Here is a 72,089-nt window from a genome sequence, read left to right as displayed (position 1 = left end):
ATTAATAAACTAGTACAATCTCTCTCTCTTTTTTTAAAAAAGTATTTTTTTTAACAAAACTGACTCAATCCGACCTGACCCGAAACATGTTCTGACCCGGACCCGTTTCAACCCGAACCCGTTCTGACGCGAACACGTTCCGACACGAACCAAAACAACCTTTTTTTAAATTAACCCGTTTTGACCCGAACACGTTCTGACCCGAACCTGTTTTAACCCATGAATCAACCCGACCCGACCCGTTTGTCAGGTCTAATATTATCTATAGTATTAAGGTAAAATGGGCCATCATTATAACGCTGACACATGGTTTAAAAAGTTGTTACCTTTACGTGGAAAGTTGGAAGTAACAAATGTCACCGGCTTAAGGCCTCAACCACTTGCTTTTGTTCCCTGGCTTTATGGTGAATGATGATGAATGAGAACCCTTGAAGAAACTTTACCCATTTAGACCCCTACTGGGGCGTCTTTTTTTTTTTAAATTTCAAAAAAAAAGTCGAAACACACCCCATAGCCATTACGGCCCGGCGTTTTCGGGCGTTTTCTTGGCCAAATTTTGTTTTGGCGTTTTTCAAACCACGCCAAATTTTGAATGGGGACTTGAGTTGACCGTTGCCAAACGGTCATTTGTTTATTTATTTATTTATTTTTTAATTCCAATATTAACCCACTATATATATATTACCCACTTTTCCATATTTTTTATAAAAAAACTCACACATTGTCAAACTTTCTCTACTACTTCTTCTATATTTTATACAAAGATGCATCCATTCCGACCCCCATTTGGTGTCCCCTCAAGACCCATGAACCCGAACACAACTCAACCGCAACAACCCTTTAACCTTCAAGACATGGACCCGAACATGTTAACGTACGCGGCTTAATTGAGTGGCGCTACTCCATTCGTGCATCCCACTTTCGGATTTGGTCAAGCCGGCGGGTCGCAACCTTCACAACAACAAGCCGAACCCGATGTGGACATCATGCCGGAGACGCAACTCGGACCGGAGCCAGAGAAATCGAAACGCAGAAACCAAAAAGTTTAACGAGATGCAAGAGGCGAGGCAAATGGAAATGGACATTGAGTTTTTGTCCAAACCGATCGACCACCTCCAAGGCGACACATTAATCCTTACGCAAATGCATCGCCAAAAAATTCGGGAAAAATATGGACTCTAGATCATCATCCGAATTTTTTTTTATATTATGTTTTTTTTCCGTTTTTTTTTATTTCAAGTAGTGTAATTTTTTTTAAATTAATGAAGAATTTTATGTTTTAAATTTTAAAAAAATAATAATTGTGAAATGATTGCATGGGCGTTATTGGGCATTATTCCCACTACGGCACTTTTGCAATAACCCCCAATAATGCCCCCATGTTGACTCGACTGCCACATGGCAGAAAACGCCCCATGGTGGGGACATTATTGATAAAACCACTACACATGGTCTTAGTGTGACGTATAGGAACTAGGTTCACCTTTTATAAAATATAATTACAAAATCTAATACTAATAAAAGAATACTTATAATGCCACATGGCAATTTCTCATTTAACATCATTTTAATTAATGCCACATGCCATTTTCATATTTAATTCATTAATAATAAATCTATATAATAATTAATATTTAATCCAAATGTATGATAACTCATTAATAATATATAATAATTAATATCTATATCTAATTTATGATTAAAAATATACATAAATGATCTAAAATTTTTAAAACCATGATTTTAGTACTTCTAAAAATAAAATAGTTTAAATTACAAAAGAAAAAAAACAAAAATTATTATCCTTATCGGAGATTATCTATAAAATCAATATATGAGTTTTTATAACATATAAATAAAAGCTAAAAAAGAGTAATTAACCAGAGGACTATCTCGCAACAAGACTAAATTTTATTGAACTCGATTTTAAAATGATAGACGGAGAGAACTTAAGGTTTTGAAGTTTTATAGATAAGATAATATTAAGATTTGTAGCTACATTGATATATGATGTGTTTTCAATTTAATAGAGCTAAGAAATATATTAATTTCATTTTATACCCATTTGTAACATAGTCAATTACCTTTAATAATGAAAAGATTTTATTAATCATATATAAACATTTAACTTATTTCATAACTTTACAAATACTATTTATTAATTAAATTCGCATAACAGTTATTAAGAAAAATATCAAATCTAATTTATGTCATATCAATAAAATAGGCTTTTTACCGAGAAAGAGAAAAAGAACAACTTAAATAATGAATTGTGTAAGCAGAATTGAGGTCTTAGAGATTTAGTTTAAATAAAAGTTATATTTAAAAGATACACAATGCTAAAAATTATTATTATTTATACATTGTTATATGTAACGTAATACATAATTTCATTCATATTAAAAATATATAAATTTGTTTATTACATGTTTTTCAGTATTCAACCTTTGTAATACACACCTATTATGGTACTTTCAGTATTACTAATTAAGATGGGCCAGTTGTTTTTATGATAAATTCAAGTTACTTGTGTGAACCATTATATTGTAATAGAAATTCGTTTATATAAAGTTTCGTTACTAATTAACATAGGTGGTTAGTAATATAAAGTTTTTTAAAGATTATATAACTATATCATTTATATTGTAAAAACTCGTGTAATACGCGGGTCTATAAACTAGTATATAATATAATTACAAAATATATAATAAAGAGACTCTCGTTATTCTTAGGATACCGGTTGCAATAACTAAATAAAAAGAATATAAAATATAATTTTATATACCAATCTTGATTCAAGCCGCATCTCTGGTGGGTCCTTGACGCGCATTTGATAGCATCCTAGACTCGAGTATTCATCATGTTGAGTCTTGAAAAATGCTCCTTGACTGCAACAAAGAGCACACTAAAACGTTGACGATCTTGGTTGAGGCACGTGTTTTGAACACGCTTCCCTTAAAACAGATTTCACGCCTCTACTAAAGACGACGCGTCTGTCTCCCAGGGTACAACAGCCGAAGCAGTATGTACTGCCGGATATGGCCACGCGCCCGATGTTACACCGGATAAAATTATAGTGTTAGAACTTGTGGGAAATAATGGTATGAAGATGATGAAATCGAATAGAGAAAACATATCTCTCTAAGTATCCAACACATGGGTCTTCAAGTATCTCAAAGAATTCTTCTATTTTTTTTTTCTTCTAAAAATTCCACTTTCAATTCTCTACTTGTAATTAGCTTCATCAAGTTATGCACATAACCTACTTTGCATACAAGAGATATGGGGTAGAGAAGAGTCTCGCTTTATTTGAGATTTTATTAGAGAAATAAACTCTAATAAAAACTAATAAATTGTCATAAAAACTATACTAAAAGTCTCACTTTATTAGAGACATAAACTCTAATAAAAACTAATAAATTGACATAAAATTGCACTTAAGAGTTTATCACCCATATGAAGAGTCTAGTAAATAATTATAATTTTACTAAATTATAATTTCACTAAATTAATATCCATTCACACCATCTAAATTTCCAATAATCCCCCACATGAATGGTGATCGTTCTAAACACATAAAATTTCCAATGGAAACTCGCAGTTGAGTTTTGCACACTATAGGTAGGTGTTACCCTTTGAACCTTCGCTCATGAAATGCACTTAGCCCACTAGCTCTGAGTAGATCTCGATGTCTTTGAACTTGTCTGCCGTTTGTGTAGACGACAATACACTTCACACAAGACTCTCCCTAGCGGGGTCATCTCCTCATAGTCGTGTCCAATAATGGTCGTGGAACATTTTCCTGGTTCTGCAAGAGCTCTAGGAATTTTGCCCTCAATTCCATTTGAAGCGACCACACTTCTCTCTAACATAGGTGATTCTCCTTAGATCATTAAAAGCATTGTGGTTATGGTGATTTATCTAAATCATTTACCACATATTATGCTTAGCCTCACTCTTTGTCACTGAATATCATAGGAATAGACTATGACGTATTTAAACACCCTTTTATACTTTGGGGGTATGTATAGCCATTTATACTAGCTTATGCATATCATTTATGCCCCCACAGTGACCACCTTTAGGCATATGAGTTAGTTGTCCTATTGAACTTAGATCTTGGGATCTCCAGTCAACTAAGTTAGGTGTCCTTCATATACCCTTTTTCCATGGGCTTTAGTCTCATTCCACAACTTGATCTCTAATAAACCCTCAGGTTGTTGGATCCATAACATTAACAAATAACTTTGCATATTTGAGATCAGTTGTCATGATGTGCTCTTAACTCGTAAGTTAATTTTGCCTATTGTCAACTTCTAAGACTATAGCCTCAGTGGCCATCTGAATCTGGTTATAATATATGTCTTTGTAAGATACGCTTATCATTTAAGGCAAACACATCTCCATTATGCACTACGACCTTTGTGTCCTCCACATAGTCGTCTATTTGCAATGTTAGATTGGATTACAAAATCCTTATTGCCAAACTTTTATGATACAAATGCAAGACACCCCCACATTTAAGTGTTATAGGATATCATCCAGATGGGGTAATGAAAACCATTTCTACATACCCTTATAGGGTTGTTTCTAAATGGACCCCCCCACACATTTCTTGCCATTTGATCAACATTTCCGTAACTTCACTTATGACGACATTTATACACATATGATTGAACAAGATCAACCTCATTGTCGTATCAGTGAATTCAACTCATACTGCATTAGCTTACATAAGCTTCTAAGCTAACTAAAGCAACACATGCCATTGTCATAAGTTTGTCACCAACTTAGAATAATTCTAATTTAACATCTAGAATAAGCTTAGACAATGAGTTCTCCTCATTAGCTTTTCGAACAAACTCTTAAAAAGTTACATGTCTTTTCCTTATAATGAATGAAAATTCTCCCTCAATTTTGTCTATACACAAATTCTTTTTGTGTTCATACACATTTGAATGTTTAGAGTTAATTAGTCTCCGTCAAGACCCATAATTAACAAAGTACTAGTCTAGCATGCTTTAGACTACAATACTTTAGCATGTGAACAGAAGATGCATCATTCTGATTCTTCACAGCCCTAAGGATATCATAATATCACTTTGCAACATTCAACCCTTGTTAAGACAAAATAATGAGACTTATTCATAATCCTAAAACATCAATATTTAGGAAGGTCTCACAAATTATTGTATATAGCACATAGCTAAATTTCATCATTCATTTAAAGAACATAACTTGTTTACCTTTGATCTCCAACATTCCACCATTGACTCATAAGTACTTAAACATAAGTCTTAATCCAAGTCACTTGGTGAACACATTCATCACCAACAAGATGAATGTTTCTCGTCTACAATCACTATTATGTGTTAGATAGAGTCAACTAGATCGACACTCAACAACATGGCATTCATAATTTGCCATAAGCGATTTGAACACATCTATTATTATTCATTAGGAGATATGTATATTTAGGATGCTCTCCTAAATGAAGGTAAAATCTCCATATCGATCTAACAATAATCAAGTGGTAGACGCATCTACTTATAAATCTCGCAAGATTTTTTAAAGGTATACAATAACATATAGTACTTTTACTTTCATATGTTATAATTCACACTTGTGAATTTTTCAATGACTTCTAATGAAGTATGTCGACATGAATGTCGTTAGTGTATTTCATATCAATACACTCACTACGTTCTTTCATTACTCACTCATGATGTGGTTACACATTTGATGTTTTGTTTTTTGTTTTTTTTTTTGGGTCAATGTAACAACTCTCAAATTATTTATGTCCAAGTATTTTCATGTACTATCCGTTTAAAATCATATTCTTTTAAACAATGTATAACAGACGTTATAATTATTTTCCACAAAAATAATTTATACGTCACAACTATTAATGATTTATTTCTTTTTAAAAGATTGCATGTGTTATCCGAAGATATTGAACACAAAACAATAAAATACATTGGAAACTAAATCATAAGAGCTAATCACTTTTGAAATTTAAACGGAAGCATAGACAATATGTAGACGTCAAATAGCAAAGTGCTTTTATCTTCAACACTTTATAATCTGACCGAAATCTTCTCAACAATATCGTCTCATGGCATGTCTTGAGGTACTCCCTCAATAAGACTCCATGCACTTGTAAGTACAAGTTCCTCATTTCATCTTTAAACTTTAAACTTGGACAATTATGCTCAAAACAACACCAAGTTGTTACAAATACTACATTTAAGTAGTAAACATGAACAACAACACCAAGTTTTTTTTTTCACCAAATAACATTTTCTAACACGCATGTTAGAAAAAAATGTTATAACAAGTACATTATAGAATCGAACATTTACATAAAACGTATTCCAAAGATATAGTTTATAAAATAAACCATTTCTCATCATCTTTAATGCTCACATAGGCAATTAAATGTTTACATAAAACATTTCTGCTCATTATGAACAATCTCTAATCTCGTATTCGTGATACACATTTTCTAACACACGTGTTAGAAAATTTAAGTCATTTTATATATACAAACATGACCAAATTAGAGTATTAAATGTCATCATTAAAACTCATCAAATGTCATCATTAAAACTCTACTCAAGAGTTTCACCATATGAAGAGTTAAGAGTCTCAATAATTATAGACTTAAACTCTAATAAAACTCATCAAATGTCATCATTAAAACTCTACTCAAGAGTTTCACTATATGAAGAGTTAAGAGTTTCAATAATTATAGACTTAAACTCTAATAAAACTCATCAAATGTCATCATTAAAACTCTACTCAAGAGTTTCACCATATGAAGAGTTAAGAGTCTCAATAATTATAGATTTAAACTCTAATAAAACTCATCAAATGTCATCATTAAAACTCTACTCAAGAGTTTCACCATATGAAGAGTTAAGAGTCTCAATAATTATAGACTTAAACTCTAATAAAACTCATCAAATGTCATCATTAAAACTCTAGTCAAGAGTTTCACCATATGAAGAGTTAAGAGTAATTAAAATTTCATTCAAATGAATTTAGAAATCACAAATTAAAGTTGGTGATAAATCTCACACAACTACACCATCACTTTATGGTGATTTAATTTTTGAAGCCAATCAAACATCAACTTCAATGTATGACCTTTTATTTCTAAATCATACAAAACATTAAAATCAAGGCTACAACAAATTACTTATATAAAATGTTTACATAAAACATTTCAAAGCATTTGTATTTTAACCATTTTTAACAATCATGTTAAAATGAAAGAAATTCTAACGCGCACGTTAGAAATATTAACATTTCCACAAAATGTTAATTCGACTTGCTAAAAACACATACATGGTTCAAATAAATAAGTCATTTCTAATACACACGTTAGAAACTTAACAACTAAAAAATTGCTTCCAAACTAACGCGTTTCATAAACGTTTCTAACACACATGTTAGAAGACAAATGATTACAAAAATCACTATAAGACTTATTTGTTCATATCACTCCATGGGTTGATGAAGAGTCTACTTTAAATAGAGACTTAATTAGAGACATAAAACTCTAATCAAGTAACATAAAACTCTTATTTAAAGACATAAAAAACTCTACTTAAGAGAATTTAACGTTTACAAAAAACGTATGGTTTACACTAATAATTCCGGTTTAACATACCTGTTAGAAAATTAAACGTTTACAAAAAACGTATGGTTTACACAAATAAACCCGATCTAACACAAAAGTTAGAAAAATTAACGATTCTCAAAATCGTTACAAAAACCAAACAGTTGAACCAAAACTATTCATTTTGTACCACGGTATAGGATTTGAGATTGTATCTCAATCTCAAGAAATCCAAACACAACAAGTTGTACCACATACATATTTCCCAAAAGAAAATATTTATAAGATCATAATCTTTAAAATATTTTTTTATTATAAATCCTTTTGTGAACCCAAAATCCTTATAAATAAGGTTTTAAGATTGTAGCAACAATCTCACGAAATCTGTTTTAAGTTTGTAGGAACTAGGTTCACCTTTTATAAAATATAATTACAAAATATATATAATAACGAGACTCTCGTTATTCGTAGGATACCGGTTGCAATAACTAAATAAAAAGAATATAAAATATAATTTTATATACCAATCTTGATTCAAGCCGCATCTCTGGTGGGTCCTTGACGCGCATTTGATAGCATCCTAGACTCGAGTATTCATTATCTTGAGTCATGAAAAATACTCCTTGACTGCAACAAAGAGCACACCAAAACGTTGACGATTTTGGTTGAGGCACGTGTTTTGAACACGCTTCCCTAAAAACAGATTTCGCGCCTCTACTAAAGACGACGCGTCTGTCTCCCAGGGTACAACAGCCGAAGCAGTATGTACTGCCGGAGATGGCCACACGCCCGATGTTACACCGGATAAAATTATAGTGTTAGAACTTGTGGGAAATAATGGTATGAAGATGATGAAATCGAATAGAGAAAACATATCTCTCTAAGTACCCAACACATGGGTCTTCAAGTATCTCCAATAACTCTTCTATATTTTTTTTCTTCTAAAATTTCCACTTTCAATTCTCTACTTGTAATTAGCTTCATCAAGTTATGCACATAACCTACTTTGCATACAAGAGATATGGGGTAGAGAAGAGTCTCGTTTTATTTGAGATTTTATTAGAAAAATAAACTCTAATAAAAACTAATAAATTGACATAAAACTCCACTTAAGAGTTTATCACCCATATGAAGAGTCTAGTAAATAATTATAATTTTACTAAATTATAATTTCACTAAATTAATATCCATTCACACCATCTAAATTTCCAACATGACGAGCATTCAACTTATGATTCCTGTTAATGTATTTCTTCACCTGGTGATCCGAGTATATCACAAACTCATTGGCAAGGAGATAATGATTTCTTGTTTGAAGCCATGGGATAATAGTAGAAAATTCCTCATCATACGTAAAGTACTTCCTCTTAGCATCATTCATTCTTCACTAAAGAAAGTGATATATCTTTGACCTTGACTGAAACTACTCGAACATGTTGTCCCTTATTAGAGTGTATGCATTTGTAGTATGTATGTATAGTTGAATTAGTTGGAGCTAGTTGAGATAGTTAGTTGTGGGTGTGAGTGTTCTATAAATAGGTATTGTATTAATGTAATGAGAAAGTGATTTGTTGCCTGATATCTTCATGTTCTTCTTCATGTTTCCACCGTTTTGACAGGCTCAGCAGTATTACGTTCTCAGTTTGCGCTCAAGGATTTGGGGCAGTTGTCATATTTTCTTGGTATTCAGGCCACATTTTCTGAGGATATTTTACACTTATCACAGAAGCGCTACTTACCTGATTTACTACAGCGCACCAGTCTTGCTGATTGTCGACCGTTATCTACTCCTGTCTCTTCTGGTAGACAGCTTTCTCGACATACTGGTGATCCTTTGTCCGACCCTACTATGTATTGGAGCACTGTTGGCGCATTACAGTATCTTGTGTTGACACGGCCAGGTATTGCTTATGCGGTCAGTAAGGTGTCACAGTTTCTTAAGACACCTATTGATTGACACTAGGTTGCTGTCAAGCGGATTTTGCGGTATCTTAAGAGTACCATTCTCATGGGCTATGTATACGTCAGTCTACTTGTGTTGATTTACATGCTTATAGTGATGCTGACTGGGCTGGATGTCCCGATGATCGACGTTCCACCACAGGTTATCGTGTCTTTCTTGGGCCCAACCTTATTAGTTGGAGTTCCAAGAAACAACAAACGGTAGCTAGGTCGAGTACAGAGGTTGAGTATCGAGCGCTTGCACATACAACTGCTGAGCTACGTTGGATTACATCTATAATACATGAGTTGCATATCACGGTGACTTGTCCACCGACTCTTTGGTGTGACAATATTGGGGCTACATATCTTGCAGTTAACCCGATGTTTCATCACCGTACCAAACACTTGGAGATTAACTTGCATTTTATTCGTGATATGGTTTTAGGTGGTACTTTACATGTTCAGTATGTCCCCACTACTTTTCATATTGCAGATTGTTTAACTAAAGGATTGTCTAGTGTTCGTTTGGACAATCTGAGGTCCAAGCTTCACGTGGATGCTCCCCGTTTAGCTTGAGGGGCGTATTAGAGTGTATGTATTTGTAGTATGTATGTATAGTTAAGTTAGTTGGAGTTAGTTGAGATAGTTAGTTGTGGGTGTGAGTGGTCTATAAATAGGTATTGTATTAAATTTGAATGTAATGAGAAAGTGATTTGTTGCCTGATATCTTTTACATCCCTTATGGGGTCTTTTATGACAACCATTTCATCCCTTATTCGGTATAATTTGACCACCGTTCGCAGACCTGAAACTCCTCTTATGTTACTGGCAAACATCACGATTCTCTGCTACCAATTCATTCAATGAAGTTCTTCATCTACCTGTTAAGTTGCTTGTACCTTTTTTTTCTTACTGTGAAATACTTCACCAGCCACCAAACTTGAATAAAACTTTCTTGTGTTTGACTTTTTCACCCACAAAAAGCAAACACACTTCCTTATTTTCTAGGTTGCGTACCCATTGAACTCCAAACTCTTCTGGTTCAATCAAACCAACGCCTCAAACATTCTTAATTAGTCGAACCACTGTAACACCTCGTAAATTCGTGCCCGGTAATGTACTGACCCGTGTCCATACTCCCAAATGTGCCTAATGTTGGCCGGGAGGGACTAATTTTGCCAATATTTGAAACTATGAATGTGGAGGGACCCTTTACGGACCGCAAGCTTGATGCTATACGGTTCGCAGCGCTTTAATTTTTTTTTTTAGAATTACCATCCTCTACGGACCATAGACGAGAGTCTATACGGTACGCAAAGAAGCGGAGTAACTAGACGCGCACCAGGTCTCTACGGACCGCAAAGGGAAACCCTCTTACGGCCCATAGAGAGTTGCCAGCGACAAAAAATTGGCTTGGGGCCCAAAACAAAATTGCATGAAACCACCATTTCGAAACTAGGGGCTTCTTGGCTACTATGCCACATTCTAGGACACTTGTTCTCATCCTCTAACACCTGCTAACTCCTGGAACCATCTCCTCCAAGCCATTCAAGTATAAATAGAGGACATATGCAACCTCATTTCCTTGCACCATTCTTCAAACTTTCCTCTACTCTCTTCTGGAGCTTCCTGATTTAAAAGGAGCTTCCCTCTGAGTTTTATTCAGTCTCTTGGACCACTTGTAAGTGCTTCATCCTTATCTTTTTCGTTTTATAGGCTTTAATAGCCGAAAGTCAAGCAAAATCGATTTTTGCTTTACCATTATGGTCCAGCCATTTTTCGAATCGAACATGGCTATGTGATCGTAACTAGGTAGGTTTTAATCCCTCAAAAGGGCACCTCCTGAAAATCATGTTAACTAGGTCAAATGACGGGTCAAAGTTTATTTACTTAAAAAGTCAAAAGTCAGTTTTATGTAAACTTTATAAACTGATTATATAAATGTTATAATCAGTGTTTTGACACTTAAATAAGTTGGTAATAAATATTAGAACATGTATGAACATGTTCGGCTCGTCATTTCCAGTTTTAAGGTCGGTTCGCAACCGAAAGTCGAGCAGTTTGACCTCTGCTTTTACTTTTGATTCTGGCCCGATTTAGCTAAGTTAGATAGTGAATTTAAGTTGTATTATGATCGTATTGTAATGTAGGACAACCCTCTGAGGTTATACTACATGATCATAATCAGATTCTGAGTTTATATGCAAGTTTCTATATTATACCTAACTTTGACCAAAATGCCCTTTTTGCATAAAACATGGTTTTAATCAAAGAATGAACTTGCAAATGATTTACTTACTGATATGCTAATATAATTAACATATTTTGATATTATGAAACTGATCATAACCTGAGTTTTGATACAAGATCATAAATTATGTTATTTAATGACTAAAACGCCCTTTTGGCGCATAGTATGGTTTTAAACCATAACTATCATAAAAGATGGATTACATACTGATATTTTAACATAATTTAAGTATTTTCACAGTAAGTACTTGATCATAACTCATATTTTTAAATAAGTTCTCAAACTATGTATATAATGACCAAAGTGCCCCTATGGTGCATAGTTTGGTCTTAAATCATAAAACTCATACATGTTTGATTACTTACTGATATAAGATCATAATTAAAGTATTTTTACATAATGAACATGTTCATAATATCAATTATTATGCAAGTTCTTATCTTACGCTACATAATGACTAAAATGCCTTTATGGTGCATATTTTGATTTTAAAACCTTAATGGTCATATAAGTTGACAACTGATGAAACAATGGTCAACCGGGCAAGGTTAACACACTGTTCTCGTCAAGAAGGGTTAATCCCTTCCTATCGAGGATCGCTGGCTGGATCGCCTGCTGGTTGATCTCCTGCACAAGGAAACAAATCGTGACTCGTAACAAGGAGGATGGGGTGGGGGTGCTCCTTGTTACCACTCTCCGGCTTGAGAATCAGTAGTCTGCTTTGGAAGTAAAGTGCGATAGTAGTAGTAGTGAGAGAGTTATGAAGAGATACCTTAAACCTGGTTTGGGGTTGGTATTTATAGCCGAGGAGTGAAGGAGGAGGTGGATGGATAGACTGACGGCATGCTGCACCTTTGCAGGTGTGTCAGGCATGTTGGCTGTGGAGGTGACGCCACGTCAGTCTGTCGCTTACGTAGACCTGACAGGCGGCTGCCATTGGTGCTACTTGCTCTGTGGTGTCAGTCCCACTTGTTGAGTACTTAGGATGCGGTGCGGGTCGCATCGCTGTTTGCGGTAACTGCAGATGTTCCCGCGTCTCACTCTTTGATCAAGAAATACGCGAGATGCGGTGCCAGGCCGCATCGTCATCTGTGATGACTGTTGCTGTTATCCAGCTTCCCTGTATTGATAGAAGTGTTCACTGGATGTGGTGCTAGGCCGCATCGCTGTGAATACTTCCGTTTTCATACGCCAGATATGATACCATGCCGCATCACTCTACCGTTCTCATATTCCAGGTAAGTCCTCCTCCATCCTTGGGCAGATTGGATTCAACCACCGTGTCTGCGCGTTCCCGCATGGACACAGGTAGGTTGTTAGCTAGTGGGGGTTTTGATAAGGGTAATGGTCACTCGCGGTCGTGCTGACGTGAGATCTGGGACCATACCCCTTCAAGTCCCCCCAGTCTAGTGTTGTTGCCACATGCAAGTTGCATGTGGGAGGAGTACTGGACTATGGTGTGTAGAAGGTAATTTGGAGTCTGGAGAAAATTCTAGGCCATGTAGATGGTCTTTGCTCTTCGTAAATCAAGCTGGATATTCGGAAGAGTCATGCGACGCCTCTTCCGTACCGGTGAAAAGGTTTCGTCTGATGCGAAATTCTCAGCCCCGGGTTTTGATATGGTAGCATAGGCTACCTGCGAGATTCTCATCAGGGTTGGGTGCCACCTGTTGGTGGTCGAACCGACCTTTGAGATCTTGCTGGGGGTGTTCACAAACTTCGAACCAACCTCTGAGGTGGTGAATGAAGAAGAGAGTTGTCCATAGAAGTAATTGAACATGTAATGATGATCCCTTTTGTGGGGTGTTCATGTTCTTCCAATTAGCTCTCAAGTAACCGCACGTCCTTTGCGGTTACCTCGTTGCTTGGCATTGTGGCCAAACAATGTTGGGACTTGCGTCATTGTTGGCCATGTTTGGTCGAACAATGTGAATCTGGATAATGGTCAAATAAACTTGGTTATGGGCATGGTTATGCCCACCATTGTTTATTCTATCTGTCTCACAAGTGGGGCAGCAAAGTCATAAGCAGACTTGTTACCGCTGTTCGGCCGCTTGTTGTTCGACGAGATCTCTTATGATCATTGGGGATCTCGTCCGCATTTCTTCCTTAGCCACTTCCCTTCACGCTCCAATACCGAGGAGTTTTCCTTGAAGTAGCTTCGTTCATCTATGTGATGACTTAGTTGTGGCTCTTCCGTAGCAACCATTCGCGGGGCTACGGGTGTATCCGCAGCGACTCATGAGTGTCTGCGGTTTTGTCACCTCATACTCGCTTGAAACGAGTGTGTTGCTCGGATGTGGCTCTTGAAGGATCAGGAGTCAGGGTTGCTGATGTGCGTGCGTGTACATTCCCCTCCTTCTTTTTGTTGAAGAAGTTGTTTACGCACCCTCTGTGGTTGTGAACCGGACAGGAGGGATTTGAAGCTTGAAGAGAATGAAGGCAATGCGGTTTACCTGTTCCTGAGATGCGGTTCAGTCCAAAGAACAACGCTGGTTCTGAGCATCTGACACACCTGTACGGGCTCGTGTGTGTCATTTCCGCATATTCCACGTGTGCTCGTGGGTATGTGCGGATATGTTTATACCCCCTTAAGCATGGAAGGATATTATTTTTAGCTATTTTGAGGGGTGTGTAAAAAAATGACATGCGGTATGGGTTATGGTGCGGTATACCAGAGAAACCGCATGTCGCTTTTGTTTGGATAATGTTGTCGCTTTTTGTTGCATACGTGGCTGAGCGCACGTGCGAGTTGGTGGAAGTTGGTGAGATTTTCTGTCATGTGCTGAAATGAAAGGACATTTGCACTGCCCGAGGTCATAAATGCACTGTAGCAGGAGTGTAAACGTCTCCTATGTCAGGCGCGTGTGCGGCCACGCGCGCGTGGTAACCGTCAGCGGAAACGGCGCTTGACATGTGGTGCCGCATAATTCGCTCTTTTTGGACGTGATGATTCAGTTTCCATGCTGCATTTATTGCGATGAGTATATAAGGGGAAACCGTTCGTGGTTTCCCCTCACTTGTTCAAAATTTCAAAGTTTTCCCGGTGAAAGAAAAGATTTCTCTGTCTTCTCCGATAAGGTTTTCTGAAATTCCGGTGAGGTTCGAGTTTTGGTCCTCATTTTTCTTTTCTTCATCTTGATGGCTGAACCCTCAAGTCCACACAATGTGGAGGGTGGAAACCCTGAGAAACGGCTGCTGGCGGCGGCCGATGAAGATGAAGAGGATGATGGTGGAGCAATCGGTGGTGGTTTACCGGTATTGAAGTGGTCAAAAAGTTATTTTGACAACCTGATGACCAGCATACAAATGCCCAAAAGGTATGGGGCTATCTACCCCCAAGAGGGAGATACCGGTGCCGATGCTCCGGCGGGATGTATTACCCTATGGGCGGAGTTTTTTTATAATGGCAACCTCCGACTGCCATTGACGGTGTTTGTTTCCGAAATTCTGGAGTTCTATCAGATACACATCTCCCAGCTGAGTCCGTTTGGAATGTTTCGGATCAAAAATTTTGAATACACCTTCCGTGCTTATGGTTTAGAGGTGTCTGTTGAAAACTTCCGGCAGTTCTACCACCTAACGGTGAACACCGGGTTCTTTTCGTTTAATCAACGACACGGAAGTAAGAAGCTGATGACTCCTCCCAAGGGTGTCACAAAGTGGAAGACGAAGTTTTTCTACATTAGGGCTGTTGCGGTAGCCGCAAAGATGACTTTGCGGAATGTGAATTCGGACCTCCCTGCGGAGGATATTGCTGTAGCTACCGACAAGACAGTTGATTGGTTTCCAAGGCTGAAACCTATTAAACTCAAAAGACTGGACAATAATCAGTTGTGGGTGCTACGGATGAAGCTGACCAGGCCTGATAAGAGGGCTAGGCCCGTTTTGCGGGAAAAAAGTGGTGGTAAGCATGTTCATTCTTTTGTGCTTTTCCTGCTTCCTTATACTCTTATGAATATTCATGTGTTTTCACAGAGAATGCGGTCAGCCTGTGGAGGATGTTTGATCCAACCTTTGAAGGCAAGGTTGAGTTGCTTCAGTGCGGGGAACGTGAAGGCTTTAACCTGGAGATTGTTGGGAACTTCCGTGTTCCTGACCGCGCGGCGCTGAAGGCACCACTGCCGCAAGGAAAAGGTATAATCGAAGACTTTTTTATGTCAAGTATACCATTGTAATTTGCTTGCTTGTTTATATGTAGGTGATCTTAGGGTCTTGGGGAAGTTTGAGGTAAAAACTGTCCCCAAGAAGCATGCAGAGAAAAAGCATGCAGAGAAACCTGCGCGGGGGAGCGGTAAGAAAAATCCTGAGGGTTCTGTTGCCCCTCCTTTGATGTCCCAGGCCGCAGGTACCTATCGTTCTTGTTATGGGAGACATACCGATTATGTGGTAGTATCTGACACCCTTGAGGGTTTGGGTGTTCCAGGTGGTGGTGCGGCTGTGGGCGGGACTGTTGCGGGTTCCACCCTTGCAGGCGAGAAGAGGAAACCTGAGTAGAAAGCTGCTGGTGTTGGTGAGGTGAAACGTCGGAAGCTTCAGTCCAAAAGGGCTGGTCCGACACAAAAGAAGTCTGCGGTTGCTGCTGGTAAGTGTATAACTTTTGCATGTGTTTTGTATGCACACTTTTTTTCTGATAGTTGTTGTTTTCTTTGTTTTGCAGAACCGCAAGATAAAGATTTTTCTATCTTTGATGCTCCTTCGTCTCCCCCGCGTACCACGGCTGCGGAAGCGGGGGGTACCGAAGGAATCTGCGGCACCTTTTGTCAAGGTGGTGCCTGATCCGACCGTGCAGGCGAAGAAGACTGTGGAGAAGGTTGCGGCTCAGATTTTTGATACCGTTGATTCTTCCAACAACCTCATCTCTCCAAATGATGCTGATGATTTGGATTTGAGGTTTTCTGATGCTGGGAAGCAAAAATCTGGTGCTGAGCCGCAGAAGTCTCCCGCTGGTGAGAAGGTTACTGGTTCTGCTTCTGGTGGTGCGGGTTATGATGGGCCTCCTATTCAGCCTTGGGAGTCTAAACTGGAGTATTATTACCGCACCTATACGCAGGATCGTAGTACGAGCTATCACCGACCCCCCTGGACTGTTATGCAGGGGGAAGATATTTCCAACGATCCTTCTGCTTGCAAGGAGATTCTGGGTGGCCTGGGCACCCCATTTGAAACTGATTGTGCCCGTTCTACACCTCGTGAACTGCGCATCAACCAACTTTCCAACATGCTTGTGGGAAGTTCCATAGTGGCGAATGCCATTCTGGAAGATTACAAGGTGTTAGGCCGCAGGGAGGAGGAAGCTGCGCGCTTGCGGGCCAAGGCGGAAGAGTTGGTGAGGGCTGCTCGTGCGGGTGCGGAGCAGCTTGAAAAGGATAGGGCTGCTTTTGAGAAGCAGAAACAGACCGCGGAGTGGGCTGCGACTGCTGAGCTTAAACAGGTTCGTACTCTTGCTAAGTTACTTTCTGATGAACGCAAGAGTTGGAACGAAAAACTTTCTGATGAGCGCAAGAGCTGGAAAGTATCTTGGGCCAAGCAGAATGAAACATTGTTTCGTGTCGTCAGGAGTTGACGAATGCCAAAGCAGCGAATGCTACTTTGGGCAAGGAGAAGGCTGCGGCCAAGCGATTGCTGCAAAGGCCGTGGAGGCAGAGGCTCGGGTTGCAAGGGTGCTTGAAGAGGCCAAAGAGGTGGGGGCCCGTGCTGCAAAGGCTCTTGAAGAAGCCAAGGAGAGAGAGGGCCACGTTTCTAAGGCTCTTGAAGAAGCGAATGCTGAACGTACCCGTTTGAATCAGGTCGTTGGGAGCCTTCAGGTATGATTTGCCTTTCCTGTTTTATCTTTCCTTCTGCCTTTTGAGAATGTTTACTAATTTTGTGCAAACTTCTTCTTGCTTTTGAAAGGCTGAGGTGCAGACTCGCGAGGCCACGCTTGCAGGCATTACTGCCCGCATGACTGTAGCTGAAGAGCGGGCTAATGAGGCTGTCAAGGCTAGAGATGCCCTGACCTCTTCGTTTAACCAGCTTGAGACTGACCGTGAGTGGATGCGGTGTCACGGTATTGCACATGTAAGTATCTCGTGCCTTTGCATTTACTTGGATTAGCACGTGATGATCTTATTGCTCTTTTGTTGCAGATTGTTCAAGCTATCATGGACGCGCCTGAGACCGCAACTGGTATAGATTTGATTAAGCAGCGTGCCCGTGATGTTGGTTTTAAACCTGGTTATAACCGTTGTATCGGCCATATAAACGTTTTGTCTCAAGGCGGTTATACTAATGAACGGTCCGGGTTTCGTGATGTGGACACCGACGCGCTTCTTGAGGCGGCCGTTGCATCGTTTTATGACATGTCTCTCTCTTCTGTTGAGAAGCTTGATGAATGCTTAGAGGCAGCGGACTATGTAGACCGGTTGCGGATGCTATATGCCGATGCGGAAGAGGAAAATACTGCTGGTGACGGCCAAGATGGCGCGGGTACCAGTGGTACAAAATAGGACTAGGTTGGCCTGCGTGCCCTTTTTTGTTTTCCTTTTTGTATATGTTAAAACTTTATGTAAATCCATTTTGCACCGCGTGGGTGCATGAATTTTTTGAATATAAAGTTTAACTGTTGCTCAATTTGTACAAGTGTTTTTACTTCTTGCATGTTTGAACGTGTGTATGCGGAACTCTACCCATTGTGAATGGGGTTGAGTATACTCTATACCTTTGTCGTATGAGTATGAGTCAATTCCATCATTTGCCCTGTTAGGGTTTAGGAATTGTGTAAGTTTTGTAAAAACTTGTGTATCCGGAACTCTACCCATTGTGAATGGGGTTGAGTATACTCTATTACCTTTGTCGTATGAGTATGAGTCAATTCCATCGTTTGCCCTGTTAGGGTTTAGGAATTGTGTAAGTTTTGTAAAAACTTGTGTATCCGGAACTCTACCCATTGTGAATGGGGTTGAGTATACTCTATTACCTTTGTCGTATGAGTATGAGTCAATTCCATCGTTTGCCCTGTTAGGGTTTAGGAATTGTGTAAGTTTTGTAAAAACTTGTGTATCCGGCCGGATAGACACTTAATGTTTTGCCTTTGCTGGCCTATTACAATATTTGTGTGTGGTTAGCACTTTGTGTGGGTATCGCGAATGAAGATTTTGCCAATCTGTTTTTGCGGATACCGCAAAGTGGAACACGCATTTGTAATATTAACAAACAATATTGTATTGAATCGCTCGTTTATTTATTTTCAAATGGCCTGCGGCCTGATAGGTTACATGGAAACGTAAAGAACATGGCTTACATGTAGCAGCGTCTTAGCTGTTGTGCATTCCATGTGCGTGCGATAGTTTCGCCTTCTAATGTTTGTAGTTTATATGCGCCTTTGGCCAAGACCTCTTTGATGAGGTAGGGTCCTTCCCACTTGGGGGCAAGTTTCCCTGGGCGCTCAGCGTTAGACGCTTCGTTATCATGAAGGACATAGTCTCCCGGGTTAAATGTACAAACTCGCACGCGTGAATTGTAGTATTTTTCAAGCTTGGTTTTGTACTTGGCCTCGTTGATGGCGGTGTTTTCGCGCCTTTCTTCTAGGAGGTCCAAGTCAAGTATGCGTGCTTCATTGTTGGCTATTTTGTTGATAGCCAACATTCGAGGTGAAGGAAGACCTACTTCCGCGGGGATTACCGCTTCTGAGCCATAGACCAGGCTGAAGGGTGTTTCCCCGTTGCTTGTTTTTAGGCTGGTTCGGTGAGCCCATAAGATGCTTGGGAGTTCATCGACCCAGCCACGCCTGGCTGTTCCCAACCTTGCTTTGATTCCTTCGACTAGACTTTTGTTGATACTCTCAACTTGGCCATTCCCTTGCGGGTGTGCCACGGAGGAGAATATATGTTCAATATGTAGTTCTTCTAGCCATTTCTGAAATTCGTCGGCGGCAAAGTTGGTGCCGTTATCGGTAACGATGCACATTGGTAGACCGAAACGGAAGATGATGTGTTCCCAAATGAATTTCCTTGTTATCATAGCAGTGGTTGCGGCAAGTGGTTTTGCCTCTACCCATTTTGTGAAATAATCGACAGTTACTATGATAAATTTGACCGCACCTGGTGCGTCTGGGAATGGTCCGACCATGTCGATTACCCATTTCTGAAAGGGCCATGCGGTGGTGACCGGGATCAAGTTGTTTTTATGGCGCAAGGTCTTGGGGGCATGCCGCTGGCAATTAATACACTTGCGCAATTCTTTGACGGCATCCAGGTGCATACCGGGCAAGTAATACCCAGCATTCATGATTTTAGCCACTACCATGCGTGGCCTTGCATGTATGCCGCACATTCCCTCGTGTATCTCTCGGATGAGGTATGTGGCATCTTGGGGGTCGACGCAGCGTAGGAGTAGGCCCAGGTATGATTTGCGGTATAAGATACCGTCTCCCATTTGATAATGGCACGCTTTGTATTGCAACTTGCGTGCCTCTGACTTGCTTTCGGGAGTCACACCTGATTGTAAGTATGCAATGATTGGTGTCATCAAGGATGTTGTACCGTACTGGATGACGTTGACTTGGCGCAGGGGTACTGATGGATTCTGCAGAATTTCAATGCGTATCTCCTTTGCCAAGTGTTGGAAGCTGGTGGACGCGAGTTTTGACAGTGAATCCGCGGATTTATTTTCACTTCTGTTGATATGGCGGATATTGAAGTAAGTGAATTTTGATTTTAGTTGCAAGGCTTGCTCGAGGTAGAGGATCATGATATCCCCTTTTGCGGTATAGTCACCGCGCACCTGCCCTACAACTAACAAGGAGTCGACGTGTGCTTCCAGATGTTGTACGCTGAGCTTGACTGCTAGACGTAGCCCTGCCAATAGAGCCTCATACTCTGCCTCGTTATTTGTGCTTTTGAAATCAAGGCGGATTGCATAGGTAAGCTCTTGGCCATCGGGGCTGACGAGTCGCAGACCTGCGCCCGCACCTTCTTCATTGGACGCACCATCGGTAAAAAGTGACCATATTTCTGAAGAAGGTGGTGGTGGTGCAGGGTTTTGTTCTTCCTCGCATTCTTGGATGCGATTTGCCGGTACCTCGGCGACGAAATCTGCCAGGACCTGGCCTTTGATTGCGGGGCGCGGCTTGTAGTTTAGCGTGAGTGCGGCCAGCTCGATTGCCCATTTTGCTAACCTCCCAGAAATGTCAGGTTTGGATAGGATCGGGCCGATCCTGTAGTTGGTTAACACCGTGATGACGTGATTTGCGAAGTAGCGTCGCAAACGTCTTGATGCGTGTACTAGTGCTAGTACCAACTTTTCCATTATTGAATATCTTGTTTCTGGGTCGTTGAGCATCTTGCTGATGTAGTAGATGGGTGCTTGAACTCCCTCCCGTTCCACTATTAGTATCGCACCCACCGCATTGTCTGCGGCGGATAGGTATAATATAAGTGGTTCGTCTTTGCGTGGTGCGGTTAGAGTTGGGAGTTGTATCAAACACTCCTTCATTTCCCGGAGGACATCTTCAGCCTCTGCGGTCCACTGGAATTGTTCTTTCTTTAGACAGTTCCGCAGGGTCTTGATGAAAGGATAAGACTTGGCTGCATGCTTGGCTAAGAATCTATTTAGTGCGGCTAGCCTGCCGGCTAGTCGTTGCATCTCTTTCATCGTTGAAGGCGATGGCATGCGCTCGATCGCCTGAACTTTTTCCGGGTTCACCTTGAATCCATCTTTGGTTACGATGAACCCAATGAATTTTCCTTCTTCCATTCCAAACGAGCATTTCCCTGGATTGAGCTTCATATTGACGCTTCGCAGAGTTTGGAATGTTCTTTCGATATCAGTGAGCATGGCATTCTCTTCCATGCTCATGATGACCAGGTCGTCCATGTAGATTTCGACACTTTTGCTGATTTGCCCGCGGAAAGTGTCGTTCATCAGTTTTTGATAGGTTGCGCCCACGTTCCACAACCCAAACGACATTTTTGTATAACAGTAATTTCCGGTAGGGGTGCGGAATGCCGTTTTGTCTTCATCCTCGATTGCATCTGTACCTGGTGGTAGCCTTTGTAACAATCGAGGAAGCACTTCCATCAAAATGGTGCGAGGTTATCGACCTTTTCGTTGATTTCCGGAAGTGCGTAACAATCCTTGGGACAGGTTTTGTTGAGGTCTTTGTAATCGACACACATGCGCCAGCCCCGGATGGTTTTTCTACCATGACCGGGTTGGACAACCAAGTCTGGAACTTGACTTCCCGCAGGATGCCTGCGGAGAGCAGTTCTTCGACCTGCTCACGCATCGCCTGGTTTTTTGCGGATCCTAGGTGGCGTTGGCCTTGGATCACCGGCTTGATACCTGGTAAGGTATTCAAGAAATGTTGCACAATGTCGCATGGGACCCCGGTCATGTCTGCGGGTGCCCACGCAAAAATATCTTGGTTTCTGAAGAATAGCTGCTTCAGGTGCGCTCTGGTGTTGGGGGACAAGGCGTGGCCCAACATGACCTTTTGTTCTAGGTATTTTGCGTTGAGGACCCATTTTTCTAGTTGGTTGTTGGGGGTTGGCCTTGTTATCTTGGTCGGACGCAGTTCGTCCGACGTCATAACTTCCCTGCGTGCATAGATTACCGCGACCCCTGTTTCGGTTGGGAAACCGACTGCAGAATGGGGTACGGACGTAATCATGTTGAAATCACCTTGGGATTCTCTCCCAAGGAGCACGTCATATTTGGAAGTTTATGAGGTAAAACCATGAAGTTTACCTCTTCTGTTCGTGTGTGCCTTCCGCTGGTGAGGTGCACAGGAAACGTAATTTGGCCAAGGGGAAAGACAGTTTCCCCTACGAACCCGGCCAACGGGTAATCCACTGCTTGTAACCGATCTTTGTCTTCCTGATCGAACTGGTTGAAGCACTGCTCATATATGATATCAGAAGTACTGCCCGGGTCGATGAATAATCGCTCGGTGCAGTAATGAGCTAGTTGGCCGGTGATAACAACGGCGCGCCTGTCGCGCGGACCGCCTCGGACTTTTGGGAAGACGACTTGCTCGTCTTTCCAGTCATTGTCCGGTCTTCTCGCCACCTTGCGCGGCCTTCATTTTCCTCCGTTGATCATATGGGTTGAGGCCACATACATGGTCCTCTTCCCTGAGGAGGTGCCCTCGCCATGGGGGGTGATGCGTTTGGTGGCGTTTTGCCCACCGGGCAACAAGTGCTGCAGTTTCCCCTCCTATAGGGCTCGCTTAATCTCCAGTCGGAGACTGATGCAGTTGTTTGTTGTGTGGCCGGAGTCCTTGTGATACTCACAATAGACAGTGAGATCTTGATTTTTCTTGGACTTCATTGGTTGGGCCGGTCGCATGGTCTGCGCGTCCGTAAGGAGGACTTCGCTCGGTGACTTGGTGATCTCGGTCCAGTTGCGGTCCCGAGATTCTTTCTTTGACGCCCGGTTATCTCGTTGGGCGTTAATTGTTGCCCTTGCGTCAAACTGGTTGGTACGCGGGAAGTATGGTTTGGAATCGCTGCCGTGATTCCCTGCGTCCCAGTTGCGCTTATTGTTGTGCTTGGGCTCGTAGCGGGAGGTTTGACCCTCCTCTTGGGGCTGTGCCTTTGTGAGGTGCGGTTTAAGGGACCGCTGAGTCTGGGCGTATGTCTTGACCGCAGTCATGACATCTTCCCATTTTTTGGCAAGCCATCTTTGCCGGAGATAGTCATAACCATCTGTTCATCCCTGACGGCTTTGATGAAGTGGGTACGTGCCATTTGGTCAGCCACGTCGCCTATCTCCAGGCATTCTTTATTGTATCGGACGATGAATGCTTCAAGAGATTCGTCGTCCCTTCGCCAGATATTCATGACGTCCATCGTATCACGTACCTCGCTGCTGGCTGAAATGTGCGAGGAACTTTGCATGCAGTTCCTCAAATGAGGCCAGTGATCCCACTGGCAAAGAATCGAACCAGGCCCTGGCCAGACCCGTCAGGGTCTGGGGGAAAAATGGCACCAGGTGGGCTCGTCCCACCTGCCGTTGCACCCTGCGCCCATGAAAATGTTCATGTGGTCGTCCGGGTCGGACGAACCGTTGTATTTCCCAATGTTGAATGGGAATTTTGTGGTGGTGACATGGGCGTGGGCGATTCTTGGCATGAATTTAGAGTTTTCGGCCGCGACTCTTGGCCTGTAGGGTTGGTTCTCGTGGCGCTTTGCAGCGGAGGTATGCGTTGTGGGGGTGAGTGGGAGGAGAATAGTTGCGTCCTCCCGGTCTGCTGCTAGTGGCATGAGAATTCTCGCAATATGTATGGTCGTCCGGGTCGGTACGGCCATATCCTTGGTGTTGGGGCTGCGGTCCTAGCCGGCTTTGGATGCCGGAACCGCGGTGGACTGCGGATTGCCGCCTGTTATCGCCTTGGGGGCCCAGGCGGCTTTGTATTGGGCCTCTGGTGTGAGACCCATATGAGGAATTGTCCTCATTTATTGTGCGGACCTCACAGTAAGAGGATCCGCGGTCTTCACGCCTGCTTCTGGAGGCCGGACGTGAGGGTGCCCTGCCGTCATATTGTAAAATACGAACCGAAGGTGTATGTGGTGCCGAGGTAGGCCCGGCTTGTACTTGCGCTTCAGCGCAAGCTCGGTTGTATGTTGCGGCCAGCAGGGCTGCTTGCTGGTCATACCAGGTGTGAGGGTCCATGTCCGGAGGGATCACAGATGCGTACTGTGATAGGTCGTGTGCGAACGTTAAGGATGGACCCCTTTGTGTTGATGTGCCAATGTGGTTAGGATTTGGGATTGGAGGAGTGATCCTCGCAGTCCCTGAGTTGGTGGGGTTTAGGTTATCCCCAGTAATGTTATTCGGACGATCAGACATGATCTTTTGAGAGGGAGAGGGATGGTACAAAAAAGTGCTTAAGAGTAGTGGTGGGCGCCAATGATGAAACAATGGTCAACCGGGCAGGGTTAACACAATGGTCTCGTCAAGAAGGGTTAATCCCTTCCTCTTGAGGATCGCTGGCTGGATCGCCTGCTGGTTGATCTCCTGCACAAGGAAACAAACCGTGACTCGTAACAAGGAGGATGGGGTGGGGGTGCTCCTTGTTACCACTCTCCGGTGTGAGAATCAGTAGTTTGCTTTGGAAGCAAAGTGTGATAGTAGTAGTGGTGAGAGAGTTGTGAAGAGATACCTCAAACCTGGTTTGGGGTTGGTATTTATAGCCGAGGAGTGAAGGAGGAGGTGGATGGATAGACTGACGGCATGCTGCACCTTTGCAGGTGTGTCAGGCATGTCGGCTGTGGATGTGATGCCACGTCAGTCTGTCGCTTACGTAGACCTGACAGGCGGCTGCCATTGGTGCTACTTGCTCTATGGTGTCAGTCCCACTTGTTGAGTACACAGGATGCGGTGCAGGCCGCATCGCTGTTTGCGGTAACTGCAGATGTTCCCGCGTCTCACTCTTTGATCAAGAAATACGCGAGATGCGGTGCCAGGCCGCATCGTCATCTGTGGTGACTGTTGCTGTTATCCAGCTTCCCTGTATTGATAGAAGTGTTCACTGGATGTGGTGCTAGGCCGCATCGCTGTGAATACTTCCGTTTTCATATGCCAGATGTGATACCATGCCGCATCACTCTACCGTTCTCATATTCCAGGTAAGTCCTCCTCCATCCTTGGGCAGATTGGATTCAACCACCGTGTCTGCGCGTTCCCGCATGGACACAGGTAGGTTGTTAGCTAGTGGGGGTTTTGATAAGGGTAATGGTCACTCGCGGTCGTGCTGACGCGAGATCTGGGACCATACCCCTTCAACAACCTACTGATGTTACAACTTATTTAAAGTACATTGGCATATAGAACTTGTTTATGACTCATCCGGTTACCCGATATCGCTTATATGCGTACGGTTAAGCTTATGTAGCTAGTTTACGTAAGTTAACCAAAACGGGTCAAATCTTATCATTTTTACTTCAAATTCCAGAATGTATATTGTTTACCCATACTATACAAGTCTTAGTACATGTTGGTTTAAACCACAATCTATTCCGGTCATCGCTTAATCAAGTGTATCGTATCGTTTTCGATAATTTAAGTTAACAGGTTCAAGTCTACGACTTGAATAGGACCCGTTGACATTCTAATTGGTTATTTATACCATTCATTCCAGACTAGGGCCTTCCGGTAAATTACAACCTACCTTAGTTAATTGATTACGGCTGAGCTATTCATAATTCTTCCATATTAAGACGAGTTTTAGCCCAGGTAAATACTCTTAACTTATTTCCCTATACGGGCTTGGGATACGGTAAATTATTACCGCTTGGTCGGGTATGGGATTGTGACTACAAAATTCCATGACCCATTTTAATATATTTTTTTCTGATAACTTAAACATTAGGGGTTAACGCGACCGTGTCCTGGATGTCCTTGACTCATTTAAGTTCCTAATGGCCACTACTGAGCATGGGGTGTAGGCTAGGGGTGTAAACAAGCCCAGAGGCTCGAGAGCTACTCGTGATCGGCTCGGTTAAAAGCTTGAACGAGCCGAGCCTTAACGAGCCCAAGCCCAAGCTCGATCCTGAAATAGAGCTCGTTTTGTTATCGAGCCCGAGCTCGAGCCTGAAATATAAAGCTTGTTTAGGCTCGCGAGCCTAAACGAGCCCATACAAAATTTTAGTTTTTTATATATAATATATTAATAATGATGATAACATTGATGAGTCGAGCTCGAGCTGAGCTTTGGCTCATTTAAGCAATGTTGAAGTGAGCTCGAGCCGAGCTTTTAGCTCGTTTAACGTTGTTCTCAAAATAGTTGGAGCCGAATCGAGCCAAGCTCGAGCATTGGGTTTTACTCGCGAGCCGAGCTCGAGCTCAAATAAGTAGGCTCGAACCGAGCCGAACTCGAGCTCAAGCTTCATAAAAACCTAACGAGCCGAGCTCGAGCATGGTCGAGCTCGGGCTCGGCTCGGCTCGTTTACACCCCTACTGTAGGCATACACCTGACAGATGCTAATGCTATTATAAAAATGTTTTTTCTTTCCCACTAGTTGGGGATAACTCCTTTGTGGGTTTAAGTGGCGTGTCTGCTAACCATGTTCCGGTGTTTAGTACTAGGCCCCATATGTATTGACAGGCATGTAAAACTGTATACAAGATCATTTTGAATTATCCTAAGTTATTTATAAAAATTGTGTGCCTTATGCACTTAAAGAATTTTTAAAATGCTTTCAAAATGAGTCGATTGGTTTTATGCACCAGTATAAACTGACATATTTTCAAAAGACTAAGTTACAGGTTGCAAGGATACGTAAATAGGCTGGAAGTTGCTCGATAATGCTAGAAGTGGATATTTGCAACTCCTTTGCATAAAGCCTAGTTGTCTGTTGATCTCCCTTTTGTACATTTTCGATCCGCCTGTGGATCTTTATTACAAATCGTCTGTATATTATTTTGAACATTTGGACATTTAGGTTTGTAATAATATTTTAAACTCCAAGACTTCTGCTGTGCTATCTGTAATTAATTATGTTTGTACCAATCTTACATCACGATACTCCCCACCCGAGCCCACCAGGCGACGTGGTCTGAAATACGTGGTGTCACAACCACACAACCACACATGTATCCTATCTTGATTCACAGAAATTATCACTCACAGAGCCATCTTTTTTTCTTCACTTGGTGTGCACCTTTTCGTCACACAAGGTTTCATCTTGAATCACATGCACTGAACACCCCTTCTCTACTCGAATCGCTGAACCACATAGGTTCTTGTCTCCCAATCCACTCATACATAGTTTTTTTCGATCACAAAGATCCATCGGTTCTTTCTCTAAACTGCACAATTATTTTCCCTCGATCACACAGATCATCCTTTCTTTTTGTTAACACTGAACACTTTTTCCTCTTAGTCTCCTTTCTCAGTTGATTCACACAAAAATCAGACTCAATGAATCACTTTGATTCTTTATACGGCTCACACAGAACTCTTCCCTGATCACACAGATCACTACATCGGATCACCAAGAACCATTTTATCGTTTCAATTAGTTTCGTTTTCTGATTACCCAGATGTTGGTTCACATAGAACAATCTTGATCACACAGATCTTCTACATTTTCTCCTCCTGGCTCACTTAGAATCGTGTATTTTCAAAAATCGATCTCGCCTTCTTCTTTCTATTCTTTGATCTCCAATACTTTTGATGCGTCTCTTTTTTTTATTTTCTCAGCCGCACAGTTTAAAGGGACTGCTCCCTTCTTCTCTGGAAATCGACTCCAAACCTGCCCTCTTTCTAAAGCTGGCTAATCCAACTGTATGAGCCTGAAGCTCTTATACCAATTGTTGGGTTTAAGCTTCAATTACACTCAACAACTCACGAACAAGATTAGTATTTACTGCTTGAAAACCCACCCTTTTCATAGATTACAAAATTATATTAAATACTCTAAACAAAACTAACCATCTCTTAAAACCCCTATATTTGCAAAACTGTGACTTAATAAACATACTTCCTGCTGACCCATATCCATGGCACACTTTGAACCCCTCAAGATTAATCAACATATGCTCCCCACCACTATCCAAGTTTGGGTGTTCTTGGCCAAAACTGCCCACCCAAAACCGATTGCCAATTGATAAGTGAAAACAACTGAGTTGAAAAACAAGAAAAACCTACCCTAAAGCGGCTTCTTGTGGATGCTCTTAGAACTCGAGGTTACATACAAAAGAGGGTTTTTGTCATAAAACTTTTGGTCACAAAACAGTAGCAATTTCCCTGTTGTCACCATTTCGCCACCGAAAATGCGGTGACAAAAACACCCGTTTCAATTGCCCTAATGCCGCCAAATAGCCACCATTTTTATATTTTGCCACCTTATTTTTGCCACCATAAAATTGGTCAAAATTATTTGCCATCGCTTCTTGTTTGCTACGGTCCACCTTGTTTGCTACCGATTTGCCACCATTTAACCACCATGTTTGGTACCGATTTGCCACCATCTAACCACCATTTTCCTTGAAAAGTTTGCTACGGTCCACCTTGTTTGCTACCGATTTGCCACCATTTAAACACCATTTTCATTGAAAATCGGTGGGTATTTAGCGAGCTTGTTGAATTATTTGCTACCATTATTTGCTATCATTTTGTGATCGCTTGAATATTGGTTTTTTATTTATAGCTTGATTTTTCATTTTTCCCTGCTTTTTTCATAAAAATTACATAATCAATAAAATTACAAAATTATATAAAAAGTCTAATAAGATCACGAAAACCCAAAATTATATAAAACATATGTATATCAAAAGCATATAAAACATTCTAATAGAAATACCAATTAAAAAATCAAATAACTAAAAAATCCTAATATGATAAACATCGAAACATTCAAAACCAACTGTTTGTAGCCTATCTTCAAATTATACTTGTTAACATAGCTTCAATTTGTGGCATCGTATCGGGCATAGCATCTTTATCCACCTTATCTTTTTTCTTTTCAGCCAACAACCTGGCAATAATTCCATTTAGCCTTTCTTTTTCTTCATCATTTTCCTTAACGAGCTCCTTGATAACTAAGTTCAACTTTTCAATCTACAAAACAACCAATGAATTAAATCAAGAATTCAGAATTAATGAAAACTAATAACGGGTCAAGTTGGTTGCAAAGATAACAATATCCAATTGTAAGATACAACTCAAGTGCTAGAAGCAAAGATTACTAACGAACACATCAGAATCATAGTTCCAGTCATGCAAAGATTACTAACGAACACATATATAATTACGTATGACTCATGTAAGTTAGCTATTTAAAGATGATGGCAAAGCATGCTGAATAGAAGGTAATTTCATGAGTTTAAATCTTTGGAAGATAACGATATGGTTTATACCATATACCACACTTTTAATATAAGGAATGCTTTTATTTGTTGTAACAGAAGAGATGAGACGTAGAGCTTACATGGTACTCTAGCTAGCCACAAGAAACGAAAACTTACAGCGCTATAGGATCAAGAACGAGTCCCAATATTGAAACCTTAACCTAGGGCTTGAATACAAACAGAGAAGGGAAAACATGGCCAAATCACATGAGACCTTCACTGTAACACCTCGAAAATTTCGTCCAATAATGTCTTGACACGTGTCATAAGGTTCCGGTATGTGAAAACAAACTTTAGAGGGACTAAAAGTGACAAACAGTGAAAACTACGGAACGTAAGGGTCCAAAGTGTCAACAATGGATAAATAGACTCTATGATAACCCTACATAATGTTTATAACCTTAAACGGATGGTTCGTGGACCATACGAAGCGGAAATTGCACAAAAGTGAGGAATTACAAACTATAGGGGCCAAAAGTGTCAACATGTTGAATTTATACCTCTGAGTGAACTTTTGGCAGACCCGAAGCATTGTAATGCTAAAATATACTCACTAGAATATGTGGTAAAAATTTCATGAAGTTTCGTTATCGTATGAGAAAGTTATGGCCAAAACCGTACTTGAGGGGTTAAAAGCGTCAACGTCGAATTTCATGGCTTTTCGGTTGAGCGCAAAGTTATCCGAGGACATTACCATGTTGGTAAATGTCCCAAGGTTCTTAAAACCAAGTTTGGGGGTTTACGGGTCAAGATAAGCAGCAAAACATCGCGTACGAAGGTCAGGGGCCAAATCTGCCAACATTGGAAAGTTGCTGACCTGACCAGGTCCCTTGCGGACCGTATGGAGAGGACCTTACGGTCCGTATAAGATGCCCAGTATCACAGTTTCGCGAATTCAGTTATTTGGGTCCGAATTTGAAGTGCAATACAGCTCATACCACCTCCAAAATGCTCCAATGGGTGGTCTTGCATGCCTAGCCTACTGAGAATTCACTATAACATCTGAATTTCCCCTTTTAATCAGATCATTCATTCATTTTATTGAGCACTTGTTGTAAACAAAGAACTCTCTCATCTTCAAGAACTCTCAAGGCACTTCTAGAGCATTTCTGAACGACAAGGCAACCTCCTTGTGTTAACTAAGCTTCATTAGGACCTTTGTAAGCCTTTATATCATTCTATAATTCGTTCTTGCTTAGATTAATTGTTAAAAGTCAAACCGTTGTTCATATAGTTTGACTCTTCGATTAAACGAGTTTAGCTCTGTCATTTCTCAAATTGAAACCACTGATATGTTGGTATTTATGTGGGAAACAAACCCTCAAAAGGGTATTCTCTGATTTCCACTTTATGCATGCTAATTGTCGAGTCAAAGGTGTTATTAAAAAGTCAACAGAAATCGTTTTTGCGAAAAATAGCTCAAATGGTAATGTAGATGACATGCAATCAGTTTGATCATCAAAAATAACTTATAATATATGTAGGAATGTGTTTTACCATAATCAACTCGACAATCTATAGTATAAATAAGAACCGGAACCGAAAGTCTTGTAGAACGACTTTTTCGTAGACTATCGATTCGGATCCGTACATGCATGTTTGAGATCTGTATTGGAGCCTATTTTTGACCATTTTTATTTTGGTTAAACTTTCTGGAATTTTTATATCTCGAGTCTATACTTAGCCGATTCAATTGCATGTTTCCGATTTATGCTTAAAGTTGACTATTTTGCCCTTTTTGATATAAAACGTGATTTTTGGAAAAGTGAAAGAGTAGAAATCTTTATTTCTAATATATAAACTTGCACCGAAAATTTGAGATCCGTTAGTGGTCCAGATTTTGAGTTATGGCCGATATCGTAAAACTATATCTTAAAGTTACATAAACGGCGCATTTAGCGTATAACCTATTTCAGGCCATGTTTTGATATAAAACTTTTTACCCACTGATGTTATATAATATTTTGGGATTTTTGATGATTTTTATTTGATTTTTGGCTGAACGGATCATACGTCGCTAAGTCAATTCGGTTAATGCCGGTTTTGACCGTTTAAGCCATAAAATGAGTTTTATACATTCTTTTGACCCCAAATCTTTTTGCTACTAATTTTATTTGTTAAATAAATTATTTTGAGCATTCTGGAAATATAAAAATCTCAGCTTTCTTTTAAAAACCCGGAAACGGCTCTAAATCGCATTTTAAGCGTTTTTAGCGCATAGTAAGCGTTATACCCGTTTTAAACATATAAGACTCATACCTACTGATGTAATTAGTATATTTTCATATAATAACAGTAAGTATAAGTATATGAACTCAGGTTTCCAGTTTTGGCATTTTTAGCCCTTATGAAATTACTAAAATACCCCTACGGTGCATAGTTTGATTTTAAATGTTAAGTTTGGTATATGGGTCATACCCTACTGTTATAATATGTTAAAAGGAGTATATTTACTATATAAACCAGACCCGAAACTCAGATTTCTAATTTGACTCTTTTATAATCTTTTAAATGACCAAAATGCCCTTATGAGGTGTAAATTGAGTTTAAAATCATTCGGGGCATAATAGAACATAACTTACTGATATTATATCATATTTAGAGCATATTATCTCAGGGAACTTGCATTTGACTCTTTTGGCTACCCGTAACGCCCTTTTTGCGTTCGGTTCGGTTTACGTAACTAGGTTGCGTAAATTGACCGAAACGGGTCAAACGTTATCATTTTTAACTGAAAATCCAGAATGTATTTAGTATACCCATATTATACAAGTATTCAAACTTTTCGGGTCTAAATCACATTCTATCCGGTCTTTCGCTTAATCATGCGCTTGTACCGTATCGTCCTTAAAACTAACCGGTCTAAGCTAAGGCTTAAATAAAAGACCCGTTAGGAATCTAATAGGTTATTATAAACCTTTGTTCCAGATTAGGAGGCCCGGTAAAAGCTACCTACACTTACCGTCTGTGATTCATACTTGCTCAGGTAAATACATTTTGACTTATTTTCCCTATACGGGCTTGGGGTACGGTATATAGAATACCGCTTGATCGAGCGCACAAATCCTGCGCCTTGGGTGTACAGTCTTGAATAGTTTGTGCGACTCGTTGAAACAGTCTTGTCTTACTTTAGGCTTTGGGGGGTTATTGACCGTGTCCCGGATATCCTTGGCATTATCTTACGAGATGGCCACGACCAGAGCACGGGGTGTAGGCGTACACCCGACGTGTATAACTCTTTAATGTGGTGCGTCATTTAATCTTTAGCCCGGACAGCAGATCCCGGGCCACCAAAAGTACGAGTACATGTAATTCGTTCACAAGTTTATATTGCATAATTATCCCAAGTTAATAAAAAAAATTTATGCCTTGTGCATTTAAATAAATTTTCAATCATTTTCAAAATGAGTCAGTTGATTTGGATTTACCAGTGTAAACTGACGTATTTTTCCCAAAAGGTTAAGTGCAGGTACTAAACGAACTAGGCTGGCTGTCTCCTAGAGCGTCCACAATAGTCTCGCAAGCTCGGACGACAAATAAACTGTTGAACAATTTATCTTATTTTATTTGATCCGCCTGTGGATCCGTTTCAACTACTTGTGATATTTATTATTACATTTTATTTAAAGTTGAAATGAATCTATTTCTGCTTCCGCTGTGCATTATTATATTGTGTTGTTTGTCTATGACGATGCCAACTACGTCACTATACCCCACACCGGGCCCACCGGTGACACGTGGAGATCGGGGTGTGACATTCACTTAGGGTTTGAACTTTTAACGCTTCGAACTATATGTTAATTAGAAACATAACAGTTTTGAAGATATGCAAATGCAGGTTGTTATTTTAAAAAATTCTAAGAAAATAATAGCATACTTATTTTAATTTCACTAACATCTACATCTTAGGGCTTGAATACAACCAGACAAGAATCATACGAGAAGAGAAGCATTTGTAAGGATTTCTCTATAAGTTTATCAAAAAAAGAAAGAAAGCCATTAAGAAATTCATTTATTATCAATTATGTGTGTAAGTATACCTACCTTCAAGATGTTTTCATAGGACGATTAAAAACTTCATAACTCCTCTCAAAAAAATTTGGCCATATGATTATTATATGATCAGACCTAAAGACGGTATATAGACAAATTTTTACAACCTCCGATCAAATCAAAGAAAAAAATTGGGCATTCCATAACCCCTAAAGATATTATCATCACAAATATAACCAGAAATATGCTCATTACCTGAATCCACGGGGACCTCAAGAAACGACCACCACGATACGCCTTCACCAAAACCAACGGTTGCATTTGAATACGGCCACTAAAAGCATCTTGCTTCATTTGCGATCTGGACCGTTGATCGTCTCCTTCATCGGTCTCCTTAGACCAATCAGAACTTATCTCAGTGTCGTCAACGCTATCATAAACCTGAAACAAAAACGTTCGACCACTCATGTAAATTAATGTTTGACTTTGACCAACGGCACTGTTTTTTTTTTAACAGCCAACAAAAATTTTATTCATTACTAGCAAGGAACAAAAAACAACACCAGGTCAAAACATCAGAGTTGAATTAAACAAAAACATTAAACCTGTTCCAGTCCTCCCATGTTAACGAAGCCACTTTCAATCGATTTTTTATCGACTTCGCTTCTTCCAGAACTTGTATGAATTCCGGCTGCATATGGTTGAATATAATCTCATTTCGCATCCGCCATATACACCAAATTACAACCAAAACGACGCCGTGTATCGCTTTCCTCTTCTTCCTTGACCCTGGGCTGTAAGCATGAAACTCTAATAAATCTTTGATATCAAATGCCACAAAAGATGGGATTTTACACCATAATGAAACATTCTGCCAAATTGTTTGGGCAAAATGGCATGATACAAAGATATGGTTACTTGATTCCTCATACTCGGACTCGGTATGTAATTTACTAGAAATTACCTCAGACTCGGTTGAACTGGTTTCTTCACCATGAGATGGAGAATTGACCTACAGACGGAGTCTTCTAGAAGCAGTGCCTTACCCCATAACATCTTTTGAGCTTGGGTCAGTGTCACACCCCCAAAATACCACATGAGGAAACCCCCACGAGGCGTGTGACGTACCAGGATCTAGCCACCAATCACATTGAACTCATAACAATTTTTGAAATAAGTCTTCATCAACATAAAGCATTACAAAAAAAAATTAAATGTAATACATCGTGTTCAGCGGAAGCATAATACATGTTTAACTAAAACCCAAGTGTATGAAATCATTGTGTCTCGTTTCGAGTTTCCATGTTCCTCGACCCATGACCACTCCAGCATCCCAGACAGCAAGTTCCACATCCTATGTATCAATAACCTGCGAGCATGTACATACGTGTATCAGACAACGCTGGTGAGTTCATAGTTTTACGAAAACGTTGGTTACCTAGTGTTTAGTTAATCCATTGAAGTTAAATCTGAAAGTAATGTTGATAATATCTCGATACTGAACAATCAATCACGTAAAACGTTGGTTACATGTGTTTCCGGATTCTTAACTTCATTGTGATATCACAATCAATCACGTAAAACCCTTATTATTTATGTTAGTTATATTAAACTTTGTTATGTTTATATTTATTCGAATATATAAGTAGACAATTTATGTATGATATGTACTCTAACATTAGATGATAAGTTTATGTGTGCCGGTGATAAGCGGGTGATCAAATTCGAATAACTGCCGGAGGCAGTTACCCGCCAAAATCAACCGCCAAAAGTCAATGTATTTATACAAGATTTCCGGCAACATGAACAGGTTATCAAGACATTCTTATTTCCAAAAGAACTGTCCATTACCCTTTGTTCTCGATATCCATTGTTTTATCTTTCATTCTGCATCATGCAAATCCAATTCGGATCTCTTACTAACATCGATTCAAACCCAACTCTTAATTCCGCTGCATATGCGTCTTCTGATCCCCAACATAGTGGTATCAGAGCGGCATCGGGGAAGAAGAAGACTGAAATTAAATCTACATCCACCTTGTTGCCTTGTCAACACTGCACGGATAAGATGAATGGCAAGAACAAGCGGATTCAACGAGAGAAAACATGTTTCTACTGTCACCAACCAGGGCACCAAATTTATTCATGTAACAAGAAAGAAACAGATGAGGCAACCCAATTAATCCGGCAAGCGGTGAATATGGGAATACAGAAACAAGTAGGAGAAATCAGTAATCATCATGAGATGATTGTCGTCGGTACCGAAGGAGAGTTATGGAGCGATATTTAGTACGTTAGTTCTGTATTTAAACATCACATGGCTGGGAATTTAAATATGTTTAAACGTATTAAGCATATTATCGGGGTTGATACACAATCTGGGGGAAACAATTTTTTGTTTACGCGTGGGGTTGGATCGGTTGAAATCAAAACTTGCAATGAAACCATGAGAATTCAAAGCGTTTTTATTCTCCTGAGTTAGACCGGAATGTCTTGAGCATGGATCAATTAACCATGCAAGGATACACTGTCAACAAGGACGGTGATACTTGCAAGATTTTTCCTATGTTCTCAATTTCGGTAAATAACTCTGTTAATGAAGCAAGTGGGTTGACAAGGGAGGAAGAGATAGGGCTGAATGAAAAACAGGCCATCCTTGATGAAAGTGTGTATGACGATGAATTCAAAGAAAAATACTTAAACTCCTATTTCGAAGAACTGAATCTGTCTTCGCAAGAAACAGATTGGAGTTTAATGATTGTTAAGGCAATGGAATTCCATGAGTTTGCCGACTGTAAGGCATTTCTGAATTTAATCGATGATCGAGAATTCGTGTTTAAATATAAACACAGGTTGGAGTTAAAGTTTGAAGAGATGGTTAGATGGTTCCTGTTCGATTATATGGGAATCACTACTAGACCAGTCCCACCATTTACTCCAAGCAAGAGAAAAATAGACTTGTTAAGTCTATATATACTAGTGGCAGTGGATGGTGGTTACAGGGAAGTCACAATAGAAAACTTGTGGCCTGCAATAGCAAAGGATTTAGGATTTGAATACAACGACGGAGATTACATGAGGGTCACTTATGCCATGTATCTCGATATCCTAGAGTATTATTACAAATTTAAAACTGTTCAAGGGAAAGTGCAGGACAAGGAGGTGGTGTTTGAAGAAGGAGGGTCCTCAACCGGCTGCCATAGAAGACCGAGAAGTGCAAGTGATATCCAACAAGAATCTGCCGGATCGAAACAATTTGCACTCTTTGCAGGAAATGATGAAGATAGCTGGAATCTAATGAAGAAGAGAAAGCGTTTCAACTTCAATCATGCGAGATGGGCTGTCGAAGAAGCAAATCGGAGTGTCATGGAGCGAGTCGGAAAACATAACCAAGTTTAAGGGGGGTTATGTTAGTTATATTAAACTTTGTTATGTTTATATTTATTCGAATATATAAGTAGACAATTTATGTATGATATGTACTCTAACATTAGATGATAAGTTTATGTGTGCCGGTGATAAGCGGGTGATCAAATTCGAGTAACTGCCGCCCGCCAAAATCAACCGCCAAAAGTCTATGTATTTATACAAGATTTCCGGAAACATGAACAGGTTATCAAGACATTCTTATTTCCAAAAGAACTGTCCATTACCCTTTGTTCTCGATATCCATTGTTTTATCTTTCATTCTGCATCATGCAAATCCAATTTGGATCTCTTACTAACATCGATTCAAACCCAACTCTTAATTCCGCTGTATATGCATCTTCTGATCCCCAACAATTTACTCATGCCAACCGTTTAACACATAACAAAATCAATAATAATCAACTCAGGTTGTAAACGAACCCTAATCATGTTTGAAACCTTATATCTACTGATATAACTCAATCACGAAATCACGAACTCGGTCATGATCAAGAATAACGAACCTACTTACTGGTTACTAGAATGAGAGAGAGAGATGATCCATCGCAAGAATGAGAGCTCCGATAAAGGCTGGATTACCGTCGATTCGCAAGAGAGGATGAGGATGCGTTGGGGTTTGTTATTTGTGACAAAACTGAAACATAAAAAAAAACCTTGTGCAGCCCTTGTGCGTTCGGAACAGGTGGGTCGGATCCAGTCTGGACTCTCGTTTGGGATCGCGGAGCTGGGCCGAGAATACTCCAACTTGAGAGAAAAAGGGTGTGCGGTCTCTTAAGGAGTGTGCGACTCAGGGTAATGTGCGACCGAGGTGTATTCATATAACATAACACTTGATACTACATATCAATCTCTATGATAGCCAATAAACACGACACTTAGGGGCTGTTTGGTAGCCTCTGAATGGTTATTAAGAGGCTACCTCTTAATGAACCCATTAAGAATTTTACCAAAGAGAATGTAGAAGAATGTGACATGTGATGATTTACCATTCAGAGGTTACCTTTAACCATTCAGACTTGAGGTTACCTCTTATTCATTCAGGGGTTTTAAACCATTAAGAGGTAGCATCTGAATGGTCATTAAGAGCCTACCAAACAGCCCCTTACATATAATTAATTAAGTATACTCAATCAATTCTAACGAGTTAAACTTACGTACACTCACAATCACGACATGTTATGACACGTGGAATCGTAACAATACGAACTAAGGGTCATGGGATTAGGTAATGCTAACTTTGAAAGTTCGGGTTCTCACAGTCAGTTCGGTCAGTTTGAGGTGAACGGGAGTCACGGGACCGAAACTTGAATTTTGGTTGACCAATTGTAGAACTGCCAGTAGCATGAATATTTGTCTGGCTTGTTGACTGTTCCAGATCATTACCCGCGCTATAATGTGAACCAATATTGGGTCCTATAGATACGGGTGTTTCACTTCCCATTGTTGTCGTTATTTTACTAGCCGACTTGTTAATCGAGCACTCTTTGCCGTTTTGTAAAACTGACAACAATTCGGAGAGACAAACATCCTGTTCACATGTTCCGTCCTGAAAGTTTAACCCAGTCTCACTACCAAAATCATTCGCAAATCTTGAATCCAGATACGCTCCAAATTCTGGATAACTCTGCAACATTATTTTTGTAACAATAATTAACTATTTACACCAGAAAAAAATCGAAAGTACAAAATGTGTAAACAGATTGACCCACAACTAGGGCTGCAAACGAACCGAACCAAACGAACACGGCGTTCGTGTTCGTTTGTTAAGGAAATACATGTGTTCACGAACAGAACACAAACAAACCTTAATGAGGCCTCTGTTCATGTTCGTTCATTTAAACTAAATGAACAAAAGTTATTGTTCAAGTCCTTTCACTTGTTAAACGAACGAACACAAACAAATGAATTAATTAATAAATAATAAACGAGTCGAGCCCGAGCCCGAGCCGAGCTCGAGCTTCAAAACTTACCTTCGAGCCCGAGCCTGAGCCGAGCACGAACTTCAAAAATTACCTTCGAGCCAAGCTCGAGCTCGAGCTTTCGTAAGGTATTCTCATCAGGTTCAGTTCCATACCTGGAAAATTCTAGGTGACAAAGCAAGATAGTTATCAAATAACAAAGCCAGACATAAGTTGCTAAATAAAGAAAAAAAGACAGTTCTAGTGTTTTCAAAGAGGACACAAAAGCCAAGCAGTACAAGAATGATTTAGCATCTCAACACTCGAGTATAGTTAATTTGACAGAAAATGAATGATGTTCAAAAACTAAGAAACACACTTGGGTTCTAGAATGACACCTTATCTCATGCATAGTTCAAACGGAATATGTCATTGTACACATAAAAGCTTCCTTGTGGTGTTGGCATCAAATGAAACATCTGCATCAAAACCAGTCAAACAAAACATAAGAAACATGTTGTGTTGTATCATTAATAGGTAGGGGTGCAAACGAGCCAAGCGGCTTGCGAGCCACTCGAGATCGGCTCGAGAAAAAGCTCGAAACGAGCCGAGCCTTATCGAGCCCGAGCAAAGCTTGAGCTTAAAATAAAGCTCGTTTGTTTATCGAGCCCGAGCTCGAGCCTCGCATGTGAAGCTCGTTAGGCTTGTCGAGCCTTATCGAGCCTTAGTGCAAACGAGCCGAGACGAGCCGAGCTTATTTTAACTTGTTTACAAGCCGACCTCGCACCTAAAAATAAGCTTATTGAGTAAACGAGTCCGAGCCCGAGCTTCACTTATCGAGCTCGCGAGCCTAAAAAATCTATTATTTATATTATTTTTATTTAATATATTAATTAATAGATAATAAACGAGCCCAGCTCGAGCTTGAAAAAATACCAACGAGCCGAGCTCGAGCTTCGAAAACAAAGCTCGAATCAAGCCGAGCTCGAGCTATCATAAGTTAATCGAGCTCGAGCCTGGTCGAGCTCGGGCTCAGCTCGGCTCGTTTGCACCCCTATTAACAGGTTAAATACATAGAGTTGGCTAAAATGAAACATATAGAAGCGTCAGATGAATCAAAAGTTGCCCAATGCGTATTTTTCATGCATGAAACCTCCTAAGTCTTCCTTAACCAAAAAATTAGATCATTAAGATAAGTAACTGTAATCAAACCTAACACACTAGATAATTATGTAAAAATAATCACATCCTTTGTACACAATGTTCTGGGTCATACCTACATTGACCCTCTCGGCCCATATTAAACATTAGTATTACCCATTATCTGACCCACCAGAACCCTCCACTTTGCAACATCTACTTGCAGTCACTGATCTCCATTTTATGTATTTTCAGTAATATGATAAATTAAAAAGTTAATTAACTGTTTTTCCTGGAAAATCCCCTACCATGTAAATTGACATTTGGTGTGACACTCACATACTTGCCTAAAAATATTAATAAAAATTAAATAAACATAAGACATCGTGGACAGACAACCATGCAGCTCAAACTATAAATGTAGGGTCACTTTGCAATGAATACTCAACTCGACTATCTCTCTCCCAAGTCCCCCCAGGTCACATGGAATTCACAGAAGTATATTATCTTATTAACTTTCTCCCCACGAAGAATATAAACAAACTCCAACAAAAACAGAAAATTCACCTATGCAAAATTGCTTATTCATAGACACCAATAACATCATAATTCATAACTTAATACAACTATTTCCATTGTTGATGTAATTAGTTGTTAGAAGCTTTGTTTTAAAATGTGCGGTTATTTTTAATACCTAAACCTGATTTCGATGGGGCTAAACCGCCACTTCGGTTCCGATTCGAAGAAGATTTTGTTAGGGTTTTGTCTGCAGATGATGATGATGAAGGTTGTTGTGGTGGTGCAGAGGAATATCTATAGTAAAATACATCATCTTCATCATCATCACTGTATCTTGATCCAATCATTTTGGAACAATTTAGAGCATCAACTTCTCACAAATTGGTACACAAAGATGACTAATTTATGACGAAAACTGAATCAATTAGGATTCGATGTTGTGTATCTGACCTGAATATAGATTGAATAGTGAAAATCAACAGTTGTTGTGGCATCAAATGAACTCTAAAATGGCCGATTTGATGTTTGAATTCTGTATAGTTCTTCGATCAGATCAAACATATGGAGAAGAGTTCTTTGAATGGCTAGACCTAGGGGAGCGGGTGAGAAGCATGGAATAAAATTCTGGGAGGGGAGTTATTTGGTCCTAATTATTTAACTTTTGGAGAGCACGCAGATTCATTAAAAAGTAACTTGTCTATTTGAATTTTACGCTTTGTTCCCGAGACTCATTTAACAGGGGGAGGGGAGGGAAAAGAGATGAAAATATGAAAAACCATGTTCTCGAGTTTCATTTAACATGGGGGGGGGGAGGGAAAAAGGAAGAAAATATGGCCAAATATGACCATATATTTATCCTCCCAAATTGGAGAGATTAGGAGAGAAAATTTTCCTTCCCCTCCCCTCCCCTCCCCTCACCTCCCCCTGTTAAATGACTCGGGAACATAGTGTTAATGTTGTCACCGATAACATGGTCACAATTAACAAATGCCTTTTTTTTCATGTTTTTGCGTATTTTTCTTACAAATTGCCACCGAAAATAAATAGGTGACAGAAACTGCAACCACTTTGCTACCATATCATGATAAATACACTTATTTTCATTTCCGTGGCAAATCGGTGGCTAAATTTGCTACCATTTTTTTTAGCAAATTTTGGTCACCATTGCCAAATTTTCTAGGAGTGACAATTTATCGTCATTTTAAGCCTGACTTGGTTATAACGACGGGTACATACTTTCAAAAACGAGCTAGGAATAATTTTATTTTTTAATATTTATAAAAGTTTGAGAAAATTGTATATAAACAAATATATGACCATATATCATACTAAAACTCGTTCAAAATAATTTGAAAATGCTTAAGTTTTTCAAATACATTGGATTAGGAGAAATGCATATATCAAAACGTCACACGTACAACCGGTGTGTCATTTAGCTGTTAGCGGTGATCAAAGGAAGATGATTCAATTTTGTTTGGTTGTTAGTTGTAGGTTTGCTCAACTGGTATACAACCGGTGACAATCAGTGCCTTGATCAGTTGTTCGTGAAAAGAGGAGACCGGCGTGGTGCGTGAAGAATGGGCAGAAAGGATTCGTCAAAGCAGGTGGCTTTGGATTCGTCTCGTTTGGCAAGGTGAGGAAACAGAATAAGCAAGTGGCTTTGTTTTCTTTGTCGGTGGAGTGGCCTCTTGAACAAGGGTGATCGGGAAAAGGTAAAGGAAAAAAATACGGTGTAACATTATGGCGTTGGAGTTCAAATCGGGTGGCTTTGGAAATGACCGGGGTGAGGTCTTTAATCCGAGAAAAGTCGTGATGCTAGTGAGTGTTTCCAACGAGATGCCATGTGACATGTTACAAGTGTAGTGAGTTTTATTCTGGTTGGACCGTGAAGACTTTGGACGTGACCAGTGGAGATCGGGTGTCCGGGATAGGTCGTGATGGTTCAGAAGAAAAAAATAGTGGTTCGGTGTTGTAAGTGACAGGTGTAAACAAACCGATTAAGGGGGGTGACTGTTGGATTAATCGGTTGTTTACGGGTCACACGGTTAGCACATTATCAGTTCACGAGTCAAATGTTCAACAGGTTTTGGGTCGACATGGTCAAGAGTTTTGAGCAAGTAAATCAGAAGCAAACGTGGTTAATGCATGGATCTATTTTATGTTTAATATTTAGTATTAAATTAAGTTTTATAATTACTTGTTCTTTCACGTGTAGAAAGAGTTTATGAGGGGCCTGAACCAACAACACTTTAAACCCTCAAGATTATTCAACATAGGTCCCCACCACTATCCAAGTTTGGGTGTTCTTGGACAAAACTGCCCACCCAAAACCGAGAGCCAACTGATAAGTGAAAACAACTGAGTGGAAAAACAAGAAAAATCTACCCTAAAACGGCTTCTTGTGGATGCTCTTAGAACTCGAGGTTACATACAATTTGTCGTCATTTTAAGCCCGACTTGGTTATAACGACGGGTACATACTTTCGAAAACGATCGAGCTAGGAATAATTTTATATTTTTTATATTTATAAAAGTTTGAGAAAACTGTATATAAACAAATATATGACCCTATATCATACTAAAACTCGTTCAAAATAATTTGAAAATGCTTAAATTTTTTCAAATACCTTGGATTAGGAGAAATGCATCTATCAAAACATCACGTACATGTATAGGATTTCAGCATTGCCATTAAAAAGTTTACAAGGTGACTGGCTGTAATACCCGAAAATGTGGAAACCCTAAAATAATAAATACCAATTTATATTGTCGGTGCCTTTTAAAACAAGTTTAATACGTTTTAAAAATCGATTAAACGACAATCATTTTAACCAATGGTGTTATTATTTTACCAGTATTGTACACACAGTATAACATTTTTCTTTAAGTTAAAATAGTTATAAGATCTTTTAGAATTCAAACTAAACTAAAAGGTTGTTTATATAAATTGCCATGAAGTTAAAGGGATTTATGGAAAAAAAATCAAATTAAATATAGGTTCATATTCTTCGTAGCCTTTTTCCATGTTTGGAATCTCCAACCGATATTTTCTCCATAACTGTCGCACACTATATCAATTTTCGTAACCGACATTGATTGAGCATTAGATGATTAACATTTGTGGCTGGATTCTTATAACTCGTTCAAGTCTGGTCTCACAAGTTCACACTTATACAATTACATACGAACCTAATTATTCGCTCCACCAGAGTTCACCAATAACCGCCGAACACCCATCACCGCAACCCACCGGAAACGCCGCCGCATGTCCGCCGTTTTGGCCACCGCACACCACTGTCACCACTACCACCGCCGCGAAGCAGTGTATATTGGCGCCACCCTCAGTTTGTTTTTTTGGCGACCACATAAATCGTGTCCCCGAAACTAACTCGTTGTTTTGCTCGCCCGTCAGTAAAGGTAACGATTTGACCCTATGATTTTCGTTTGGTTAAGATTGTTTCTTGATTGTTTCTGGCGACTAAGGAGGTATTAACTAGTATCGTTTTCTTTAAACCTAATAATCTAGATTAAACTTAAGAAACTGAAGTCTGGCATATACGGGTTTGAACCAGGTTTTGGTTATTTTCGGTTTGTTTGTTTTTACTCGGCAAAAAAAAAAAAAAAAAAAAAAAAAAAAAACATACAAATGAACATTTTAGCGGGTAGTAAATTTATATCAACCAAGGTGGTGCCTTATTTAAATGACATTATAATAATGTTTTATAAGAACTGTAAGTTTTTGTTCCTACATATTTTACGATCTAATGAACTAGTCTGGCTAAATGAAAAGATAAAAATGCACTAAACATTTATTATTTTAAAACTTGTTGAATGATATGAAGGTACATAAGTAATTGAGAATGTTCTTTCAATTTTAGTAGGTATTTTCCATAATGAATTCAATTTGAGAACTCAAATATTTAGTCATCCTTGTACGTGTGATTACAAAAGAAATTGTTATTAGTCGATAGGTTGTTAAAATTTAGTAATTTGATTTGCAAATGATCGATTAAATGACTAAGATTGTATGACCTTACACTCCTAAAATAATCATTGTAGTCTAAGATTTTTACTTCGTAATATATATAGTAATACATGAATAAAAAGGAAATTGTTTTATATCTTTAAAATGTAGGCATTTTTTTTATTAATTGGTATTTGCTCGGTTAAACTCTATTAGATCTTATTTGGTTTTCTCTAAATTATATATTTTTTATAATAAAAGGTTAAGACTGAGATCTTTGTCGCCGTGAAATTTAAAAGAACAAGCCAATTAACGGGATTAATCTATTATGAAACTAATTTGAGGTATAACGGAAATATAGGTTCGTATACTATTTGGGGCCGATTTGATTTCTATGTTACTTGGTTTTGCTTTGGCAAATTAAGGTACGGATTCGTGACCCTTTACATCGTAGTGTAACTTTCTGTTTCATTTTCATCATAGTATAAATTTAAATTCGTGTCCGTTACCTTGTAGTACGGATTTTGTCATCGTGATCAGTCTTCAATAATTCTTTATTATGTTATTTTGATACTTTTTAGTGTTTTGGAAATTGTTCGTTATCTCTGGTATCGTCCGGTTTGATTATTATTATTATGTTGTAGCATGCCATACCTCAGACTTGTATTCATGGTCGCATGTTCCCGTTAGTTTTATTTTAGTTGCCTATAGATTATTTACAAGGCCTTATTATTTGTACTCTGTCACTCGAGCATGTCTGGCTTGCCGTTTGGGCGTTAACGGCATGGCACTTATCGTGACAGTGCGTAATAAAAGTTCACGGCGTCTCTAGCTCGTGCTTGTGTAGCACCTTGGCCCCTAGAGGCGTATAGATCGATCTTAGCTCTGAGTTTGAGTCTGTTGTCTGCATGGTTGTAAAACAAGGTTTCCAAGGCCGAGTACTCTCCGAGTAGTCGCTACAAGGTAGGCTGCCGAGGCGACTTTCTTTGACTCCGCCTAATTACTCGGAATCGGTCAAACACGGTCAATATCAGCCAAAATCGTATCTAGTAGGTCAACTTGGGCCTTGTTTGACTTAAAAAATAATAAAACATAATTTATATGCCTATTATATTAAAGAATGAATATTAATTTCACGTATTTTGTTATAGATATTAGTAAAGTTATGTTATTTGACATATATTTAATTTCCAAAAACTTATTTCTTTATAATTTAACATGTCCGAGTACTCCCCGAGTACTCTCCGCCTGGGCCGAGTACTCTCCACTCCCCGGTTGGCCGACTAGGGAACGCCTAGCGACTTTTGCAACCATGGTTGTCTGGAGATGGAATAATGGGTATACGCCACACTCACCGTCTCATAGGTACATAAAGTAGCTACCTGTGTACCAGTCTGTTTGTTTGTTGCTCTGGGTGCTTCTGTGTTACACGATTTGTTCTGTTGATTACATCTGTCGTGTAAGTTAGTATATGTTTCTGTATGTGAATATGTTCAGTATTTGTTCTGATATGTCTGATATGCCTTGTACGCGTCTGATTATAATTCTGATTATGTATCTGGTTATGCTTCCGATTATGTTCAGTATCTGTTCTGATATGTCTGATATGTTTTGTACGCATCTGGTCATGTTTCCGATCATGTATCGAGTTAAGCTTGTTTCTGATTATGTTTAGTATCCGATTATGTTCTGTATTAGTTATGTCTGCTTTGACTCAGTGTCTCTGTATCAGTTTCGTCTCAGTATCAGTCTCAATTTGGATTTCGATTCCGTGTTATACGTATAGTTTGTATCTGTCAGTACCTGTATTCAGTATTTGATTTAATTTTTGTTCTATACTTGTCGTTGAATATGTCTTTGTTTTGTGTCGACTCTCTCGATCGGTTTAATAAGTTTCTTAAGGATTAAATTATTCTAGTTTTAAAAATCTGGTTATCAATATTATTTTGGTTGTTAAATGTAAATCTCCAAAGCTATAAAATGATTATTTTTTTTATTAAATAATAAGTTATGAAGTACGAACAATTGATATATATATTGATTTTTCATCCAAACATTTATTTAAGGATAATAACTTCAACAATTTTTTTCTTTTAAAGGTTAGGGAATTTTTAAATGGTATTTACAATGTTTTGGTTTACGTATTTGTTTTGTTTACGTATTAGTTTCCCATGTCGGTTTACGAAATTGTCATATGTACTTCGTTCTGAAATCCAAGTTGAATTATTCTATTTCTTATATATAACTTTTCATCTTTAGAAAATTATTTTTTTTATCTGATAATGGTTTGCTATTAAATATGATAAATTATTTTATTTTGATAAGATTCAAACATTCCTTATAAGAAAATAGTTTTGCCAAGTATTTTGTTTTAAAAACAATAGCATTATTAAACGTCGTTCAAAATATCTGATAGTTATTAGTTTTGATTTGTTCAAACGTTTCATTGACAAATGATTGGTCAGAAGATTTTCTTATTATACAAATACTAGATTATTTAAATGATGTTTTAAAATAAGTCCGTTTATACAAGATAAAATGCTTTAGTCATCATGGTCAACGACGTATCAGTCTCTACATCGGTTTTGTGTTGGGGTCAGTATCAGTTATGTATATGACTGATTTTGGTTTCCGTATCAGTCTACGTTAAAGTTTCAGATCATTTCGTGCATCAGTTTCAGTGTCAGTCTTGTGTCTGCATCTGTTTTTAGTACTCGTGTCAGTGACCATTTCAGTTCAGTCTCAGTTATGTTGTGTTTTGCTTCCGCTGATATGACTTTACTTGTACTGTTGATTTCTCCGTTACTGAGCAACTTTTGGCTCAGCCGTATTTTTCTTGTTGTGTTTTTCCTATTTGTTTTACAGGTAATATGGGATGATCTGGGATTTCAGTGAGGAGCGTTAGGAATTCGCTGGTCAAGATTCTTTATTTCAGTAATGTAATAAATGTAATTAGGGGTTTTTTTATTTAATGCCATGGATTGACTTTTAGTTTTGATATCTGTAAGAGTGACACGTCAGCCCTAGCGGGGTTGGCGTGTTACAATTATGGTATCAGAGCAAAGGCTCTTTCCTGTAGAAAACTTAAACCTTAAAACTAAACTTGTGAGGTAATGGGTAGACATTGGGTTAGGATTTCAACTTCTGATCAATCTTGATACTCTTCAGTTCGTCGTCCTTGGGTCCATTTACTAAAGGCATTCTGTTTGTCAATCTGTACTAAATCTGCTTATGATCATGTTCATTATCTGGATCTGTTTTAGAATCAGTTGTATCTTTTTGACGAAGTATCCGTATCGATTTTGTATGGTTATTTGTCTTAGTGTCAGTTTTAGTTTTCAATTTAGATTTAGGTGTTTTGTTTGGTTTATATCTATCGGCACGTGTTTAAGTGTCTGTCTTAGTATTTGTTTTGTTTTGGTTTTTGTCTCTATTTCTTGTTCCATATCGGTTTACAATTATTAAACAGTCATTCCACCATCTATGCGGATTCATTATCAAATTCATAAAATGACTCGAAAACATTGTGAATAACACGATTGAAGTGTCTATGAAATCGGACGAACATGACTATGCGGGACCTTGCCACCATACATGCTTCAAGAGGTGTTTTACATCGGTTATATATATCCTAACAGAACAGACGTGTCCACTTTAGTTATCATCTCGTTGTTTATTGGAATTATAACATGTGACTATGATTCCTTTATCGTCCCATTGCCTTCCTTACAATTTGGAAAAGTCATCAAGATGCATGACGGGAGGACCGTTAGGGCACTGATGTAAGGTGATTGACAATTACGGTCATGAACGCAATTGTGAATTACAGGTACATACGTGCGCTTTTGGATTCCTATTGTGTAGATTGGTGCCTATCTGAATCTGTTTACGTCTTAGTATTTTCATTTCCAATCTTCTCAATTTTGTTTCGGTTTGTGTTTACCTATCGTGTTGATAACTCCGTATTATTCAATTAGTGTATGACACATATTTATACAATCTAAAGTTAACTTTGTCTGTGTAGATGCCTTAATTTCATAGATAAGACGCTTACCCATCTTCTAGAATTTATAGAATATATAAAAAAAAAGTTGGTATTACTACCATCATTGTTACCATTAAAGTATTTAATAATATAATATCTTTTATAAGTGACATATGAATTTGAAAGGCTTGGAAGATCTTTATTATTAAACAAAAATTCGACCTTCTGAATAATTTATATACATATACATATATATATATATACATTTTGAACTTTAAATTAATAAAATGTGTTACTTTAACATGTAGTTTCAGCATAGTGTTAGTTCCGATGACAGAATTATTTTAAGAGGTACCGTATTATAATATCTACGAAATTTTAATCCCGAGTAGTAAATAATAAAGAAAAATAAAAAAAATATTATCTATATTGAATAACAACTATTAATTGTAAATAAGTTATTAGTTATTTAATAAATTTCATCAAAAATTAATTAAATGTATTCTGTCTTATTATAAAGCACTAGGGAGAAAGCCCGTGCGATGTACGGCATGCATAATAGCTATTGTTTGTTTGTGGTAAGACGTCTGACACGGCCGGTCCAACTAAACATTTTTAGAAACAAATCTTCCTCTCGGGAAGACAACGGGGTTTTCGCACCCATCACACCACATATCGTTATCTTCACGCCCCACACCTTTCATGCAATTCCCACCGCCACATGTCAGCCTGAACCACTCTTGGCTATTGCGTATGCGTGTGACTTCAACACGACAGGTAAATTCAGCACACTGCATATATTACCAGCATAACTATAAACTTAAACCATTTGATTCAAAAATGATAACCAATATTGTGCTTATCCAAAATGACATATCCTAAGTGTATATTACATTCTAATGCAAACTTGATTTGACCTTAACCAAAATGACCAACGTTTACATATTCTTGGTTCGCCACGAATTACGTACACACTTTATCTACCCAATATTTAAATTACATTTTGTGTTTTCAATAAATATTTATAAACGTGAATTCGATATTAAAAAAAACAGTACTTTTTTCGATATTAAAAATGTGAATTCGGTATTAAAAAATATTTATAAATATTTATAACTGTTAAAAAATATTTATAAATATCTATAAATGTGAATTCCTTATTAAAAAATAGATTTCAGTATTAAAAAAAAATATTATTTTTTTTCAACCGCAATATAGTCCTCCTATGTGATGTGGATACAACCAACAACCGTGTGGGGTCAGCTTGGTCGCCACAAACTATACGAATTTGGATTTGGTTATTGCCTGTCAAACTCGTAAACTGACTGTTAGGTTTTAACATACGAATGTAAGTCCAAATAGATGTTTGATTTAATGTATTAAAAAATAAGCTTGTGCCTTCATATAACAATCAACTCATACATGCATATGAAAATTGTATGATCATATGTAATAACAATCAACCTGTCAGGAAGTCATTTCTTGATTTATAATAATACCATAAAAGGATGAATGTATATATATATTGACATATGGTTCTTTTTGAGTCTTAACTAATCAAAAACATCCATATTTATTTAGTGGCAATCTTGTTGTCTAACCCAAAATGTATGATAGAAAATCTAGCACCAAGATCCCACTAAACGCGTTTTTGGTTATTGGGTTACCTTTGTAAATAATCCTTCAAGTATCCTTTTAACACAATTAAATTAATTAACTTAAGATAAAAATAAAAAATATATAAACTCCTTTGGGTAATCATATTATAATTATCCATAATTAAATATTTAGCATATATAGTTAAGTTAATATTAAATTTAAAAGTATATATTTCTTTAACATTATAATTGTATAAAAGAGACGGTCGAGATAACAAATTACGGAGCCTGGAATCGTGTCATGAGTCCTCCCTAATATTATGTGTAGAGATAGAGATATATTGTCCTTTACTCTTCGATTTCGATAAAGATACATAATCTAAAATGAATATTCTATATATACAATCTAGTTTGTAAGGCATACCATGTGATGCTTGTTTCTTCTACCGTGGGTCAAGATGGCTTCTAGTGTGGTCCATTTTTCTGAATACCCAGCAACAGAATCGTTCCTTGCCATGGCCACACTTGTAGACAGAGCGGTTATAGGTTGTTGGAGAAAGGCGGATATGGGCTGCAATGTGGACAAAGATTTATAAAGCCATTTAGATGGTCTTTTGGAATGGAAAACATTAATTAACACAAAATTAAATGATGATTGTTATGGGAAAATGATAAGTCACTTACTTTTATTAGAGTGAAACCGAGAAATTAGGGGTTTGCATACAAAGGGACATAACAATTATAGCCACATTAATATAATAAAGTAGAATTAAAAACATCATTAAAGTTATATTTATGAAGGTAAATATGTAGTTAGGGTCTGGAATCAATGTCCTTTAATTGATGTGTGGTTAGAATATAATTTAATGTCATGTTAAATTAGAAACCATACATACTGTAAGGAACATGTATAACAATATATCACTAAGTAACATTAACTATTGAGTATTTTTAAAATATGGTTAAGAACACATAGTAAATTAGGTGATATATACAATTATTATGATTGTCTTTTATGTTATAATTATTAAGAGTATTATTATTGTTATTAGATATCATGGATAAGTCAAAAGGCATAATGTAAACCTATGTGCTATTTGAGTAAATGTTTATCAATGATTCATATGATAGTAAGATGGTGTAACCTAAGCGAAGCCCCTCTATCATGATACTTAAGATGCTTAGATGGTTATGAATAATTCACAAGATGATATATATGAAATTATAACCTTTATGTAGACGCATTCTCTCATGTTATTCCTTTTTACTTAAAAATTTTGCAACTATTAAACATTATGATGCATTTTTTAAATAAAAAATATTAGAGTATTATAAAGGTTATGTTCGTACAAAAATCAGGGGAGGGTTGCTTCTAGTCATACAGTAACAAAAAATGACTTTGACCATTTTGCCCTTACTACTTTCTCATGTTGTAAGACCCAAACGTGCAAAATAACTGATAGAACTGGGACACAAAGCAACTCCACTTTTGGTCAACTCCAACTTGGCCCATTTGTAAGTTATTTATTTGGATATACTCAATTTGAGATAAAATATAAATTAAAATCAACCTATGATAATCAAAAGAAAATAAATTCACATGCGAAGTGTATATGTGGCTCTTATATCTTAAACTGTGGGGTATGGTGGGGCGGGGGTTTGGGGCATGGGTTGACACGTGGACTTCGAGCCCCCCGCTGGTGAGTGACGTGTTAGGTCGGTATGGCGGGGCGTGGCTAGCCCGCGTGGGTTGGCCAGCCCGCGTGGGTTGGCCAGCTTTAATAAATTTTAAAAATAAACCATAAAAAACGGTTATAAAGCCATTTAGATGGTCTTTTGGAATGGACAACATTAATTAACACAAAATTAAATGATGATTGTTATGGGAAAATGATAAGTCGTTTACTTTTATTAGAGTGAAACCGAGAAATTAGGGGTTACATTTTAGGGTGTGAGAAACAGGAAGGGGAGAATTAGAAACGGGTCAAATTTTGTTTATTTCTGGCCCCTTGTTAATAGGCAATTACAACTTGAAAGACACAAATGTATTTAAGAGACTCATAATGAAGGTTGTAAAAAAGTTGATATAACTAAATTTTTAAGTATAAGTATATATAGATATTGGTCATGGCTTTTTTGGTTCATGAACTTTGTACGGACTTCTAATGTGTGCCCCAGTTTTCGCCCAAGAAGTTAAAAAATCCAATCTTTAAAAGTGGGTAGCCTTTAGTTTCTTAAAAAATAAATAAATAAATTTTTGAGTCTTACCGGGTCTGACTTGAACATAACCCCAACGCTCTGATCCATCTTGGGTGCATGTAGCCATGGCTAATCTTCCATGAAAATGTGGAAGAACAATGCATGTTATGGTAGTAATGAATAAAATTGCAAGACTGAAATTTCTCATTTTGCAAGAAAGATGAAAAGTTTAGACTAATATGAGAAGACAATTGAAAGGTATTTATATGCATGGGAAAGGGAATTATTGATCAACGATGGACAATTACAACTTGAAAGACACAAATATATTTAAAGAGGCTCATAATGAAGGTTGTAAAAAAGTTGATATCACTAAATTTTTAAATATATATAGATGTTTTCTTTGAAAATATATTGTTGTGTTTTTATTACGAATTATATTTGAGCTACTTTTAATATATTAGTTACTTCGAAATTTAAATTTATGGTTACCTTGTCAAAGATTATTTTATAGAATAATCATAAGTTTGGAATAATTATCTTTAAACCAATTATTAAAACAAATTAAGATCAAAGTTAACTTTAAACTAATCTACCTTTATCTATAATATATTATTTAGTATAATGTGTTATTGATGATATTAATTTTAATGATTATTGATATATAATTATTTTATTTTATTTTTTATCTTATCTCTTATTTATTTAATATAAATTAAATGCAATTAATAGGATTTTTATAGGATGATGCATTTAAAACAACCATAAATTTTGGTTTTAAAATAGAACATATAACTAAACTTTAGAATATATATAGATTTTGATTTCTCATTCTAAAATCCTCCTGATATATGAAATATGAACGGTATGAGGGCCGATACCTGAAATGAAAAAAGATGTTAGAAAGTGGAAACCGTCTATTTAAAATAATCGAGGCAACAAAAGAGATCATGTTTTTGATGGTCTACACAATTATCAACAGCACCACATGTAACTTGAGATTTTGCCCACGGCAGTAGTTCTATAAGCTTTTGTCAGCCCTTTGTCCGCATAGTTAAATGTTTCAACCCAGTATATATCATTCAGCCCGTTTGGCTTCCGCCCTCCTCCTGAACTATACAAATCACAACCTGGTTTAGTGTTTCAACACACGTGGCTTTTTATAATATTACATGTCAGTTCTGAGTTTTCACCCGTTTATGTATAAACAGGCTTATTTGGGTTATGTTAATATCTCTATCGGGTCAGTTAAGTTTTGTCAGAACTTTTAACACATTAATAGAATTTGTCCTGTTCGGTTTGACAGCTATCAAAGTTTCCTATTTTGACTCGTCCCATGTTGACCCGTTGCCTACCCCAGATATATCAAATGGTAAACGGTATACCGAAACAAATTTGTGACTCACCAGATTCCGCTCACTCACCAACCAAACTGAAACCGTGATGAGCCCTGTTGAATCACAAGTTACGAAAAGATTAATTAAAAGCTGCTCAGTTTGCTAGCTGAAATCACAGAAGGTTAAACCGGGTCAAATCTGCTTACTTTGTTGTGTTAATAGATGGACGTTGAGCTGCAGAAACAAATTATATAAAATTTTAAAACATAATCAAGGCTTTGGATAAAAAAATAATATGTTTTCAATGTCCTTTTTGGCCCGCGCGTATGGTAATGCTCGCACGTTGATACGGCTCTACCATATCCATTAGCATACGTCACAATACAGTAAATAAAAAAAACTTATAACTAACTTGCTTGTGTGTTATAGGAAAAAAAAACTAATCAATGAGGGTAAATAATTGATAATGCTTCATGCGCCATAAGAAATAGAGATGTATTTCGTAATAAACATCAAAATGAAATATGCAGCATCAAAGTAGTACCATATTATCAGAAACTTGGCACTACCCATACCCCAATTTCTTTATTAATAAAAAGTCAAAGTTCAAAAATCCTTTTAAAGAGCCTAGGTTACAAAAGGTGGTCATAAAAAAGAAAATAATCTAATAACATGATATGACCAAATTATGTTCATCCTTATATCACCATAAACACCTGCTGAAAAAAACATATGTATAGTAATATTCCTATCACCTAGCGGTACCGAAATTAATCAGAACTGGTTACCGGTACCGAAAAAATTTGGTACAGGAATTTCGTTATCGTACGCTCATCCCTACCTATACCCTTGAACAAAGAATCATAGAAATTCAGATTGTCTTTTAAATTAGCTTTAGAATCTAACGAAATTCTACAATGCTTACAACTACTATCATCATCATCATCATGGCCCATACCAGTTGGTCAAGGCTGATGAAATGCGTTCCTGGAAGATTGAGTATAAGATATTCTCTCTTTTGTAGAGTAAATGATATTCTTAGGCCAATGATGTTATACGTTTTGGCTCATACCTTATATATAGGCTATTTGTGACGGCACCAGACATCTTACAAAATTCAAATCCAAATCCCAATAAAATCAAACCTTATAAAACCCATAGATTGGCCAATAGCATGAGCAACAACGTACCACGAGCAAATAAAAAAAGAACATATAAAAGGGATTATGTATCTATACTAAACGAACCTCAATGCAGCTTCTTCCTCTTTGTAGTGGTTATAAACAAACTACTATGCCACAAACCATTTGTGCTTACACTCTTGAGGCAAAAGCCCTATCCCTCCTGTGATAAACATTACACAGTAACAAAAAAACAAACGTGTTCTTAAATGGTTTCAATAATAATCGAATGAATAATGGCATGTCTGCAAAATAAAGTCTATTCGACAAAACACAAAAAAATAGATACCTCTCGGTTGTTTCTTCTCCCTATAAGATCAAGTAAGCTAACATTTGATGTAATTGAGACAAAAGGGAATTTACTTTAGGTTCCAATTGTGAAATTAGAGGGCTAGAAAATAGGAAACCTTTGTTTCGTATGATGAGATGAATCGGTTGCAGCCTTCAATTGGTATCCAAACCCTAGATCGATCGTCTTCTTCTGGCATGATGTCTTGCTTGCTTGCCTGCTTGCTTGATTGAGGGGATGCTCTTCTTTCTTTATCACATCTATTATAGGATTCAAGGGGAGGGTTTCGATTTAATTAAATCTTTAATTCATCATCAATTTTGCAAAACGTATTCCGTAACGCTCTGAATTTCGACTGTTCATGTGGCATTCATTCAAGAACGAAAGGAAAGAAATGGAAGAAATTGGTTAGAGCAGGGTGAAATCCCTATATTGCCCTTTAGACGTCTTAAAACCTTAGATAATGTCCCACTTCACCCCCTCTAACATAGCTTGTTGTCTCTTGTACACAATGCTTTAAAATTTATACTTGTGGCAAATTACCATAAGGGTAGAAAACCTATTTCTTTAATAAAGTAGTATAGATTATGATTTTGTAATATATTATTTTAATAAATATTATTTTAAGTCTTGCATTTAATACATCATAAATGTTGGTTTTAAAATAGAACATGTAACTAAATTTTAGATTATATATAGATAAATGTATTTCCCGTTACTCAAATCTATTTGTATCTTGAGGTACCGCATTTCTAATTATCTAAACCAACTATGTTCAAGTTTGACTTTTGATAGAATATTATTTATTTCCCACCCAAGTTTTAAGTTACGAAGCTTTAATCCTAAATCTTGAATAATAACGCTTTGATGCTTTGTGATTTGGGCGCATGATATTTGTACGTGTTTTGTAACACTAAGTAATTTCGAGGACGAAATTTTTTTAGTGGGGTAGAATTGTAATACCCGAAAATGTGGAAACCCTAAAATAATAAATACCAATTTATATTGTCGGTGCCTTTTAAAACAAGTTTAATACGTTTTAAAAATCGATTAAACGACAATCATTTTAACCAATCGTGTTATTATTTTACCAGTATTGTACACACAGTATAACATTTTTCTTTAAGTTAAAATAGTTATAAGGTCTTTTAGAATTCAAACTAAACTAAAAGGTTGTTTATATAAATTGCCATGAAGTTAAAGGGATTTATGTAAAAAAAATCAAATTAAATATAGGTTCATATTGTTCGTAGCCTTTTTCCATGTTTGGAATCTCCAACCGATATTTTCTCCATAACTGTCGCACACTATATCAATTTTCGTAACCGACATTGATTGAGCATTAGATGATTAACATTTGTGGCTGGATTCTTATAACTCGTTCAAGTCTGGTCTCACAAGTTCACACTTATACAATTACATACGAACCTAATTATTCTTTCCACCAGAGTTCACCCATAACCGCCGAACACCCATCACCGCAACCCACCGGAAACGCCGCCACATGTCCGCCGTTTTGGCCACCGCACACCACTGTCACCACTACCACCGCCGCGAAGCAGTGTATATTGGCGCCACCCTCAGTTTGTTTTTTTGGCGACCACATAAATCGTGTCCCCGAAACTAACTCGTTGTTTTGCTCGCCCGTCAGTAAAGGTAACGATTTGACCCTATGATTTTCGTTTGGTTAAGATTGTTTCTTGATTGTTTCTGGCGACTAAGGCGGTATTAACTAGTATCGTTTCCTTTAAACCTAATAATCTAGATTAAACTTAAGAAACTGAAGTCTGGCATATACGGGTTTGAACCAGGTTTTGGTTATTTTCGGTTTGTTTGTTTTTACTCGGCAAAAAAAAAAAAAAAAAAAAAAAAAAAACATACAAATGAACATTTTAGCGGGTAGTAAATTTATATCAACCAAGGTGGTGCCTTATTTAAATGACATTATAATAATGTTTTATAAGAACTGTAAGTTTTCGTTCCTACATATTTTACGATCTAATGAACTAGTCTGTGGCTAAATGAAAAGATAAAAATGCACTAAACATTTATTATTTTAAAACTTGTTGAATGATATGAAGGTACACTCTCTGCACTAAACATTTATTAATTGGTTTGCTCGCTAGCTTGGATTCCGCACTCGATGGTAGGATAGTGGCCTACTATGGTTTTGTCGGATGACGAACCTCAAACCTTGTTATACTAACCCACTAGCGAGTGCGGAATCCAAGCTAGCGAGCAAACCGGGATGAGACAAGTAAAAGAACAAACACACACGGGTTCACCGATTAACACAACTTGTATTAATGCAAATGAAGGTTTCGGTTACAAGCACAATGTTTACAAATCTAACATGTAAACTCTCAAAGTGTGTGTGTGAGTTCCGGACAGAATGCTCTCAAGAACCTCTCTATCTCTCGGTATCTTTCTGTCTGTCTCTCTCTAACAAGTCTAATGAACTCAACACAATGCATGGATATATATACCCATACACAGCAGGTCATGTCCGAAGGATCCGATAGATGGTCCGAAGGATCATCTATCGATGACAATATGTTCGAATGATCAGCAATGACCTCGAAGGATGATCCTTCGAGGTCTAATAACCGAAGCATATCTTTCGAGAACCTCGAAGGATCAACAGTATCCTTCGAGGAGCTATCCTTCGAGACAGACAACTACTTTCTAACTGTTTGACCAAGTCAAACCGGAGGATGGTTGACTTGGTCAACTTACAGACTTAGAACATCGTTTATATACAGACCGAATACAGACAAAGTACAGACACAAGTGCACCAACAAACTCCCCCTTGGCTGTAGCTTTGTCTTTATCTTCTATAGTTGTAGACTCGTCTCGAACTTCGACGGTCTTTGGTCTTTGAGTTCTCAAAACTCTGATGTCCTTTCAAGTCTTCAAAGTCGGAGGATCTTCAAAGTCTTCACGTCTTGAAAGCAGAGAGTGTATCAACAAACTACCCGTATCATGTAGGAAGTGTGTTGACAAACTCCCCCTTAACATAAGCTCCCCCTTGAGTTATGCTCGTGAAAAGACTTTATCTTTATGAAGTGAGATCCTTGTGGTGTTGATGATGGCCAGCGGCAACTCGATCATCTTCATCTTTTGAGCGCCTTCTCGTCGTGTCTTCATTCCAGAGCTTGTCATCGACCATGTTCTCCTAGCCTTTAGAATCTGCACATGCAAGAAATCTAAACGCGTAATGAGAACAACTGCTTGGAATATAGTTAGCATAAACAAATGACACACGTATGACCATGTCACAATCAAACACCGTCCGACAGTTTGAAAGTTTAACAAATTTGTCAATTTTAGTTTTAACTTTCAAAACTTGCAAATTTCGATCGTTTATGAAGATTTAGTCAATTCGGTTTTCGTTCAGGTTTCAGGTAACGAAGACTCGAGCTCCAACATCGTACGATCGAAAATAAAGCAGAAATAAAATCTTTTTGGCTTTTATAAAGTTTATATTAAAACACGGATTTTAGGCGTGTTTTTGAAATTAAAAGACAACAATTTTATAATCCTTTGAGTGTTATCAAACGACATCACCGCTAATGTCGTGCTGATATGCACCAAACGACGAAACTGTTTAAAAGAAATAATAAAAGTTAAGCAGTAAATAAATAAATATATACAAACATTCTTTTTGCGAGTTTCGAGGGAAAGAGAATCATATCAGTGTACGGTCATGCCAAAACACTCTTGTTGTTCAGTTAGTTAACATTAAGATAAGCATCCTATAACAATTATCGGTATTGTTGTCCACTTAAGCTCAACTTATCAGATGTAATCATGTTTAGAGGATACGTTAATGTATGATTTATACTTACCGACCGGTGTTCATCCACATCACGACACATTCCCGTATCAAGGTATGCACGAGGGTTCATCTTACCGGTGAGTATACCGATTATCATCTGTTTGACCGTATAGATTGTGAGATACTCACTTATTTTGATTTGAAAACAAGTCCTATATGATATAATCACTTATTGATGAGGAACTTGATTTTCGTATGCATGAGGGCACAGGTGCAAGTCCGTGAACAGGTCAGTACTTCCGTACAGCAGAGAGACGAACTTGACACCCGGATAGATGTGATATTTTTATCACTTATTTGTTTTGGACATGTGATTGTTTATCACTTATTGAGGTCGAATGCAGTATGTAATATGTACACGTATGTATAGTATCATGGAAGATCTAGACTTGCGTCCCCGTTATATTTCGGTAAAAGATACAACCATGATACCCAGATGATAAGCAGCATAAAGACCGAATATCTCAGAACCTCGGCAATCTATCAAACGAAATTTCGGTACTAAGACCATATGCCAATGAATGGTTCCCACCTGGTCTTCAGTCGATTAAGATTTATATCACCCTGCACACTTTAAAATGATTGTGAGCCTACCGATACATCTTATATAGAGCTGCTTATCGTTTTTCATTTAAGGTTTAAAGAGGCTTGGATAGACCACTGATGTACTATCACTTTCTCTTTTGCTCGCCAGGAAACTCATTTTTGTTTTTCTATTGTTTTTGTGTTTTTGAAATTTTTCGATGTACAAAAATGATTTTCCGATGTTGGTTTACTCTTGTGCTTGACCTTAATGCCGTTTACCAAAATTAAGTTTTATCAGAAAAGATTTAACAAATTTTGGAAAAATGAGTTGGCATGTCGGTAAGCGGTGCGGACCATGACAACATTGATGAGTTTCATATTGAAACAATCACGTGTAAGGTGATATCCGAGATCAACGTGTCAGGTCAAAGAGTGCTGTACGAGATAATAATAATTCACAAAGTAGCTTAAATATCGACAAGTATAGGAGAGATTAAGAATTTAAAGGCGTATCCTGCAACTGTTCCGTGCATTGCAAGGAATCTAAGCACTCTCCCAACTGGATATCCACCCGGTGTGGACTTCAAAGTCGAATTTGCAACTACTGAAAAGTCTCTTGACAGCAATAAAATCATAAACCTCCGGGTCCGGCTGGTCTTCCACATTTCACCAGCGAAGGTCTTTGACTTTCTCTTTCAGAAATGGTGTGCGGATGTTCAATCCACGCCAAGGCATCGACACACATTTCACTTCATTCGTTCCTGTGGACCCGATCAAAAACCATAATGACAAAATTTTGACACGTTCTTCATTTGGTCGAATTTTGCAACTTCATTCATCCAAATTTTCTTTTTCTTTTCTCTCTCTCCATCAAAGGCAACAATTTCTTCTGTCGCCTATCTTGTGCAAGGACATTCCACTATCAACAATCCTAAGACTATCAATAGTTCCTCCTGGAACTTCCTGCACACTCACTCAGAGATTAGTTGGAGAGTGGGACCCAAGCCTTCACAGACTTGGGTCGTCCGTCATCATCGAGAATTGTAACATCCATTTCCCGATGATTCGGAATTGATGCAGCTCCCCCTGAAACAGTTACCGGTTTTGGTATCCAAATCTCTTTCTGTTTTTCATGTTTAACATCCAATTTAACAGATTTTGTTTCGATAATCTCCGGTTTTAAAATCTTTTCAACTTCTTTTCTTTGTTTCTTTTTCTGTTTCTTTGCTCGCTGTTTAACAAGACGAGGGTCCTGTTTTGATGAAACAGATCTTTTATGGTAATTGTTACCATGGGGGACATCAATTCTTGTCTTTCTCTTGGTGAGATATGGACAATTCTTAATGATGTGCCCATACTCACAGCATTCAAAGCATGATCTCCGCTCAACAAACCTCGGAGTATCATAACTGCAATAGCCGGATGATGAACTTCGTGATCTTGAGGTACTTGGTCCTACATCACAACCGTTTGTGTGTTGTGTATAGTTGTTTTGACTGTTTCTTTTCAAAATTTTACTTTGTTTAACAAAATCCTTATTGGATTTGTTTTTGGAAGTATCAATTTTATCAGTCCCTCTAGATTTCACGAGGTTTATCTTCCGAACCTTTTTCTTGTTTTCGCCCTGTTTGCCTTTTCTATTCTCTTGGGCGGCATGATTTTGTTCACGGGGATCATCAACCTTTGCTTTCAACTTATGAAGATATGGACAATTTCGAATGATATGTCCAATTGTTCCACACTCAAAACAATATCTTCGTTCAACAATCCCCGAAGCATCATGTGCTCGTCTTGACGATGATGATGAACTTTGTGATCCCGAGGTACTAGGTTTTGAACAGTTTGGATCATTTCTTTTCAAAACTGTTGCTTGTTTAACAAAATCTAAGTTAGATTTGTTCTCATAATTTTCGATTTTGTCCGTTCCCTTAGATTTCACAAAGTTCACATTCTTGTTTTTCTTTTGGGTCTGTTTCTTCTGACCCTGAGTCGGTGCCTTTCCTTTAGGTTTGGCATGATTTTGCTGTTTTTGTACTGTTGGTAATTTCTTATTCCCAAATTGTTTTCGAATTTCAGCCTTTGGAATAGGAGGACACTGTGTAACTGTAACACGTGGTCCTGTCTTTCCCAAAAATTTACTTGTCGAATCTTCAAAGACTTTACTTATTAAAGATTGATTAACATTTTTAATAGGAAAATCTTTGTCCGAGTAGATTTTATCATCACCAACGAGAGTGTACAGCAAGTTCACACCCTCCGACTCTTTTGGAGACGAGGACTCGATTGCAACAGTCTTAGCGGGTTTTGCAGGAGGATCACATAGAATGTAATTCTCGAGAGGTATGTCCCCATCTTTGACTTCCGCATCAGACTTTGCTGGGATGGTATCATCAGAATCATCATCAGAAGAATCAACATCCTCAATGATGACTGGAGGATCCTGATTCAGTTCAGCAGAAGACACACATGCATCCGCTGAAGTATCTGAGTCTGGTGATACATCTTTCTTGTATCCGAGTCCTGCTGCAAACTCCTTTACATCTAGAGGAACAGATGGTTCAAAGAACACTCTATCCTCCTCGTCAGGCATCGCATCATAATTGTGTCTCACAGGTGGTGGACATTTCTTATATCCTATGCATGTGACATCCCGTTTTTCTTTCTGAACGTCAATGATGTGATCCAACACATAGCTAGAACTCAAATAGCTATCTAGCTTGAGTTGGATTGCCTCACTTTCCGTTTTTACACAGACCATTTCTTTTTGCATTGTCTCAAGACGTGAGATATACAAATTAATTTCCGTTTGTTTTCTGGAAACCATTTTAGTCAATTCAGTTTTATCTTTCTTTAACGTCTCAATCATTGACTTAAATTCTTTTTCATGGTTTTCATAAAACATATTGGCTTCTGTGCATTTTGAAAGATCCACGGTCAACTTCTGGTTGTGGATAAATGTCACATCATATTTTTCTTGCAAAGCGTCATGCTTACTTTGCAATTCACACCACTTGGCATTCAATGAAACATGTTTGTCTTGCAAGTCAAACAAACTAGCTTGTAAAGCATCATGTTTGCCTTGCAACTCAGACATGTTTGCCTTTAATCTAGCACAATTATCACAATCTACAGCAGTTGGTTCATCAACACATACCTGACTGGAATCACTCTCAGGTGTTGGCCTTTCTGTATCAGAATCAATACCAGATCCATCCTCACTTGAACTTGAAGTTGTATCACCCTCCACTGAAGTTGAAACATCTTCATCTGAACTTCTAACATGTTCAGAACTGTCATCATTCCCCGAAGATCCACCATTGCTTGCATCTTTGACAATTTCAGCATACAACGCCGACTTTGTCTGACTACTGTTCTTTGGATCAAAAGATGATGGTTCCACAGTAGAACAATGGTGCTGTAAAGCAACTAAGGGTAATGGATTTCCATACATGTCTGTGGTTGGAGCTGGCTTTACAGGAACTTGTATTGGATTGCCAAAACAATCTGTTGTTGTTATCGTTTCACTTTGCCTTTGATTGGTAACTGATGCCCACATTTCTGCAGTAATTCGAGGTGGTGTGGGAGATTCGGCCCATAATGGAGATGACCCTGTATTCGTGTATTTTCTATCGTCTGGAGCCGGTGTACCCCACCATGAGGGAGTGACACCTGAACTTGTATATTCACCATTATCTGGAGCAGGAGTTCCCCACCAACTCGGATTCATCTTTGACAAGAAAAATAAATTCTATGTCAAAGTCACGAAGGATGATTGCCACCCGAAAGAACACACAGCCGAAGGATCCTGGTCGAAAGATCTGAGATCACAGAAACTTGTTAACAACAAACTGACCACAATCGAAAGATCAACTATTGTTCGAAGGATCAACAGTACTCGAAAGATTACTGTTGAATCTCGAATAATGACAATGATTTCGAAAGATTCAAGAACTCGAAGGATTCCCTTTTTGAAAGATCCTTATCTTTCGAGTAGCTGTCTTTCAAAAGATCACACTTGTTCGAATGATCAACAGTGTTCGAAAGATCACTGTTGACTTTCGAGCAATGGCTTCGAAAGATTCAAAATCTCGAAAGATTCACACTTGAAAGATCCTTATCTTTCGAGATAAATCCTTATCTTTCGTATAACAGTCTTTCGAAAAGATTCCTTGGTCGAAAGATATGTTTCGGACTTCGAAGGATGGGTCGAAGGATGATGATCTTTCGAGCCTTCCTTGATCGAAAGATGATCTTTCGATGTCGAAGGATATCTTTCGAAGTCGAAGGATATCTTTCGAATGTGCACTGACACACTGACACAGATGTGACGGGTTGGTGAAAAGGTGATGGGTTGGTAAGTCAACTTTCGGCAAAAGGGTATGGCAGGCTGACAACTTTCCCACCAACCAAGATTTTCAAAGATAATTTACCCAAAAAGGAAAACCTTATCTTCAAACCAGTCACCGGAATATCGACCGGAATATGGCCGGAAATTATCAACACACTCAAAAACAAGTTTTTAAGTTACCCAACCCACTTACGAACACTCCCGGTAAGTTTAAAACACGTTTTCCAGTTTAAAAGTGTAGAAAAACCAACAAAAACGGGTGTTAAACCAAGTGTTCAAACACACACCAAGAACTTGAAAAACCCGGTTTTAAACAAGGTAAAGAGCCAAGCTCTGATACCACTTGTAGGTCCCTTTTTGTCGGATGACGAACCTCAAACCTTGTTATACTAACCCACTAGCGAGTGCGGAATCCAAGCTAGCGAGCAAACCGGGATGAGACAAGTAAAAGAACAAACACACACGGGTTCACCGATTAACACAACTTGTATTAATGCAAATGAAGGTTTGGTTACAAGCACAATGTTTACAAATCTAACATGTAAACTCTCAAAGTGTGTGTGTGAGTTCCGGACAGAATGCTCTCAAGAACCTCTCTATCTCTCGGTATCTTTCTGTCTGTCTCTCTCTAACAAGTCTAATGAACTCAACACAATGCATGGGTATATATACCCATACACAGCAGGTCATGTCCGAAGGATCCGATAGATGGTCCGAAGGATCATCTATCGATGACAATATGTTCGAATGATCAGCAATGACCTCGAAGGATGATCCTTCGAGGTCTAATAACCGAAGCATATCTTTCGAGAACCTCGAAGGATCAACAGTATCCTTCGAGGAGCTATCCTTCGAGACAGACAACTACTTTCTAACTGTTTGACCAAGTCAAACCGGAGGATGGTTGACTTGGTCAACTTACAGACTTAGAACATCGTTTATATACAGACCGAATACAGACAAAGTACAGACACAAGTGCACCAACAAAAAGGTTAAGACTGAGATCCTTGTCGCCGTGAAATTTAAAAGAACAAGCCAATTAACGGGATTAATCTATTATGAAACTAATTTGAGGTATAACGGAAATATAGGTTCGTATACTATTTGGGGCCGATTTGATTTCTATGTTACTTGGTTTTGCTTTGGCAAATTAAGGTACGGATTCGTGACCCTTTACATCGTAGTGTAACTTTCTGTTTCATTTTCATCATAGTATAAATTTAAATTCGTGCCCGTTACCTTGTAGTACGGATTTTGTCATCGTGATCAGTCTTCAATAATTCTTTATTATGTTATTTTGATACTTTTTAGTGTTTTGGAAATTGTTCGTTATCTCTGGTATCGTCCGGTTTGATTATTATTATTATGTTGTAGCATGCCATACCTCAGACTTGTATTCATGGTGGCATGTTCCCATTTGTTTTATTTTAGTTGCCTATAGATTATTTACAAGGCCTTATTATTTGTACTCTGTCACCCGAGCATGTCTGGCTTGCTGTTTGGGTGTTAACGGCATGGCACTTATCGTGACAGTGCGTAATAAAAGTTCACGGCGTCTCTAGCTCGTGCTTGTGTAGCACCTTGGCCCCTAGAGGCGTATAGATCGATCTTAGCTCTAAGTTTGAGTCTGTTGTCTGGAGATGGAATAATGGGTATACGCCACACTCACCGTCTCATAGGTACATAAAGTAGCTACTTGTGTACCAGTCTGTTTGTTTGTTGCTCTGGGTGCTTCTGTGTTACACGATTTGTTCTGTTGATTACATCTGTCGTGTAAGTTAGTATATGTTTCTGTATGTGAATATGTTCAGTATTTGTTCTGATATGTCTGATATGCCTTGTACGCGTCTGATTATAATTCTGATTATGTATCTGGTTATGCTTCCGATTATGTTCAGTATCTGTTCTGATATGTCTGATATGTTTTGTACGCATCTGGTCATGTTTCCGATCATGTATCGAGTTAAGCTTGTTTCTGATTATGTTTAGTATCCGATTATGTTCTGTATTAGTTATGTCTGCTTTGACTCAGTGTCTCTGTATCAGTTTCGTCTCAGTATCAGTCTCAATTGGATTTCGATTCCGTGTTATACGTATAGTTTGTATCTGTCAGTACCTGTATTCAGTATTTGATTTAATTTTTGTTCTATACTTGTCGTTGAATATGTCTTTGTTTCGTGTCGACTCTCTCGATCGGTTTAATAAGTTTCTTAAGGATTAAATTATTCTAGTTTTAAAAATCTGGTTATCAATATTATTTTGGTTGTTAAATGTAAATCTCCAAAGCTATAAAATGATTATTATTTTTATTAAATAATAAGTTATGGAGTACGAACAATTGATATATATATTGATTTTTCATCCAAACATTTATTTAAGGATAATAACTTCAACAATTCTTTTCTTTTAAAGGTTAGGGAATTTTTAAATGGTATTTACAATGTTTTGGTTTACGTATTTATTTTGTTTACGTATTAGTTTCCCATGTCGGTTTACGAAATTGTCATATGTACTTCGTTCTGAAATCCAAGTTGAATTATTCTATTTCTTATATATAACTTTTCATCTTTAGAAAATTATTTTTTTTTATCTGATAATGGTTTGCTATTAAATATGATAAATTATTTTATTTTGATAAGATTCAAACATTCCTTATAAGAAAATAGTTTTGCCAAGTATTTTGTTTTAAAAACAATAGCATTATTAAACGTCGTTCAAAATATCTGATAGTTATTAGTTTTGATTTGTTCAAACGTTTCATTGACAAATGATTGGTCAGAAGATTTTCTTATTATACAAATACTAGATTATTTAAATGATGTTTTAAAATAAGTCCGTTTATACAAGATAAAATGCTTTAGTCATCATGGTCAACGACGTATCAGTCTCTACATCGGTTTTGTGTTGGGGTCAGTATCAGTTATGTATATGACTGATTTTGGTTTCCGTATCAGTCTACGTTAAAGTTTCAGATCATTTCGTGCATCAGTTTCAGTGTCAGTCTTGTGTCTGCATCTGTTTTTAGTACTCGTGTCAGTGACCATTTCAGTTCAGTCTCAGTTATGTTGTGTTTTGCTTCCGCTGATATGACTTTACTTGTACTGTTGATTTCTCCGTTACTGAGCAACTTTTGGCTCAGCCGTATTTTTCTTGTTGTGTTTTTCCTATTTGTTTTACAGGTAATATGGGATGATCTGGGATTTCAGTGAGGAGCGTTAGGAAGTCGCTGGTCAAGATTCTTTATTTCAGTAATGTAATAAATGTAATTAGGGGTTTTTTTATTTAATGCTATGGATTGGCTTTTAGTTTTGATATCTGTAAGAGTGACACGTCAGCCCTAACGGGGTTGGGGTGTTACACTGGCCATTTGTTGATTATAAAAGACTATATTATTGTTTTACTTGCAACACATACAATAGGAACAAAACAAACAAATTAAGCATCCGCCATATACACCAAATTACAACCAAAACGACGCCGTGTATCGCTTTCCTCTTCTTCCTTGACCCTGGGCTGTAAGCATGAAACTCTAATAAATCTTTGATATCAAATGCCACAAAAGATGGGATTTTACACCATAATGAAACATTCTGCCAAATTGTTTGGGCAAAATGGCATGATACAAAGATATGGTTACTTGATTCCTCATACTCGGACTCGGTATGTAATTTACTAGAAATTACCTCAGACTCGGTTGAACTGGTTTCTTCACCATGAGATGGAGAATTGACCTACAGACGGAGTCTTCTAGAAGCAGTGCCTTACCCCATAACATCTTTTGAGCTTGGGTCAGTGTCACACCCCCAAAATACCACATGAGGAAACCCCCACGAGGCGTGTGACGTACCATGATCTAGCCACCAATCACATTGAACTCATAACAATTTTTGAAATAAGTCTTCATCAACATAAAGCATTACAAAAAAAAATTAAATGTAATACATCATGTTCAGCGGAAGCATAATACATGTTTAACTAAAACCCAAGTGTATGAAATCATTGTGTCTCGTTTCGAGTTTCCATGTTCCTCGACCCATGACCACTCCAGCATCCCAGACAGCAAGTTCCACATCCTATGTATCAATAACCTGCGAGCATGTACATACGTGTATCAGACAACGCTGGTGAGTTCATAGTTTTACGAAAACGTTGGTTACCTAGTGTTTAGTTAATCCATTGAAGTTAAATCTGAAAGTAATGTTGATAATATCTCGATACTGAACAATCAATCACGTAAAACGTTGGTTACATGTGTTTCCGGATTCTTAACTTCATTGTGATATCACAATCAATCACGTAAAACCCTTATTATTTATGTTAGTTATATTAAACTTTGTTATGTTTATATTTATTCGAATATATAAGTAGACAATTTATGTATGATATGTACTCTAACATTAGATGATAAGTTTATGTGTGCCGGTGATATGCGGGTGATCAAATTCGAATAACTGCCGGAGGCAGTTACCCGCCAAAATCAACCGCCAAAAGTCAATGTATTTATACAAGATTTCCGGCAACATGAACAGGTTATCAAGACATTCTTATTTCCAAAAGAACTGTCCATTACCCTTTGTTCTCGATATCCATTGTTTTATCTTTCATTCTGCATCATGCAAATCCAATTCGGATCTCTTACTAACATCGATTCAAACCCAACTCTTAATTCCGCTGCATATGCGTCTTCTGATCCCCAACATAGTGGTATCAGAGCGGCATCGGGGAAGAAGAAGACTGAAATTAAATCTACATCCACCTTGTTGCCTTGTCAACACTGCACGGATAAGATGAATGGCAAGAACAAGCGGATTCAACGAGAGAAAACATGTTTCTACTGTCACCAACCAGGGCACCAAATTTATTCATGTAACAAGAAAGAAACAGATGAGGCAACCCAATTAATCCGGCAAGCGGTGAATATGGGAATACAGAAACAAGTAGGAGAAATCAGTAATCATCATGAGATGATTGTCGTCGGTACCGAAGGAGAGTTATGGAGCGATATTTAGTACGTTAGTTCTGTATTTAAACATCACATGGCTGGGAATTTAAATATGTTTAAACGTATTAAGCATATTATCGGGGTTGATACACAATCTGGGGGAAACAATTTTTTGTTTACGCGTGGGGTTGGATCGGTTGAAATCAAAACTTGCAATGAAACCATGAGAATTCAAAGCGTTTTTATTCTCCTGAGTTAGACCGGAACGTCTTGAGCATGGATCAATTAACCATGCAAGGATACACTGTCAACAAGGACGGTGATACTTGCAAGATTTTTCCTATGTTCTCAATTTCGGTAAATAACTCTGTTAATGAAGCAAGTGGGTTGACAAGGGAGGAAGAGATAGGGCTGAATGAAAAACAGGCCATCCTTGATGAAAGTGTGTATGACGATGAATTCAAAGAAAAATACTTAAACTCCTATTTCGAAGAACTGAATCTGTCTTCGCAAGAAACAGATTGGAGTTTAATGATTGTTAAGGCAATGGAATTCCATGAGTTTGCCGACTGTAAGGCATTTCTGAATTTAATCGATGATCGAGAATTCGTGTTTAAATATAAACACGGGTTGGAGTTAAAGTTTGAAGTGATGGTTAGATGGTTCCTGTTCGATTATATGGGAATCACTACTAGACCAGTCCCACCATTTACTCCAAGCAAGAGAAAAATAGACTTGTTAAGTCTATATATACTAGTGGCAGTGGATGGTGGTTACAGGGAAGTCACAACAGAAAACTTGTGGCCTGCAATAGCAAAGGATTTAGGATTTGAATACAACGACGGAGATTACATGAGGGTCACTTATGCCATGTATCTCGATATCCTAGAGTATTATTACAAATTTAAAACTGTTCAAGGGAAAGTGCATGACAAGGAGGTGGTGTTTGAAGAAGGAGGGTCCTCAACCGGCTGCCATAGAAGACCGAGAAGTGCAAGTGATATCCAACAAGAATCTGCCGGATCGAAACAATTTGCACTCTTTGCAGGAAATGATGAAGATAGCTGGAATCTAATGAAGAAGAGAAAGCGTTTTAACTTCAATCATGCGAGATGGGCTGTCGAAGAAGCAAATCGGAGTGTCATGGAGCGAGTCGGAAAACATAACCAAGTTTAAGGGGGGTTATGTTAGTTATATTAAACTTTGTTATGTTTGTATTTATTCGAATATATAAGTAGACAATTTATGTATGATATGTACTCTAACATTAGATGATAAGTTTATGTGTGCCGGTGATAAGCGGGTGATCAAATTCGAGTAACTGCCGCCCGCCAAAATCAACCGCCAAAAGTCTATGTATTTATACAAGATTTCCGGCAACATGAACAGGTTATCAAGACATTCTTATTTCCAAAAGAACTGTCCATTACCCTTTGTTCTCGATATCCATTGTTTTATCTTTCATTCTGCATCATGCAAATCCAATTTGGATCTCTTACTAACATCGATTCAAACCCAACTCTTAATTCCGTTGTATATGCATCTTCTGATCCCCAACAATTTACTCATGCCAACCGTTTAACACATAACAAAATCAATAATAATCAACTCAGGTTGTAAACGAACCCTAATCATGTTTGAAACCTTATATCTACTGATATAACTCAATCACGAAATCACGAACTCGGTCATGATCAAGAATAACGAACCTACTTACTGGTTACTAGAATGAGAGAGAGAGATGATCCATCGCAAGAATGAGAGCTCCGATAAAGGCTGGATTACCGTCGATCCGCAAGAGAGGATGAGGATGCGTTGGGGTTTGTTATTTGTGACAAAACTGAAACATAAAAAAAAACCTTGTGCAGCCCTTGTGCGTTCGGAACAGGTGGGTCGGATCCAGTCTGGACTCTCGTTTGGGCTCGCGGAGCTGGGCCGAGAATACTCCAACTTGAGAGAAAAAGGGTGTGCGGTCTCTTAAGGAGTGTGCGACTCAGGGTAATGTGCGACCGAGGTGTATTCATATAACATAACACTTGATACTACATATCAATCTCTATGATAGCCAATAAACACGACACTTAGGGGCTGTTTGGTAGCCTCTGAATGGTTATTAAGAGGCTACCTCTTAATGAATCCATTAAGAATTTTACCAATGAGAATGTAGAAGAATGTGACATGTGATGATTTACCATTCAGAGGTTACCTTTAACCATTCAGACTTGAGGTTACCTCTTATTCATTCAGGGGTTTTAAACCATTAAGAGGTAGCATCTGAATGGTCATTAAGAGCCTACCAAACAGCCCCTTACATATAATTAATTAAGTATACTCAATCAATTCTAACGAGTTAAACTTACGTACACTCACAATCACGACATGTTATGACACGTGGAATCGTAACAATACGAACTAAGGGTCATGGGATTAGGTAATGCTAACTTTGAAAGTTCGGGTTCTCACAGTCAGTTCGGTCAGTTTGAGGTGAACGGGAGTCACGGGACCGAAACTTGAATTTTGGTTGACCAATTGTAGAACTGCCAGTAGCATGAATATTTGTCTGGCTTGTTGACTGTTCCAGATCATTACCCGCGCTATAATGTGAACCAATATTGGGTCCTATAGATACGGGTGTTTCACTTCCCATTGTTGTCGTTATTTTACTAGCCGACTTGTTAATCGAGCACTCTTTGCCGTTTTGTAAAACTGACAACAATTCGGAGAGACAAACATCCTGTTCACATGTTCCGTCCTGAAAGTTTAACCCAGTCTCACTACCAAAATCATTCGCAAATCTTGAATCCAGATACGCTCCAAATTCTGGATAACTCTGCAACATTATTTTTGTAACAATAATTAACTATTTACACCAGAAAAAAATCGAAAGTACAAAATGTGTAAACAGATTGACCCACAACTAGGGCTGCAAACGAACCGAACCAAACGAACACGGCGTTCGTGTTCGTTTGTTAAGGAAATACATGTGTTCACGAACAGAACACAAACAAACCTTAATGAGGCCTCTGTTCATGTTCGTTCATTTAAACTAAATGAACAAAAGTTATTGTTCAAGTCCTTTCACTTGTTAAACGAACGAACACAAACAAATGAATTAATTAATAAATAATAAACGAGTCGAGCCCGAGCCCGAGCCGAGCTCGAGCTTCAAAACTTACCTTCGAGCCCGAGCCTGAGCCGAGCACGAACTTCAAAAATTACCTTCGAGCCAAGCTCGAGCTCGAGCTTTC

At 38.3% G+C, this 72,089-nt stretch overlaps 1 protein-coding gene and 2 long non-coding RNA genes across 7 annotated transcripts; all 3 read right to left on the bottom strand.

Annotated features, from left to right (window-relative positions):
- Nucleotides 1–29,185: 29,185 nt before the first annotated feature.
- Nucleotides 29,186–34,282, bottom strand: LOC110876739. The gene is made up of 3 exons (XM_022124899.2): nt 34,253–34,282; nt 33,903–34,088; nt 29,186–29,364 (listed from the first exon to the last, which is right to left on the bottom strand). Exons 1-3 carry the CDS (start codon nt 34,268–34,270, stop codon nt 29,188–29,190), a joined length of 381 nt encoding a protein of 126 aa, XP_021980591.1. The 5' UTR covers nt 34,271–34,282; the 3' UTR covers nt 29,186–29,187.
- A 5,053-nt stretch (nt 34,283–39,335) lies between these two features.
- On the bottom strand, nt 39,336–41,231 carry LOC110874934. Of its 2 annotated transcripts, none has more exons than XR_002556360.2 (2): nt 41,084–41,231; nt 39,336–39,453 (listed from the first exon to the last, which is right to left on the bottom strand). It is a non-coding gene; the product is annotated as an uncharacterized LOC110874934 (long non-coding RNA). The 2 variants fall into 2 exon arrangements; XR_002556361.2 differs by lacking the exon at nt 41,084–41,231 and adding an exon at nt 40,809–40,833.
- An 11,890-nt stretch (nt 41,232–53,121) lies between these two features.
- LOC110874936 lies at nt 53,122–55,544 on the bottom strand. Of its 4 annotated transcripts, none has more exons than XR_002556362.2 (6): nt 55,187–55,544; nt 54,964–55,060; nt 53,923–53,950; nt 53,786–53,829; nt 53,348–53,493; nt 53,122–53,260 (listed from the first exon to the last, which is right to left on the bottom strand). It is a non-coding gene; the product is annotated as an uncharacterized LOC110874936 (long non-coding RNA). The 4 variants fall into 4 exon arrangements; XR_004867777.1 differs by lacking the exon at nt 53,122–53,260 and having other exon boundaries at nt 53,277–53,493; nt 55,187–55,223; nt 55,305–55,544; XR_002556363.2 differs by lacking the exon at nt 53,122–53,260 and having other exon boundaries at nt 53,277–53,493.
- Between the last annotated feature and the right edge of the window lie 16,545 nt (nt 55,545–72,089).

This window comes from Helianthus annuus, chromosome 9 (assembly GCF_002127325.2).
Source record: "Helianthus annuus cultivar XRQ/B chromosome 9, HanXRQr2.0-SUNRISE, whole genome shotgun sequence".
Taxonomy (NCBI): domain Eukaryota; kingdom Viridiplantae; phylum Streptophyta; class Magnoliopsida; order Asterales; family Asteraceae; genus Helianthus; species Helianthus annuus.
This window is presented reverse-complemented; position numbering and strand designations above follow the sequence as displayed.

What these genes read in the sequence shown, in the direction of transcription:
- LOC110876739 (XM_022124899.2), bottom strand. An exon ending in TGAGGTCCCCGTGGATTCAG is followed by an intron (nt 29,365 to 33,902) that starts GTAATGAGCATA and finishes GTTGTTTTGTAG; the next exon opens with ATTGAAAAGTTGAACTTAGT.